General features: G+C 40.3%; 1 protein-coding gene across 1 annotated transcript; it reads right to left on the reverse strand.

Moving 5' to 3' along the window:
• Positions 1–11,619: 11,619 nt before the first annotated feature.
• Positions 11,620–42,048, reverse strand: Herpud2 (HERPUD family member 2). The gene is made up of 8 exons (XM_038323872.2): positions 41,253–42,048; positions 28,607–28,684; positions 25,917–26,030; positions 22,729–22,880; positions 17,128–17,250; positions 13,753–14,076; positions 12,943–13,057; positions 11,620–12,486 (listed from the first exon to the last, which is right to left on the reverse strand). The coding sequence occupies exons 1-8, from the start codon at positions 41,397–41,399 to the stop codon at positions 12,325–12,327; spliced, it is 1,215 nt and encodes a 404-aa protein (XP_038179800.1). The 5' UTR covers positions 41,400–42,048; the 3' UTR covers positions 11,620–12,324.
• Positions 42,049–72,089: the final 30,041 nt, after the last annotated feature.

Consider the following 72,089-nt stretch of genomic DNA (forward strand, 5'->3'; position numbering starts at 1 on the left):
TGAGTTTCATACATTTTGTTAGCTTCTTAAGTCTTCTGCACCTTCCTTCTTTCTCCAGGAGGGAGAGATTCAGTCCAGAAGCAGCAGCTATGCAGCAGTAACTAGTAGACACACTGCAGCAGCCACCTTCCTCTCCACGTCTCACTGCTATTGCTAATGTTACCGGGGAACAGCTTTCTGCATTAACATTCGTCTCAGTTTATTTTCCTAGATTCAACTACCACAAATGAAATGACTCTATAAAAAGAGAACGTTTCTTCACATAGTTTGTGAAATAGTTTCCCCCAAAACACTCTTTCAGTGTGTGCTCCCACATGCTCTCAGCCGGACCAAGATAAAACAGGTCAACTAACTCTCAACTCCATACATTTATTGTGAAATGCACAAAAAACCAGAAGTATTTAAAAATGTAAGAAACCCAAAGAATATTAAAACTAATCCCACGCATACATTACCTAGCTGAAGAGAAATTAAAGTGTGGCTACCTACCGCAGACAATCCGCATGTGCAGGCATTGCCATATTGAGGCAGTCACAGACAGGTCACATAATCTCCATGGCTTAAAACTTATATAAAGGACAAAATGTTACAATAAACCCATTTCTATGTAAAACTAATGTATGTTAACAATTTAAAATCATGTGCGAACATTTACAAGGCTCTCCTTTTTATGTGGGAGATACATTCCACAAACTCTAATAGATTTCTGAAACAGCAGATAACACAGTCATTTATAGCTGGGTTCTAGTGTTTGAAAACTGGTCCCACATGAAGGGCATAAGAGAGGCAGACGGATCTGGAATTATACACAACAAAATCTACTGGAGAATGACCACAGTGTGGTCCTAGGTAACAATAAAACCAGCTGGATTCCCAAAACGTAAATCAATGAGATGTATTTATGGATTAGATAAAAGTATCAATATCATCTCTGGGATGTACCTAATTTTCCTTAAGATAATCTGAAAGGGAGAAATAGATCCCTGGAGAAAGAATCCGATGGTAAAGATTGCACAGCCATGTAAGGAAACAGGCTAGGACTACTCAAGGGCAATGCTGGCAATAATGACTCAAGAAGGCTGTGGTCATGTCAAACAGCATCCATAGGACTAATATAACAAAGATTATCATATATGCTGCAATGGAAGTTCTGTGGCTGTGTTTGCTCAGAATGCCCTACTGTACTATATCCGCCTGCCTATGTGCTGACACGTGTTCGCACAGTGTCTACATGATGAATGACCTGGGAAGGATGGCAGCAGGCACTGTGTGGTCCCCTAAGCTGGTGCATAAGGGTCACTTGAACATTCGCCCTGCAAAAACAAGAGAGAGCAGTGCACAGCTCAAATTATGTCTTGTTCATTTGAGGATGCTTCTTCCATTGAATACTTCCAGTGTACAATAACTGAAATCACAAAAGGTGGAACAGATTATACGCAGACCACACAGACTCTCCTTCACACTCCCAGCAGTAACTAAAGACTCTGGATCACCTCCATCTTATAAATCTACCACCTTAGAGGGTTTTTTTTTAAAAAAAAAATTCTATCAAAATAGGACACATAAGAATGAGCACAGAGAACCTCCACCCCTCCACCTACCCTTTTCAAAGGGAACACATCTCTGCTCTGTTGGGCAGAACTGCCACAGGCCGTCACTTTTACCCTGAACAGGCTGGCAAGGTGGCCCCACCTTTGCACAGGACTTCCCATCACACACAACCACCACCACCATGCAGCTTCCCTAAGAGATAACCCATTCCTGCCTCTTGTGTTAGCACTCGCTGGATTGTCTGCACAATTTGAAAAGTATAGCTAAGAAGTGAATGTCTACACAGGAAGAAAATATTGGCACTATTATAAAAGTGTTCCTCAATAACATAAGACGACAAATTGTCTGAGTGACAGCCTGGCTTCCCTGAAGATCCACAAGCCCCTTCAGGCATCTCATGAGGCAAGGCCATGAGTGAGCCTTGGAAACCATTGGTATGTACATGGGCATCTAACAGAACAGTAATTAGGGCAATCTACTGCATGTCCACCAGAGGGAGGAAAATACTTTGTATTTTCTTTAAAAATTCACAGGGATTCTCTGTAGGCCCTCAGAAGTTACTTGAAATTAATCCAAGTGCCAAAGGGAAAGTAAGGATTTTAGTAGTACATCATTGACAAGTCAAGTGCTGAGAACATGGACGACTTTCAACAAAGCATCTCATCCTCGTGTTTAAGTATGGTACTGGGGCAGCATCTTGGAGTGGGTGTGTTACCTTCTCTGTCTGCTTCTTGTAGCCATCCTGGGGGATTCCTCCACAGTCACCAAGGGCAGTCCCTTCAACTCTCTCCCATATGAATCTCCTGGTCCAGCCACTATGAAAATCAGTGTGGTGGTTCCTCAGGAAACTGAGAATCTGTCTACCTTAAGAACCAGCTATATACCATTCTTGAACATAGACCAACAAGCTCTACCTCTTACTGCAGAGATAACCTGTTCACTCATGCTCACTGATGCTCTACTCACAGCAGCCAGAAACCAGACATCCATCAACTGATGAATGAGTGAAAAGTTGTGGTACATTTACACCGTGGGATATTATTCACCTGTTAAAAAATAAATTCACAGATAAATGGATGGAGCTTAAAAAATCTTCGTTAGTAAGGTATATCAGATACAAAAGGCAAATATTGCATGTTTTATATGTGGATGTTTTAGATATGTGTACTTCAATCTATATAACCAGAGAAGTAGGTAACTAGTAAGGGGCCAGGGGAGAAATGTCTCAAGGAAAAGGAAATAGAATATAGGGTTATGGAGAGATAAAAGAGAACTAAAATAAGGTGACTAAATAGGGAGAGTGTGTGTCTCAGCTAGGGTTCCTACTGCTGTGACAAACACCATAATCACAAAAGAAGTTTGAGAGGAAAGGTTTATTAGGCTTATACTTCCACACAGTGTTCAGCACTGAAGGAAGTCAGGACAGGAACTCAAATAGGGCAGGAACCTGGAAGCAGGATCTGATGCAGAGGCCATGGAAGGGTGTTATTTACTGGCTTGCTTTCCATGGCTTGCTCATTCTGCTTTCTGACAGAACCCAGGACCACTAATCCAGAGATGGAACCACCCACAATGGCTGGGCCCTCTCCAGTCAATAACTAATTAAGAAAATCCATTACAAATGGATCTAAAAGAAATATTTCCTCAATTAAGTTCCTCTCTTTCACATAATTCTAGTTTGTGTGTCAAGTTGACATAAGACTAGTCAGCACTGGGTAAGGGGAGCAGGGTAAAGGGATAGGGAGAGACAGGTAACACTGAAGGCCTTTTGAAAAACATATTGAAGGGACTCTAGTCAGCCTGAGCATGGCAAACACATCTCTGGCAGGCCCCATTCCCTCTGCCTTGCTAAAAACTGTTAGATTGCATTCCTAAAGCTAGCCACCAAGGCCTATTCCCTTATTTGGTCACTTCCTCCTCCTCAGACTGACTACCAAGGTCTAGATAGCAAAGTATTGAGGTCCAGCAATCAAAAGTCCCCTTTGGCTCACCTCATTAACATGGCCAATTAAAATTAAACACCTCATCTTAACACAGGGTTCCCTTTCCTTGTATAAACCACCGCTTGCCTATGGGCCATGTCTGTCTCCTCTCTATCCAGAGGCAGTCCTTTGTTGTACCCCTCTGGGACAAATATCACTTTTCTCTCTCTATGGTTTCTTTCCCCTTCTCCCTTGTCCCCTATCTCCTGTCTTTGTCTCTTATTCTCTGCTCTCTATCCCCCTTGAGCAAATAAATCCCCTTTGTGCTGTGAGCTTGGTCTTCAGGGTCCTGAGCTAATACCAGTCCCTATATATATGAAAACCTACTAGATAGAAATTTCCCAAAATACATACACTTATGAAAGGGATCTAAATTAAGTCAAATAATAGGAAAGACAATGCCCTGATGTGGGAGTCCCCTCTGTATGCTGTGAATACCAATGCTTAATAAAGAATCTGCTTTGGGCCCTACTGCAGCATAGAAAAGGGCAAGGTGGGAATTACATGCAAACAGGATGAGAGAGTAGGTGAAGTCAGGGATAAGCAATGTAGCCACAGTAGGAGACAGATGCCAGATGACATATGGAACCTTACCGGTAGGCCACAACCATGTGGAAATGTACAGATTAATAGAGTTGGGTTAATTTAAAATATAAGAGCTATCTAGCAATATGCCTAAGGGATTAACCAAGCAATGTTTCTGTGTGGTTGTTTCGGGTCTGGGCAGCTGGTGAAATGAACAAGCAGTCTCTGCCAACAATGCCCCAATTAGACATCTTATTCCAACATGCAAAACCTTCAGTGCCAGGAATGGGTTAGAACTTGTAGAGTCCTTGGTAAAAAAGCTGTCCCATGGAACCTCCCTGCCAAACATTTTATGGGCTGTTGGTGGTTTTCCACAACCTGATGGTAAGGCCCTATTTCTGAAGACAACACTTATTTATGGTATTAAACATGGAGCATTCATGGTCACAAGGCACTTGCACACTACCTTGCACTATCACCCAACTACAAACACTGAGGACTACAACAGTGGCCTGCCTGCAAGACACACTGGTGCAGTAGTAGTGCACACACTGGTGCTGTAGTGGTGCACATGTTATGGGAGTAACACTTTTTTATTGGATTTAAGGCTCAGCACAGGAGATAAAACCCATACCTGACACTGCTAAAGTGGCCAAGAATCTGATACTGATAGTCTAGGGAAAGCCTAATACTATTATTCGGCTAAAGGAACACAGCAGAAAAAATGACTCCTAATGGCATATGCATATACCCAAAGATCAGTGCCTAACTCAACCCACATCAGAGAAGCTTCTTGCAAGTAAATGGGAATTAACACAGAGACTAGCATCAGGACAAAGTTCACAGAGTAAGATTTTGGAGAACTCAGTCATAAATGAGATGTCGTTATCAAACCCCTTCTCTCAGTGCTCAGGGATCTATGCCAAAGAAGAGGTGGAACGATGACTCCAAGGAAACAGTGTCTTCCAGACACAGCAGGACTTATGCACACACAAACTCACACACAGGCCGTGGCAGCACACTCAAGAACTACACAATTCATGTCAGACAGGGTCCCAGCACTGCGAGGGGTTAGTAGACACAGGGTCCCCACTGCATTGATACCCACCGGCAAAGGGAAAATCAGCGTTCTCCAGTGGAGTGTCACTGAGTATATTAATCACACTCCAGGATAGGCCCCATGCCCTGGAATAGTTGGCACACACGAAATGAACTCAATGGTGTGTTTTGGGCTTCTGTCTCATTTTGCTTTGTTTTTGTACTTTTTGTCTTATTGATCTCTTGTTTGTTTTTCATTTTGTGTTTTTGTGGGAGTTTTGTGTTTCTTAACGTTTTTTGTTTGGTTTTGTTTCTTGTTTCTCTTTTTTGAGAGAGAGAGAAAGAACACAAAGTTGGGTGGATAGTAAGGTAGGGAAGAGTTGAAATAAGGGAAAAACAATAAAAATATGTTGTATGAAAACATTTTCAATAAAAATAATAAAAAACAAAAAATGACACTACATGATAAAACTGAAGAGGGCACCTTTGGACACACAAAATTCACACTTGCTCCAGATAACTTGTTTATGAATTGGATTCTCAAACACATTCCTTCTTGTATTGCATTTTAAATTATAGCTTTTCAATCTGCAAACTATATAAGATTTAATTTTCATATCACAAAATGCTTAACTTATTCGCTATGAGACAATTACAAACTTTTCTTATGGAAAAGACATCCTAACTGTAATAAAAAGGCCCTTCTCCCCCAGATCACTGCGGGAATGGCCAATTCCATTACTGGAGGAGAAAAGGCCCCAGATGAGCCTGAAGCACCAGGGCGTGAGGAAGCATCCAGAAGAAACAGCCCAGTGGTGGGGTATCTCAGTAGACGCAGGGCCCATTGAAAGAGCTCCAATAGGCAAAGCTGGGAGGATTGAACAACAAAACAAAGCAGGGATTGGGTTAAAGCCAAAGGATAAATAAGAAGAATGACTCCCAGAAGATACCAATAAGTGACCAGGTAAAGAAAGAAGAGACAAGTCTCCACGTGGGAGATTCTAATGATATGTAGACACACTACTCAGAGTGGGGTGAACTTACCTAGTCCTTAAGTAAAGGCTACACACAGGCCCTGTTTCCAAAGACCCCTGTGGAAGGAGGACAAGAAGGGTTTCACAGGAGAGAAAGGGACTACTTCAGAGAAGTAATCCGAGTCAGCATCAACAGTGCAAAGTCCTGCTGATGCCATGGACCTCAAAACGTAATGAGAATGCTTTTTACTTCTGAGGTCTCTCTAAAAACGCATTACCCAATTCAAAATGGGGGGACAACTCATAAAATATCTGGCCCATAGCTCTCAAATGGACAAGGTCTTCAAAAACAAAACGGTCTGAGAGTTTGGGAGCTGTGAACAGACTTAACAGTAAAGAGAAGCACACTTACCAGAACATGAAACATGGGACTCTGGAGCAAAAGTGGGAGATTCATTCGAGATCAAGGGTGTCTGAGAAAATACAGGCTACAGTTTTAAAGTAATGTATCAAAATGTCCCCCACTAATGTAAGGGAGGATAACAAGAGTGGGTCCCCCACTAATGTAAGGGAGGACAACAAGAGTGGGTCCCACAGGACTCTGTTGTTTTTGTGCCTTCACTGTAACTTTTCTAAAACTTCCAAAATTATAAATCCAGATCTTAAGAGCTAAAGAATGATGTAAAAAACAGCACTTAGCAATTAAGACCATCTTGATTTAGATCTTTTCATTTTAGGCAATAACAATTAAATCCCTGAATTATGGAATTAGAAAAAAGAAAACCAAGACTCTCCCTAGAGAATTGCTAAATGGGGCATAAGGCCTAGGATGGAGTCTCACTAAGCAAACGCTTAGCATGTGAGTAGATGTGTGTCATTGCAGAGGCTGTCTAATAGCTAAATGACTCTTGCCTGGAAAACAATGGTCCTGTTCCACCACTGGATCTGACTGGGCATAAAGAGATCCTCAGATGGCTGTGGTGCCCGGCCAACTCCCCAGAGAGCATTTCATTCCTGGTGCACCCTGGCTCCAAAGCAGCCCTTCTAAGCCACCTGTTCAAGGGCCATCTCTATTTTCTCTATGTTTACATGTTTATTTTAAAAATTCTATAATCATGGAAAAGTAAAGTTTTATAATTTTATACTTTCAAGTTTGAAATAATTTTAGATTTACAAAACATTACCCAAAAAAAAAAAAAAAGTCTTGGAAGAAATCCTGTATCCCGTTTACCCATTAGCCATAGTACAGTAGTCAGAACCGTAATATGAATGTGGAAGCCTTAGGACAAGCTAAGTTGCAGGCTCCATTCAATTGATAGTGGTTGTCCCGCAAGCACCCATCACCAAAGTTGCACTGACTGGCCCTGGCTCTGTATGGTCTCCAATCTCTCACTGGCAGGACAGTTCCCCAACCTTTGTCTCTCATGACCTGGATCCTTCTGAGAAGTATAATAAAATAATAACCATGGAAAACCCCAAAGGGGATCCATTGAAAAGTACCTCTGCAGTTAGTTCCCAGGATGTCTGGGAGGAGCCTGAACCAGGCTTTCTTGCAGGAAGAATCTGCAGTCACCAGCTGAGCAGATGGGGGAGGGTGGGAACGTGGTTGGTTGGAGCAGGCCTGCCCCTCCCTCATCCGGTGTTACAGATAAATGGAATTTTAAAATTTTTAAATCTCTTGTCTCCTTCCACAGCACCAAGCTTCTAGCTACCTAGCTATCCCACCTCGTTCTCAAAACCCTCTGAGGGCGTGAATGCCTAAGTTGACTCATCAGACCTGATTAGAACTAGCAACTAGCAACCATGGTCTCCAACCTTCCTGGAATTTGACATCAAGACCACATCACCAAGGTCAATGCTTTCTCCTGCTAAGGTAAGGAAGGTAGCATCCTCCCTATCAGGGTCCACTTTGTCAATAGCACAGATCTATGTGGTGCTATATCACCACCTAGTGTTCAGAGTAACACACTGCAGCCATCTACCCCTATAGTTCCTGCCCATTACTGAGAGGTTCACAACCAGGCTCACAACCTTCAAGAAGCAATACACAAGCAGGGGAGATCCTTCCATTTTCTGGTATCCTCTTCAAATTCTTTCTTCAAAGACTTAAAGTTCTTGTCAAATAAATCCTTCACTTCCTTGGTTAGAGTTACTCCCAGATATCTTATGCTATTTGTGGCTATTGTGAAAGGTGATACTTCTCTGATTTCCCTCTCTGCTTCCTTATCCTTCGTGTATAGGAGGGCGACTGATTTTTTGGAGTTGATCTTGTAGCCTGCCATGTTACTGAAGGAGTTTATCAGCTGTAGGAGTTCTTTGGTGGAGTTTTTGGGGTCGCTTATGTACACTATCATATCATCTGCAAATAATGAAAGTTTAACTTCTTCCTTTCCAAATTGAATCCCCTTGATTCCCTTATGTTGTCTTATTGCTATTGCTAGGACTTCAAGCACTATATTGAAGAGATAAGTCTTCTAAAATTTCTACTCAGCTTCCCAGCCTTACATCAATAAATGCCAATCACTGTTCCCAGCTCTGGAACACCTGTCTTTCTTGACAGCCCTGGGAACATGGTGATAGATGATTATACTATGACTTCTCTTGTTTTCACAACGGAAGGGTTGGTGTGAGACAAGCTCATCACAATTTGCTCAGAGCTAAGAACCCTAGATGCCTTATTTGTGTAACTGGCTGAGGAGAGCAAGATATAAAGCAGGAGAAGGCAGTGGTGTAAAACCTGCATGACTTGGGGAAAGTTATTTAATTAAATGTGGTGTTCTCATCTGGAAAACAGAAGTAACATTGGAAGTTACCCTGTTTAAAACATTGTAAGATGAAGTACATTTAAAACAGGTGTGGTGGTTAGGTTTTGTCAACTTGACACAAGCTAGTCAGTTATCTAAGGAAGAGAAACCTCAACTGAGAAAATACCTCAGTCAGACTACCTGCAGGCAAGTCTGTAAGGTATTCTCTTGATTAGCGATTTTCTGGAAGCACTCAGCCAACTGTGGGTGGTGCAATCCCTGGGCAGGTATCCTGTGTGGTATACGCAGGCTGAGCCAGCCACAGGGAGCAAGACAGTAGGCAGGCATCCTCCATGTTTCAGTTCCTGCCTCAAGCTGCCAATCTTGAGCTCTTGGCCTGATTTCCATTCTTGACAGTTTTAATATAAAATAAATCTGTTTCTCCCCGGGTTGCTTTGGTCATGATGCTTATCACAAAAATGAAAATGTAACTAGGATAGCGGGTATATGGTATGTTTGAACATCGGCAATAGAAGCATTCTAGCTAATTATTTTTATCATTATGTAACTGGCCAAGATGGCCCAACAACGGCCTATTCTATGCTTCTTCCATGAGAATGGCGACTGGTAAAGACCATGAATGTTCAGTTCTCCTACCTGCCTCTTCTGTAGCCTTGGCTCACTCAGGCTTGAGCTGCTGCAATACACACTCTGTGAACAGTGTGTGCAAACAGTGGCAGGCTCTTTTTGTAAAGAAGGTCAGTTAAATGAAGAGTCAGAACTCAGCAGCATGACTGGGAATAAGCTTTGACAAGATGACTTCCAAACTGGCCCCCTACAAGAGAAAAACAGCCTAACAGTGACCTGGCCATGGCTGCCCTTGCATAGACTGGCCCACATGAGCATGCACACTAATGACTTCCCCTTGGGCTAACCTGGAGTCTTTCACCGTGCTTGGAGACCACTGACACGGGTTGCCTGATCCACGGAAGCAATAGGAGTCCAGCACCACAGACTCACTCACTGAAGCCAATGGGAGGCAGGACAGGAGGCAAATAAGCCAGCCTGATTTCCACAATAAACGAGACTGCAGCTACATGCTTTGCTACGCCGGGTATCTATGTCATTGACTCCGTGCTTTCTCACCCCCTCAACCAAGGGGTGTCCAAGCAGGGTCACATACCACAATCCCCAAGACTGGGACCTCTGGAATGTACCCATAAATGTAGCGCATGGGCAGCTGCATTCATGGGAGTTTGCTACAGGAAGAAACTGGTCTTCAGTAGACCTGAAGCTTCACTGTGCCAGGCAAAGACTCCTAAGAGTCCTGGCTAGGAAATAAGCCCCCAAGTTCAGGAATAGAACACCCAGTGATGATTCTATACTCTCTTTAAGAGAACAACTCCCATAGGCTCCACAGGGACCTTTAAGAAAAGGCATGCAATGCTCCATAATAGATGCATTCAGGAAGCATTACCATGAACTCCTATTCTGTATAAACGTTTCTAAAAGTCTAAATATTGGAATATCCAAAATACAATGTACACGTGAGAAGTGAGACACAAATATGCTTTGTGCCCACCATACGGAAGTCCCACTTTGCATTTGCAAGGCTTGCCCTTTCACCTGTGGAGATGAACCAGCTGGCCCCTGGCTTCTCAGACAACATGCTGGTGAAGAACCTATTAGCCAGAGCCTGGTCCAGTTCTGCAGCTCCAGTGCCACCACTCAAGATTCAACAGACACTAGATTGCCTCACCACAATCTACTAAAATGGGAGGTGAAAATCGAGTCTTAACTATGAGACAAAACAACAACAAAACCTGTCACTGAACTACACAACTGTGGCTCCAAAAAATGGTCTATATCCCACTATTGACATGTCTGTTTTCAGTGGTGATGGTGGGAAGAGCCAGAGAAACCAGCTGCTATTCAGAGCAGTGTCTTCAACTCTGCAGGCCTTGAGCCACACACCTTTCCTTTGCCCACACATATAACCTTTCACTGGAGAAAACCTAACCCCTTCTGTCGATGTAAAGAACGTGACAGACTTGGAAGCCCTCACTGTCACTCCTCTCCACTTGGTCGTAGACCAGTCTCTGAGCTGCTGTGCAACCTCTCTGCCATCTGAGAACCATCTCTAAGCAACATGGCCATTTGGGAATCACAGGCCCCTCCAAACACAGCTGACACTTGACTAGTTTCTTTAGCTTTTTTGTTTGTTTGTTTGTTTGGTGTGTGTGTGTGTGTGTGTGTGTGTGTGTGTGTGTTCTGTAACCAAGACTTACTGAAAGCAAGGTTGACACGAGGAAATTAACAACATGGAGAAAATAATTAAAAATAACACAGTTACCATACCCAGAAGCCACAATTGTACCTTTCTCAAGGCAAAGCTCACAAGCATCTTTCTCCTGAGGCTCTGCCTGGGCTGAGACACAAGAAGGCTGCTCATTTCCCCCTGCAGAGTCCCCTGTAACTACAGCACCCTGACAACAGTACTCCAAAATGTTGCACCCTCAACAGACTCCACAGCTCTTCTCTTTAGTTTCCAACAGAAGAAAATAAACTTAACAAGAGTTTCAATAGCTATGCATTCTTCTGCCACTACCCTGTAGGTGCCTCAGGCTCAAACCCAACGAACACTTCTGTCAGTGTGAGACTACCTGGAAACTAACAGGTGCCCTTTAGAAAGGAAGAAGGCCAAACTGGTCGGAAAGACATTAGTCCATTCAAATTGTAAAATTTAAACATACTTCTGCAGGTCAATTAATATTGAAGAACTTGAATAAATATCCCATAAGGCTATTTATCATAATTGGCTTTTTATTTAAAAAAATTACAGGGGGCAATTTCCAGCGTAGTTTATAAAAGTACTGCCATATCAAACATTTTGTATCACTTCATTCCAATGAAGAGCTGCCTTTTTTTTCTTTTAAGATACTAATTCCAACTGATGCGACGTGTGTCCTTAAAATAGAAAGTTTCCATCATTTATTCAAATGTCAAAATTAAGATTTTTGAGAAGTTTATTGCTTTATGGGTGGGCAAGATGCTACTAGCACATTTTAGGTAAATAAACTTCTTTATTAAAAACTATGAGGTCATTTCTGTTTAAAACTTTCAGGATAATTCACAGAAAATAGATATATTTATTCAAAGTACACATTGAAGGTCGGCCATCTAGCTATGGACATTTAAAGGTGTAGCAGCTCTTTACAGAAACAACACAGTGGTTCTGCTTGGCGCACTACACATAATTGAAATGAGTAAAACTGGAAGACCAGTACTGTTATGCTATGCTCTGTTAGAATCTTTAAACAAACGAAAAAATCACACACGTAGTAGTCCATTTGTGCTTAAAATATTCATATGCGTGAGAAGCTTAAAGAAAAGACCTCTGTACATGATCATTAAAAGAAAGTTATACATTTTCTTCTTTTGAAATTGCACTGTTATTTAAACCACTTTCCTAAAGTCAAACCCTCTTTTGCAGCTGGCACAGTTTCAGGTCTAATTGGCAACTTGGGGAGGCCCCTCTGGTATCAGTGAAGTGAAGAAGGTGGAGATAAAAGACCATGCTGAAGCCATCAACCCGGGCCTCTGCACTGCACTGGCATCTTCACCTGCATCTTCTCCACTCTCATCTTCAAGTCCATCATCCATAAGACGCTCCTTTCAAAAACATAAACACACTCTTGAGGAACTGGTACCACAAACACCAACTTATAATAGCAGAGGGGGGAGCTAAATACTTTCTACAGCAAGAAGAAATCTAAGTATATATGGAAAATGGTAGATCTGGGGCAATTAGAAATCTTCGTGAAGTCTAAAATTAATAAATTCTGTGGTACATAAATAAATGCCAATATAATACATTCTCACCAAGGCGTAATTTTCTTTTGTAACTATTTTTATAGAGATGTTATCACTCCACTTATTCTAATAGATGATATGACTGACTATTACAGGCTAAATTCCCCAGATGAAACTACCACAGTTTCTCTATTAACTTTTCTTCATGTGCCTTCTATAGGTATCTATGGAATCCAAGAATCCATCATCATTTCTGTCCCATATAGGACTAAGGACTATCTGCCTATAAAATCCACACAAACACCAATAACCTACCATTTCTTCAAGTTCTAAGTTGTTTGCATTCTGCCCGTCGTTGTTAATGTCAACATTGTTAGGAACCTGTTGCTGGCCGCCTTCTTGCCTGAACGGGAACCATCCAGCCTGGTGTCTGCTCAGCAAAATAAAGAAAGTAAACCACAATCACTTGTGTTTGTAATACTATAAAATAGTGTCCCTCAGGGAAGCACTACTGGAGGTGTTCTAATAAATGATAAAAAACAAGTATCTTGCTTCAAGTCAGTGGATTTCTCAAGGTTAGTAACAGCAAAACAAAACCCAATTCAAATCCAAAAGTCTATCTTGTACATAATTGGCTCAGTGACACATTAAACCACAAAACCTTTTGGAGCTTTTTTCAAAATGAAATATAACTAAATATATTTCTTTGCCTCTTAGATAAAAGGAAAAGCCAAGAAAAAAAAACTCAATCTACTTATGAAAAAAAGTGTGACCTATGTTTCTAGGACTTACTATTGATAAATATTCCTTAAAAAAAGCATCCTTATGAAAATATTTATCATATACTTGGGTATACTAAATAACTGAATATACTAAATAAATCTGAATCATTGAATTATTAATTTATATAAAATACAACAATTAAATATTCTGCTTTTAAACAATTCTGATAAATATTATTATAATACCTCTGCCATTGCTTTTGGTTATCATGAACACGCTGGATACCTGAAGGCCAATATTAAAAATCCTTCGTTCTAACTGACTACATAATGCTAGAATCTGTGATAAACTCTTTCAGAAATAATTAAAAGAAACCACAAACAGTTAATATCCATCACTCACAAATAAACCAGCAGCATGGCTCCCATTACCATGATAAACCGACTAAAGGAAGAGTAGAAGTATACGATGCTGAGGAGAACTGCAGCTCGCGAGAATGTGTACACCCAGTCTAGCCAGTCACGGTTGAAGTCCTCTTCGTTTAGCACTGGTCCCCCCTGTGCATTCATCTGAACATTCTCATTCATGGGCCCATTTTCTTGGCCCACTAGGTTGGGAGCTGGTGGAGGCTCTTCTCCAGGAACATGTGCTAAATTTAAAGGCGGTGATGCAGTGGGCTGAATTGGGTTGGCACTTGATGTGGCCTGAGCTGTAACTGCAGCTTGACTGAAATATTCACCAAAATATTAAAAAGAAAAAAAACTTTACCATATTATGCATTTTTGAGAAGTCTTAGGTAATGCAAAATTTTTATGACCCTCATCTTGACTATCACACTCTTGCTCTGTGTTTCTTAGGAAGCAGTTCCCAGTGAAAAAGGGGGCTAAGGAAGAACGTTCTCTTAGCCTGGCCGCCTAAGACCCCAGCAGAGAGGAGGAGGAAATGATAATGGCCATGTTCACATTCCGGTAAATGTCTACAACCTGACAGTGAGGAACTAAGGATCTTTCTGTTAATAGCTTCCTTTATTACTCTACATGGAACGGACATCTCGGAGCTGCCGACCCGCCCTCATGCCACACTTTGACACACTTGTCTAAATATGGCTTTAACCATCAAATGATTCTTGGATAAAACCACTCCTCAACCCCAATCAAAGTTTTTGGGCAACTCCATCTGAGGAGTTTTGTCACCTAAGAAAGAACTGTGCCCTTTAAGGTGCTGTTAATGTGACTGTGTAAGTCAGAACAGATAGCAAGATGGCTCAGTGGGCTATTGTGCCTGTCACTGAGCCTGACCACCAGAGTGTGATCCCTGGAACTCACACGGTATAAGGAAAAACAACTCCCACACGCTTCCCTTTGCTTCTACATGCGACACAGTGTGCACATGCACACACACATACACACACAATAAAAATGGGCAATTTTAAGAAATTTTATTTTTTTAAGTCAGAAAAAGGGCTGGGGATGTAATTCAGTTAACATAGTCCCAATCTACCACACATGAAAACCCTGCACTCCATGCCTAGCACCACATAAAACTGGTATGGTAGCATGCATGTGCCTAAAGCTCCAAGATTAGGGAGGTGGAAGCTCTAGACACAACAGTTCATGGTCATCTTTGGCTAAATAACCATTTTGAGACCAACATGGGCTACATGAGACCCTGTCTCACAGAGAAAAATAAGATTAGAATAAGTTGTTTATTACAGGTTCCCCTAAAAACAAGAAATGGCTGGGATTTGTTTTTAAATATTAACAAGGAAAAGTTGTAGAATGAGATTGACATGATTTTGTAAATACTGAAGCTGAAACAGGTACATAGATTCATTTTACTATTTTGTATTGTTTTACTACTAAGTATTTTTAAATGCTTAAATTATATAGTCAACACAGCTAATGAAAATTAAGGAAATGTTCCCTGGGTATAAATTACTATTTAAACCAATGTGCTAATACCTTGGTTCTTAATAAACCTTTTGTTCTAAAACATTTCTTATTTTATGACTGTTTTGATACATGCGTGAACTTTTTAAAAGGTAAAACCTGTGACTCAAAAGGTAATGGCGCACACAAGGTAATATGTCTCAACAGTACTACAGTCTCGCTCCCTTTACATGGTTCTCATGGAGGTCACAAACAGGACAAAGGGTGGAAAGCAGAGTACCATGCACAAAGTCATCACTAAACTATAGCTGACACTATAAAAGTATAAACAGTCTCCCTGAAGCCAGTGTTTATGAATGAACACTAGTCTAGGAGGTTCATAAAGCAGGTAAGCTCTGTACAGGGATACAGACATCCCTCAGGCTGGGGGCAAGAAAGTCAGTAGACATTTGGAGCAGAAAAGAAATGCTTGATACACTATTCCTTGAAGTAGGATAAGGTTAGAATATCATGAGATAGAAAGGAAAGCTAATGTGAAGTAAAACGGGTTTAAAATGAGAAAAGATCTGGCTAAAATTCTGGAAGCAGGATTCAAAGAAAGAGCAGAAGCTCAATTGTATCATTTCTGTAAGGTTCTGGGTTCAGAGATAACAGGAGCTAGAATCTAAATAGTTATGGTCAAGAGTGTTCTTGACAACTAATAGGGGAAGTCAGAAGGAAAAGGCATTTAAAGAATGAAGGAGCCCAAGTTTAGATGCTCTGAACTTAGAGCAGAAGCAATTACTCTATAGGAATCTCCCAAGTGAACAGTGACACAGGAAGCACAGAAGGCACAGGACTCATCATCATGAATGAGAGAGTCAGTAATTGCAGCCACAAAAGAAAGAAATCTAAGAGCACTGCCCAGGACAGATTCCTGGGTGCCAATAGGCACTCAGTGGGTGGGTGAATCTGCCAAAGTGAGCCAAGATTTTTACTGTTAAAAAGAAGGGAGAAAATGATGAGAAAAAAGAGGAGCAAGAAAACAGGACCATACAAACTAGATGAAGACAGAACATAGCAGCCGGTCAGTGAGGACGAGAGTACGGGATGAGGATGAATGCGAGAACAAAGCAGAGACATGACTCACTGACGAGACGCCTAGTTCCTCTGGTCACAGTCAAGAATGAGTGCAGCACGGGCGGTGGTGGCGCACGCCTTTAATCCCAGCACTCAGGAGGCAGAGGCAGGCGGATCTCTGAGTTCGAGGCCAGCCTGGTCTACAAGAGCTAGCTCCAGGACAGGCTCTAGAAACTACAGGGAAACCCTGTCTCGAAAAACCAAAAAAAAAAAAGAATGAGTGCAGTGACCATATGTGACGCACTGAGCCCTACACTTCCTATGTCCCCTTTTCCTTTGACCTTTTAATCTCCATGTAGACCTGTAGTATTTCAGGGAAACTCTCTTCTTGAACTTCTATACTGTGTTTTTGGTTTTTTTTTTTTTGTTTGTTTTGTTTTGTTTTTGTTTTTCGAGACAGGGTTTCTCTGCAGCTTTTTTTTTAGAGCCTGTCCTGGAACTAGCTCTTGTAGACCAGGTTGGCCTCGAACTCACAGAGATCCGCCTGCCTCTGCCTCCCGAGTGCTGGGATTAAAGGCGTGCGCCACCACCGCCCGGCTTCTATACTGTGTTTTAAAAGTATCTGAGTATTACTAAATGAAATCAGGGGTAAGAAGAAGGGGCTAAGACCCAAGTAATTTGAAATAAGTATCTTCTGAGAAGTTTATAAAATCTTACTCAGTAATTTTGAAGTATTATCAGAAACAAATGCAATCCCAATTCAACTTAGGGTAAAGGAACATTAAGCCATTAACAGAGAAGCTAAAACAATGAATTCAGACAGACTTACTATTGCATATAATACTGATGAGCATACATCTGCTGCCACCACAGCATCTGCAGTGGGCTGAGAGCAGGGTACACTGGAAACCCAGGTGGCACAGCTTGCCCAGGAAACTGGTGGTCCACATTTCTGCAATAAAGAATAAATGAAACCTTTTAATGTGTCAAAAGCTAAAAGAACATTCCTCTGAACTTATTTATGAACTCTAAGTTAATCACCGACAGAGTATTTTTAAATCTTACTGAAAAGATACTGATTGTCAACATTCCTCAAATAACACAGTATATCTTACCTAAGTTGGCCCTGGACCCAAGTATATAAACAAAATAAGTCATCCACAAAACACAGAGTTAGTGTGAACACTCCCAGCATCTGTTCTCACTAACAGAGACACACTGGACACTATGATAATATGCCAACGCAGAGATCCCTGGCACTCACCTCCCTTTTCAAACTGTTCTTAACTTCTGTCTGAGAGTGTTTGCTCTCTGACCTATCTACACTGACCCATCTGTATATCTAGGAATCCATTCAGTCAAAATATAACAACAAAAAAGGATGCACGCATAAGTTATCCATTATGCAACTATTTAATAGCAAGACTAGAAATAATTCAAATATTTTTTAATAAAAGAGTAGACATTATAACCATGTACTTACTGAATTACTATGTAGCTATAAAATAAATTAGTATCTCTTTATATATCTTTGAGTGACCTCTTCCATATTTTCTTAAACAAGATATAGAAAAATATGTATAAATGCTCCTATTCATGTTAGAATGAGGACAGGGGGCTGGAGAAACAGCTCAGAGGTTAAGAGCACTGGCTGCTCTTCCAGAAGTCCTGAGTTCAATTTCCAGCAACCACATGGTAGCTCACAACCATCTATAATGAGATCTGGTGCCCTCTTCTGGCATGGAGGTATACATGCATGAGGAACATTGTATACATAAAAAAAAGAATGAGGAGAATATACTTGAGTACATATACAAAAGTTTTCTTGAATTTTCCACCAAGAAGCAATGGAAAGATAAATTAAAAACCAATGAAGGCAATAAAAGAATAACAAAATATTATGAGAGAACATGGGAAGCAGAATAAAGTAGGTCTCTTGAAATGTGTCTGAATAGGAGACCTATAACACTGTGTACAACTAAGGAAAAATGCTACTCCATAAGGAAAACACAGCAAGCTGTAATAGCAAACTTTTGTTTGTACTTGACAATAGAATTATTGTATGGTTTAAACTTTTAAAATTTTTCTTAGGCTTATTTATGTGTATAAATGTTTTGCCATGTATGTATGTGTACTACACATGTGCCTGTACCTGCAGAGATCAGAAGAGGACACCAGATCCCCTGGAAGCAGCGTTATAGGTGTTTATAAGCCACTATGTGGGCTCTGGGAATTGAATCCAGGTCCTCTGTAGGATGAACAAGTATTCTTAACTGTTGAGCTATCTCTTCAGGCCCTAAAATAATATTCTTAAAAAGACTTCCTCTACTGTCAGAGATCTTAAACATCCTCCTGGTGGGTTATTTGTAAGCAATTCTTTGTATAATCAATAAACTTGACTTTCATTTTGGAAAGAACTAATTTTTTTCTATATTTGCTTAAATTTTGCTTAAATGTCTTCTATAGAACTAGGTTCTCTGGTGTCTTAGGAACTTTTTCCTGTGGTTTTTTGTTGTTGTTGTTCGATTTTTTGTTTGTTTTGATTTCTTGTCTTTATCTATTTTCTATCTGATTTGATTTTGTGCCTTTCTGGCTGGAGTATGTCATGAATTTCTTCATCGGAGCTTTTTCTTTAGTTTCTTCATAAAATGATCACCACTGCATTTCAGATGACTAAGACTTTTGCATCCTCCTTCTCCATCTTCTGACTCTACATGTCTGTACACAGACAGCAACTAAGTGCTGGCCACTATGCACAGTGAAGCACAGTTCAGCCTTACTAACACAGGTACTACAACTATAACCTGGTTCTACCTTCTCATCTTCCCAGATGAAGTAAGTTCCAGGCACCACAAACCATCCTCACCACTATGCCCTCTGTCCATGATGGGTATGGTCCTCTTAGGCCATGAGCCAAAATAATCAATGATCCCAACTGAAATTACAATATCATTCTTCACAAACAGGAAAACATCTAGAATTTTATATAGAGGCACAGAAGACCACAGACAGCCAAGGCAATCCCAAATAAAAAGAATAACCCAGAAAATATCATCAATTTTGATTTCAAACTATACTACAGAGCTATAGTAACAAAAAGGAATCAAAGGAATAAAACTGAGAGTCACTGATATAAGTCCATAAAACTAAGTTACCTATTTTTTTAAAGATATCAAAAATATACATTAGAAAATAGGACAGCATCTTCAACACATGGTGCAGGGAAAGCTAGATTTCAACATACAGAGCAATTAAATTAGATCTTTATCTCTCGCACAAACAAAACCCAACCAACTGAAACTGCTGAAAAGTGGGCAGCACACTTTGGCTCACTGGCACAGTGAATGATCCTGAATGAGACCTCAGGATCACAGGAAACAAGACCTACAGCAACAGGTGGGAGATCATGACACTAAAAGCTTCATTACAGCAAAGGAAACAAATGAATACACAGCCCACAGAATGAGAGAAACTCTTTGCCAGCTGTTTATCGGCAGAGAATTAGTATCTAGAATATACAAAATCCAAAAATCCTTTAAACATTAAGAAAATAAATATTCCAGTTTTAAAATTAGTTATACAACTATACAGAACATTTTCAGGAGAAATACAAATGTCTAGTAAATACATGAGTACTCAGCTTCCTTAGATATCAGGGAAATGAAGATTAAAACCACTTTTAGAATCTATTTGATGTGCCAGACTTTGTTGACTCCCCATGGGAGGAAGTGGGGGATTGGGCTAGTGGGGAGGCGAGGTGGGAGAGAGAACTGTGGTTGGAATATAAAAAAGAAAACAGAGAAAAGAAAGAATCCACCTCACCCTAGTGAAAAGGGCCAACATCAGGAACACAGTATGACAATAAATGCTGGAATGGATTTGGTGAAAGGGGGATTCACAGTTAGTAGGAACAGAAACCAGTTGCAGCCACTTTGGAAACCAGTCCAGAGGGCCCTCAAAAAAGTTGAAACAGCATTGCCTTAATAACCCAGCTACACTACTCAGGGCTTATACTCAAAGAACTTCATATCCTACTACAGAGACACTTCAGCTATTGCTCTATTCACAACAGAAAAGAAATGGAAACAATCTAGATATTCATTAACAGATAAATAAATAAGGAAAATGTGGAACTTACACAAAATGGATACTACTCTGCTACAAAGAAAAATGAAAGCAAAAATCTGCAGGTAAATATATGGAACTAGAAAAACATACTGAATGTGGGAGCTCAGGCTCAGAAAGACAATGGCACATGTTCTTTCTCATTTGCAGATCTCCCTCCGTTTGCATACTTAATTTGGAACACAAGAGGGAGCAGGGAAGTAGAAAGAAGTCTTGGGAGGTTGGGGGCGAGGGAAGGATACCCAATAAGAATGGAGGGCTAATGGAGTATAGGTAGAACATAAGTAGTGAGGGGAGAACGAGGGGTGGGAAGGCTTAAGCAGGGAGAAATGTGGGAGTATGGAGAAAATCGGGGTTAAAAAGAGAGCTGATCCAAAGGAAGAGGCTATCACAAGCCATAGAGGAGCTTACTATCACAAACCCACCTTTTATAACCAGTGGAGGGAATAGTAGGGCACATGTGAAAAGAAATGAGGTATACTGAGTTAAAAGATTAAGCAGGGATGGGGAGGGGTATAGAAAAGGAGGGACAGGAGGTGGGATAACTAGAACTAAGGATATCCGAAAAAATATTGGGGAAAGCCACTAGTCGGTAAGCTAATTTCAAAATACAACTTTAAAAATAAGAATTCAAGCTGGGTGGTGGTGGTGCACACCTTTAATCCCAGCACTCGGGAGGCAGAGGCAGGCGGATCTCTGAGTTCGAGGCCAGCCTGGTCTACAAGAGCTAGTTCCAGGACAGGCTCTAGAAACTACAGGGAAACCCTGTCTCGAAAAACCAAAAAAAAAAAAAAAAAAAAAAAAAAAAAGAATTCAAATGAAACTACTCTGTACGGTGCCACTCCCAGAAGACATGGGTTATTAAATGAAATTCTCAATACAAAGCATAGGATATCTCCATACAAGTTATTGGTCAAGAAGGACCAAGTGCTTCCAAAACAACCCAAGTTATAGTCATTGCACTTACCCACCGTAACTACATGGTAAGACCCTATTATTAAAGACAGCACATAATTTGGTGGCAGGACATACAGAAATCAATCTCAAACTAACCAGGGCACGTCCTCCTTGCTTAGCTAGCTTTCACAGTGCCAAAAGGTACTATGCAGTCTGCTGTGGAGGGAAAGACACCAATGGTCTTTTGAATCTTGGACCATGGGCCCTGCATGCTATAATATGAACTTTCCAGACAAGCTATGTATACTGGTACAAGAAAAGTGTGTTATGAGGTAACTAACTGCTTTCTCATTAATTTGGGGCCTGCTCCACATTGAGGGAAGTCCCTAGTCAAAAGCCCATAGCTGGGAAACTCACAGGCCCTGGAGTAGAACGTGCTATTGTATTTTGCTAAATGACCATGCTGTTAAATTGCCTTCTAAATATTTAGTTTTGTAACCATAGTCCTGGGCTGCTCTTAACCTTGGTCAAAGAAACTTCTCAGTGACCAGCAGTCAACAGGAGGATGTACAAAAGCCGAGAGTAAAGTCTGACTGCTCACTCTAACTGGGACATCTATATTAACACCACAACAACAGCTAGATTAAAACAGCATCTCGAAAGAGGAGGTAGAAGGAATGTAAGAGTTGGGGTGGGGGCTGAGGGTTGCTACAAACGAGTCTTCTGGACACAGCAGCTGTGGCTACCTGCACAAGACTTACTTCAAAAGATCAACCCAACAAAAGATCTCCAGGCAAAACCCCTTAGGAGTTTTCTGACACTATTGACAATGGATAGTTGCTGGGGTCTGAAGAATCATTCTTTATAGAGGATGTGGCTGCTACTAGGTTTCTCATGCTGCAGTGGATGGCCCCATACCCATGTATATATGGACAGCACTAACTGGACTTAGTAAATTTTTCAAAAAGCAAAACAAATACATGAAGTTGGGAAGGGGCATGTGTGGGGAACATGGGGGTAAATTAAAGGTGACAAATATTTCATTACGAACATGCACGAAGTTTAAAAAATTTAAAAGAATTTGTCTATTCATTCAGCCAACCTACTAGATATTGTTATATAATACACTTAGTCAGCATTTAATATATTTTTGCTACTTTCTGTGTTTGCTGTTACATTTCTTTTAGCTTCTCACTTTCAGTAATTATCTAATTTCATTTATGTTACATCTTTGTGAATAAAGCATGTGACAATACTTGAAAAGTAAGTAAGTTTCAAATATACTTTAATAATCAAAAAGATGCTACAGTGAAAAGAACTCTAAAATAGATTTGTGTGTGTGTGTGCGCGCGCATGCATGTGCGTGAGATTCTATAGGGCCCTAATTACGACCCATACTTTCACTTACCCTTGGATTACATATGGAAACTGATGACTCTGGGCTGCGTCAGTTTGTGCTTGCGGAAGGGTACGATGCCTCAATCCTTCTGAAGAACCAGCAACTAATGACAAATTCTCTTGACTGGGGGATGGAGTTGTTGGATCAGAGTGATCTGAATTCTTAAACAAACAAACAAAAAATGTAAGTATGTCTTCCTAAACATGTATCTATAAAATCCCTCTGGAAAAAAAAAAACCCTGAATTTTAGAAACTGATTTGAATCTCATATCCCATAAAGCATATTTTGATTTTAATGAAACTAAAACGGTCAGAGAGCCAAGATTATGATAGTAATACTGTATTTATCAGATAGACAACAGAATAACAACCTACCAAAAATGCATAATAAATTATGCAGATTAAATTACAGCAAGCAAAGCTCCTTTCACAACACCTAGCACATAGAAAATGTTTAAGAATGCCACTAACATCTAGTCAAACTGCTACCATATGCCAGATATCTTGCAACGTACGTCGGTAACACTGTCTTACAGGACGGTGAAGGCAGGGTCTGAAACCCTGCTCTATCTGATGTTAACAAAGAACACAGCTCAGAGTCATCCGCAGTCTCCACCTCCACCTTCTTGGGAAAAACAAGACTGCCCTAGATTCTCGGAATTTTCAATTCTAAACTTGTATCAATTTATAAATGCCATAAACAATTTTGTTTTTACAAACCAACAAGATACTAATTAGCATTTTAGTGTTCATGCTCAAATGATTCAATAAATACAGCTTGGTAAAGTTACTCAATGAGTAACAGAAAACAGTTTTTCAAGTACTGTACATGATTTAAAACATAATTACATTTTATATAAATTATAGTATTCACACCTTGAAAAGTTAGATACAATGCTACTTTTAAATCCTTCGAAGTTTGTTAAAATTGCAACATCCTCTTTATAGGCAGGATATCTTTTAGCATGTCTACCTTCCTAAGTTCTGTCCAGGAGAAAAAAATTATAAGCACACTGGTCTCCTGCAAAATGATCTCTTTAAGAAGTTACTTCATGAAAAACTGATACTAAGTATTTCACTAAGGAGTCTGGCTCAATATGACATAACCAAGAAAGACTTTTAAAGAAAAAAATCTCATTAAATAGATCATTAAGATACGGTATTTATAGCAAAGCAGTATTGGCACATGATTTTAATTCCAGCACTTGGGAGGCAGAGGCAGGTAGATGGATCTCTCTTTGTTTGAGGTCAGGCTCATCTACAGAGTGAGTTCCAGGTCAGCCAGGGCTACACAGAGAAAACCTGCCTTAAAATGCCTCCCCCAAAAAGGTATGGTATTCATAACTATAATTAATAGAAAAGCCTAACTATATGTCAACATACCCTAATTTCTCTAAAACATATTACTTCTCATCTTATTAGGCAATATTTTTATGATTAGATTTTTTTATTATTTTCAAACCTCTTTGAAATCTTTAAACCATAAAAACATAGGGGAAATTAAACTTATTTTTCCTTTGATACTTTTTGTATTTCATAACACTGAAAAAATATATATGCTAATGACATAAAAATCACGGCCAAGAAACCACTGGCTCAGTAGGAAAAAAAAAACCTAGAATATACTTGTATCCAAAACTACATTTAAAAAAAAAATCTCTGGGGGCTGGAGAGATTGCTCAGAGGTTAAGAGCACTGCCTGCTCTTCCAAAGGTCCTAAGTTCAATTCCCAGCAACCACATGGTGGCTTACAACCATCTGTAATGGGGTCTGGTGCCCTCTTCTGGCCTGCAGGCATACACATAGAATATTGTATACATAATAAATAAATAAATATTTTTTTAAAAAAAATCTCTGTGCTAGTCTGGAATTTGTCCCTTTTTATGCCAAGGTAGGAAACATATGAAGATTCATATTCAATTTAATGTAAGTTCAAGTCCCATGGCTGGTACCACAGAAGACACACTGAGTAAATAAGCAATTTAAGGATGTATTTCTTAAAGAACCAGTTATCTAATATATATTAGAAGATCTCTCAGGTAACTTACCCTATTGATTACACCTGCCTTAAAATTTGGATTGAATTCTTTTTCCTTTTTTCTTTTTCTTTGTGTTCCTCAAGGCAGGGTTTCTACAGCCTTGCCTACCCTGGAACTCACTCTGTAGACCAGGCTGGCCTCAAACTCACAGAGATCTCCCTGCCTCTACCTTCCAAGTGCTGGGATTAAAGGTGTGAGCTACCATAGCCCAGCTGATTGAATTCTTAACCAGAAAAATACTTTTAACACAATCAAAGTTCCCTGCTTCACCAAGAAGTAAAGAAAGCTTCCATGATCTCCATCCTCTCACCCTAAAAGCTGAACTCTTACAAGCTTCCAAAAGAATGTCAGGCAGAAATGAGTATTTAATTATGTAAGAGGTAAATATATTAAGTGATTCTCCTCTGCTCTTCATTGTGAATGTAAGCCTAAATCCAGTGATTAGAAAGCAAAACAACCAAAACAAACAACAACAAAACCCCTACGAAGTCTTCTGCCAAGTAATCTACCTTAAGAAAATTTAGGTCATTTAGATTTAAATAATTTAATGTGCTTTGAATAAAATATACTACACTTAATACCTTACTATTTCTTAAACTTCACTAGCCTAAGATTTATATTATATAACCACATCAACTCTGTTTCCAGAGTATTTCAGTAACTAAATCTATAAAGATTGGCTCCATTGCTGGCCTGTCCATTAATCAAATTATAGCTCATGGTGAACAAATCTTGTAAGCAAAGTAACATTGTATCAAAAACAAATGCTAAATGTCATAGTCTTAAGTTTTTCAAACAACCTCACTGAGTGTAGTAACAAAGTCTTCAATCCCAGGATCTGTGAAGCAAAAGCAAATGGATCAAGGCCAGTCTCGGCTGCACACCGTGAATTCAAGACCAGAAGGCTTACATGAGACCCACTCTCAAAATATCAAATGAAGATTAGGGAAATAAAACAAAACAACGCTACGAATTCCAAGTGATCCGTCTGTTTTGTTTGCACGTTTGTTCATTGTTGTGACAAGGACTGACCCAGAGCCTCACATATGATAGACCGTGCTGTACTGTGGAACTACGCCCCAGCCCTCCATTTAGTTTTTAGAGGCAGATAAATAAAATCAGAGAAGTTCAATGTTTACTCCTCTCAAAACAACTCACAGAATTGGTGCCGGATGCCAGTGCTTCATGCCCTTCTCTATTGGTGATGGATTTTGGAGAACTGGGAGGACTCCGAGAAGTACAGACTAGATGAACCATATGATACTCATCTTGCTAAAATTAAAGAAGATCATATTTAAAGAAAAATTTACAGTTCAAAAAGTCACTAGCTAAGCTAAAGTATTGGACTCAAGACTTAAATTCCTTTCCTTTCTAGGCTAGCCATTCTGTTAGTAATAAATCGTTGAATATTTGAAGGTAAGTTTGCCATTTTAATACTTTGTAGCTTTCTGAATGCAATTATTTTCTATCCATGCTTAAAGAATGGTTTTAATACTCAATAATTATTATGTTAAGAGTACTTGGCATACATAGATTTGAAGCAACAAATATTACAAAATATTCCATAATAAATTTTATTATTTTCATAATAAAAATATCAACATAAGCTATTAATTCAATAAAAACATATACTGTCTTAATAACAATGTAAGAGTCACCTTGAGATTTCAGACCCACAAACTCTGAACAGCGGAACTACTTCAGTTACTTGAACATACCGATAAAAGCAACTCAATCTCTTCTGCCTTAATTTTAACAAAATACAGCTTTTTACTGCTTTTCAAACTAAGTCAACATTGTTTAATCTATAACATTTATATACACAGATATAGAGCATATATTTGAATTCTATTCTGTAAATATTCCATATTATTTCCACAGATTTACAACTGTGGCTGAGAAAAAAATCATTTTAAATAATAACTAGGCTGGTCTTTATGTTTCAATGAAATCACACAGAAATTTACACAAGACATAAAGCTGGTAATCTAGAAAACATGATGGCAGCAGACAACAGAGGAGGAGAGAGCCGAGTCAGCATTTCTGAATAACTATGAAGAGCAGCAGCAGCATGGTGAAGGGTGGGCGGGCAAGAGTCAAAGAAAGATGCCTGAGGTGAGAAAGGGAAGACCTGACTTGTGCTCAGTTCTGAGGTGAATTCCAGGAAAGTCAAGGGCAGCCTTAAAGGAACTTATGACATTGTTAACTGACCAAATTAGTGCATTCGAGCACAACAACAACAAACCAGTGCAATGGGGCACAATGAGAGACATACACGAAGATATCTTTGCATAAAACTAAAAAATCTAAACTACAGTTTCTCTAGGAGTCTAGAGGATGAAGTTCTTGGGGTTATGCTGTTTAAGGAAAGGCTTCAGACAGACAGCATGACATAGGTAGTCTCTCTTGATACACAAACTCAGCTTCTGAATAGGAAATACTGAATGTATGTGTATCCCCATAAAACCAGGGCCAAAAGGTCATACTAATAATGGTTTATCAAAACATCCATCTACCTTTGAGGAATATATCTATAGAACATTTTATAACTAAACAATTTGTAGAACCAATACCAACATTTTACTGAAAGGAAACCAACTTTAAGAGAAACAATTCAAAGAACCATTTCAAATGTAACACTTCTCAAGGTGCTTACAGAAGGTCTGTAACAGTCTTTTGAGAATATTCATGTTCTGGCCTCAGGCTGTTATTCAGAATATTTCAGAGAGCAGAACATATAGCAGTTTTAAACAGGAAAACAATGTTCAGGATAGCTCATTGATAGTGCAAAGTCCTAGGCTGAGGATGACCCCAGCACCAGAAAAGTAGAAAAAAAGAATAGGTGAGCTCACATTAGGACTATTCTATATAACAGTATAATAGTGGAACATGTAATTATATATTTATCAAAATCCACAGAGTATGCATCACCTAGATAACTCTGAGTATGCATAATTTGAATGATAATGTCCACTGATCACAACTATGACGGCTAAAGCAGGCTATACATTAGGGAAAAGTGGATGAGAAATCTCTGTGCTATAAACTACAATATTTTTTAGGTGGGCAGATGGTAAAACACTACAGCCATCTGAAACAGGCAACTCAACAGTCAGAAGCCACACTGGCAAAGCTAAAAAGGCCCTTAAGCAGAGAAATACAGTGACATTACATTTTATGTGTCCCACAGGTGATCATAAGCAGAATAAAAGAGATCAGGAATATCTGCATTAAGACTTCAGTTAAAAAGCCAAACACAAAATAGAAAACTATCCAATCTTGCTATATTCACAAACAAAAAGTAACGTAGCAAGAATAAAAAGTTATAAAGTAAAAACTTCACAAAAAAAAATGAGCTAAAAGATGCCATTAAAATAATTAGCATTCAAGCTGACTGTCAAAGAGCTACCTTGGAGCATATGTAGCACTGCCTTTGAGCTTCAGCGTTTAAATTCTGATTAACAGGTATGCCACTTAGGCATCATCCTATTTCCTTTCTTGAAATTAAACTCCTAACTCAAACCATTAAAAATGTCATATATCCTGATTAAAAAATGGTCTTATAGAGATGTTATAAATCTTTGAGCACTCTAAACACTCTGTGCTTGGATTACTGACAAGTCAGTGTTTTCTTCTAAAAGATGAAAAACATCTGAACAAAAAATTCAGATTTAGCTCAGATGGGCATACAAAACTGTTAGACAAACAACCTCTATGCTCTGCCTTGCTGTTACCTTCTGACTTATTGTATCTGTTCTGCTACCCACAGGGGTTGATGAACTCAATCTGCTAGACAAAGCTGGAGAGACAAGTTTCTCCCACTCTTCTAAGGTAGAAGGAGTGCTTACTTTTCTGAGAATATCTTTCAGCTGCAGATGGTCAGGAAGCAGTCGGCCCGAATACACCAACCTCTGGTCCTTCGTCAACTAGAAATGGGATAGAAGAAAAAACTCAGTTTTTTAACTATATATATTTAAGGTTAGGGAAAACGTGACCAAATGTGAATAAAACTAAACTCTCTTTGGGGACAAGTAAGAAGAAAACAGATATTTTAAGAACTTTAGTCCCAAGTTCTGCTTAAGGCATTTAAGAGCTGAGAAAATGGCAACATATCTATAATAATAATAAAATACAGATTATCACATAAAACTTGACAAAAAGATAAACAAGTTTATCAGCTGTAATGTAGCACTCTTAATTAAAAGCCTTCAATTTCATATAAACGGAAAGGCAAAGGGCCTTCTATCAATAGATATTAGAAGATAAATGTTCAAGATTACTAGTTATTTTGAACTGGTTTGTCAGCTATTTTTTAATATAAAGTATATACAGACCCATTTTCTTCCTTCCAAACACAATGCAGAAGAACTTACTGGCCTTAGTTTGAAAGTCATGTAGATCTAATGGGAGTTCCCACAACTATTCCAGCTTTGTTTCTATCAGTTACAAATATCTACACATTCAAAACTGCAAAACCAAAGAAAGCCACACAAACGCATGGAGATTCAGCTGTTACCTCTATATGTAACCCATAATAGAAAGTATGTTCTGGTTGGCTCTGTTGCATTTTAGTACTTCATAGTAAGTCTGCTAACGTTCACACTGCTAGCATTATTTAAAATTAGTGTGTTTCTGTTAGTCCCTATAAAGTATATTTGCAAATGTTCCTTAAATTCCATGAAAACAATTCATTGGCTATACCAAATGTTAAATTCAAAATCCAATCCAAGCCATAAATATGATTTTAAACAAACTGTATTTTCAGCAAGGCCATGACAAGTCATATATTTGAAAGTCATAACAGAAATTATTATGCTAAGTGACATCGATAGTTCAGGCATTCTTAGACACCAAAGACACTAGAGAAATACAGTTACCCTTCCAAGATGCTTAACTGATAGACGAGATTTTTAGTGTGCCATTTCTAAGATGCAAAGTATAAACTCCTATATTATAAAAAAATATAAAAGGTTTTTAATGCCAAGTCTTGAGAACTCTAACCAGCACATAAAAACTGAACAGAGTTCCCTCTATATACATTTGATCTTCATTTCCTGCCATTTAACCTCCCTCCCTAAAACCTTAAACTCTAGATTTTGCTTGCTAAAAAAGTAATTAGTATCTAGAAAGCAAAAGTCTTGGAATGGGGCTTGGTTTCAAGGGGAACCAGCCCCATGATTAAAGTTGTCACTTCCTGTCCCAATCTCCAGAAAGAGGGTCCTGGTATGGGGGTCCTGGTGTGGGGGGTCCTTCTATAGATGTGTTGCTTTTGTTGGTTAATGAATAAAGGAACTGCCTTGGCCTGTTGATAGGGCAGAGTAGAACTAGGTGGGGAAAACTATACTGAATACTGGGAGAAAGAAGGCAGAATCAGGAGAAACCATGAAGCCCCTCCAGAGACAGACGCTGGAACTTTACCCAGTAAGCCACAGCCTCATGGCAATACACAGATTAATGGAGATGGGTTAATTTAGGATATGAGTTAGCCAGAATGATATGCTTAAGCTATTGGTCAAACAGTATTGCAAATAATATGGTTTCTGTGTGATTATTTCAGGGCTGAGCAGCCAGAAACAAACAGCCTCCCTACAACAGGGTCCATTTTGAGTTAACCATGGTCAGTGAGTTAATCAACCATACCTATTTCCATTAAAGTTCAAAAGGATTGAATCACAAGAGTTTCTGAATAACTAACCTGAAATGTAAAAACTAATCAAATTAATTTCTCTTTTTAAATAAAAGAGTGCTTAACAATTCTCCACCACCCTCCTCCCATACTATCTCTATTCTCTATAGTAAGTACAAGGAACGTGTTTCTCCAAGTTCTGTGAACTACTCTACCAAATTAATCAAACCTAAGAAGGGAATCTGAAGAAGCCAAATTTAGAGCCAGCTGTTCAGAAGCACGTGACAGCCTGGTAAATCCATGGGAAGAAGGAAGCGCAGGGCAGACCCATAGTACTTAAGTATGGGATCTGACAGTACATCTTCAGACGTGAGCTGAATTAGATGACACGAAATGTTCATACATTTTTGTGAGTAGAAATCACAGAAGTATTTTGTATTGAATGCTGTGATACTAGGAGAAAGCAAGCTTCATAATCTGTATCCTATAAGCAGTGAATAGTAAATATACATGCACAAGTAAGTAATGAGTTAATACCTGACCGAATAAATCTAAAGTTCATTTTATAAGTGTGGGGGGAAAGGACCAGCCAAAGAAACACACCCTGACCCTGAAACTGGAGCCAAAAGGTTAAAAAAGGCCAGTGAAAAAAACACACTTTGACCCTGAAACCAGAATCAACGAAACACATTCTGCCCCTGATCAACAGAGAGCACAGAAACTAACCAGTGCCAAAGCATGAAACCAACCAATCCCTGAGCACAAAATCCAGCCTCTTTGAGCTTGTCCAAGCTCAGGGATTGAAATCCGACCAAGTTCCACCCTGAAAGTCTTCACTTTGGAAAAACTCCACCCCTAAGAAGCCCTGTGCTTGTTCAGCTTGCTGCTGCCTTTTCCACCCTGGCAGACGCAACCACTCTCCTGGATTCCTCCCTCCTAATAAATCTCTTGACTGAGGGGGGTGAGACCTTTCCCCCAGCAGTAGTTACACTCTGGGGGACCTGAGCATAACTGTAACAATTCTTCTAGGAAAACCCTCCCCTGCTGGGGGTAAAGTTGTTACTTTGGGGAAACCTTTCCCTGGAACAGGGCCATAAACTGCTGTGCTTACAGTGGTTTTGTGGTATTCTTGGCTCCTCATTGACAGAATACTTTTCCACCCAAGCTGCAATGCTTACAATAAGTATTATAGCATCATAAACCAATATTTTTTTCACCAGACTACACATTTAATTACTAGATACTCATGCTGTACCATCACTCAGCCTAAATTTGCATGATTTTTTCTTTTTTTTTAAATTTATTTATTTATTTTGTATGCAATATTCTGTTTATGTGTCTGCCTGCAGGCCAGAAGAGGGCACAGGACATCATTACAGATGGTTGTGACCCGCCATGTGGTTGCTGGGAATTGAACTCAGGACCTTTGGAAGAGCAGGCAATGCTCTTAACCTCTGAGCCATCTCTCCAGCCCCGCATGATTTTTTCTTTACATCAATATAAAAATTATCTAACATATAGAGTGGATAGAATGAAAGGAATCACTACCATGTTAAAGAACTCTCAAGTACTCATCAACAACTGACATGCTTAATCCTCTTCCTCCCTACTCCCTTAACGTTAGAAGAGATTACATTAGAGCAAATGCATTTCTTTCCACTCGATTTGGTACAACCTCTAGGGTTTTGCTTCAGTTTTTTAATAACTACAGGACTGCCATATTTAACCATGCAGCTCAAATTTTCTCATTTCTTAGAGATGGTCTGAATCAAAATTCAAACAAGGGTCACACAGGAGACTGAATTATGTCTCTTAATCTTTTTTGTTATTTATGTTCTTCAACAACTCACTTAGCCTAGGTAGGTTTCAAACTTGCTATACAGTTGCAGATGGCCTTGTCTTCTCATCCCCATGTCCTATACAGCTGCAAATGAGCTTGACCTTCTAGTCGACTGCACTTGCTAAGCACTGGAGTACAGGTGTGTGACACTGTGTCTTGTTATGTGAAGCTAGGGATCAAACAAACTCAGGGCCTCATGAATGCTAGGCAAACATTTTACCACCTGAGCTACATCCCCAAATATCTGCACTTTCTTTTCATTTCTCCTGTGCATTTCTGAAAGAAGTCATTATCTGTCTTACAGTTACACTTTGTGTTATTTGGGTCAACTATATCCTCCTGGTACTCCGTACTGTAGTAGTTAGGTGTGGGGGCTAATCAGACTCAGATTAAGGTCTGTGACAGGAGTACTCTGTAATAAAGCTATGTACTTCCTGTACCATTAGCACAGGTAGGTTAGGATGGTGACTTTTATTGATACTGAGCTTCATCAGAGGGTCTGATGTTGCCAGACTGATGGTTCCTTTACAAACTTCCTATCTACCTTATTAGTTACCTATATAGTTGCTCCAATATTGTATTAGAAACAGCAAACTTGTTTTTCTAATTCCATAATTCCTTCTGTTTTTAGTATGATTATTCTAGAACCTATCTCATTAGCTAGTTGGTTACTCAGTCTACATGAGGAAAACTACCACAATGTGCAACTAACTTCCCTTTGTCAGTTTTTAGGGTGACTGACCAAGCAACTTCCTGCATGACCAGTGAGGCGTTGGCAATTCTTTCTTTAGCGTCACTGTGAGTTCACAGAATTTTGTGCTTTTGAATACTAACATTTTCTTTGTTTATTAAGCCTCAGACCGCATCATGTCTGACCATCAGGACTCCCTACAGTTTACTCTAGTGTCACTTCACATGGTCTCTGTGTGACCCGATGGTCTTCTTGCTGTCAGATACAATATGCCCCAGCTTCAGCTTCTAGACATTCTAATGAGGCCTAGAACTGCCACTGATCAGGTACCTAAATCTTTTTAATTGAAATGGTACCTAAAGACAAAATCTGAAAATTTGTAGTACTTACTTTTGTCTTCAGTGAGCAAAGCTAGAAAATAAGTTCTTATTTAAACAAAACAAAAACACACACAAGAACAAACCAAAAACTTAAGCCCTGAATTCAGACTAGTATTTTCTATTTCAAGTTTTTACTTATCTGTATCTTCCCTCAACTTTAAAACTTGTTGATGGCATTTGTATGCTATTTGAAAATTGTTTTATTCTACTTATAATCTTAAAATAATAATCACAAGACTGTTACTAAAAATTTGAATGAAATCTATAATTTCTTAGATTATACCACTAAGGACACAAAGTCAAAACAATGAGCTTCACCTGGAAGCTACAATACCAACCTGACAAGCAAATGTGCCACTGGAGCAGCAGCGCTAGACTACTACAGGTCCTGATTGGATGTGGGGACCACACCACAATAGTAATTCATGCCTGACACTGAAAACCAGATGTAAGACTCATAGGCCCTGGAAGGGAATTCACTACTGTAGTTTGCTAAATTTATCTGGCGTCAAACTGCCTTCTAAATATTTATGTTTACAATTGTAAATTAGCACTGTTCTCAGAGAAGTTTCTGTCTGCAGTGGAAAGAGTTAATTTTGACTCATATCTGGTCAAAGGGCTGAGAATACAAGATTGTTGAGAGTTCAGTCTGAAATAGGGCATCATATCGTTTTTCCACACACACATACACACACAGGGTTCAGGATCACATTGTGGAAAAAAAGAGCGCAAAAAATGCAAGAGCCAGAAAATGGAAAGAAGTGTGAAAGGCTATCTTCTGGAAACGATATGGCCAGTTGACCACAAATTCACAACAGAGGCTATTTATCTGCACAAGACTGGGCCTATCACCATTCCAGCATGGATGGGGTGGGGCTCTGTGCAGGTACTGGCTGCTGGAGAGGGAAGTCATATCCTTGGTGTGAGCATTTATAAGCACCCTTGTCATGTCAACAGCCCCCTTCCTCCCCCCCCCATAGTTTTATATACCTTCTCACTAAATATATACAGTTTTCTTTCCCTCTTACATAAAAGGCAGGAAACTGTGCTTGCTCTCTGAGGGCCATGCTTTCTTAGTATATCCTGTGAATAACACCTTAGTCTTTCTAACAAATATGTAATATTCTACTGTATTTAAGTACTACACTTATTTATATTTATTTGAATGTTTCCAGACTTCTGATATACAGGGAACTTCTCTCACATTATTCTATTTATCTCTGCATCCCCTCACAAAACCTAACTGGAACAGACACAAGAAAAAGGACAGCAATGTAGTGGGAACAGTAAATATATAAAACAAGGCATTTCTCCCCCACAGGAGAGGAGGAAGGCAAGAGAAGTAGGGTCTATAGAAAGTCTTTGGTTCGTGCATATTTTTTTTTTTTTTTTGCGGGTTAGGCTTTTTTTTTAAACAACATCTGTATGCCAAAAGGAAGAATCTAATAGAAAAAATTGACATTGCAGGATTGAAAGATGAAGATTATCAAGAGCAACATCACTGATTTGCTGCAGTGGGGTCTTGTGCATAGGAGCCAGACTCATAGAGTAGGGCAGATATACAGAGACAGCTGAAGAGGAGTCAGGAAATGTGTACAAGATCCTACAGGCATCTCCCTGTGCCTTGCATTTCTCATCTACAAAAGGAGGATAATAACAGTATTTACTGCACAGGTTGGAGTCTATGAACAGAATGCACATCAACCTTTTAAAACAGAGCACAACATTCAAGAGACCACAGATATTAATTTCTGCTATTTATATTATTTCACTAAGATCTAACAGGACTATGTGAAACTGTTGGAAAGTGATATGTCTTTCCAAAACCTTGCTTTGCAACATCAAGACAATAAATCAGGATGCTCAAGAGCAAGACTGACACAAAAGCAAACTTGGCAAAAGCTACAAAAGGCTGAACAAGAAAGCCTTGACCGATACTAACTTTCAAGTCTCCATTTCAAAGAACATTTGTAGGTAACAACAGAAATCTTTAACCTTCTCTGTACAGAAATACATTTTGAAGTTGGCAAAAAGTCCACGTCCAAAGCTTAAGTCATTTGACCTCAGATTTTTAGTGGAAGAATGCCATTATTTACCAAGTACTTCTAAGGTACTCAACCTACCTGTACATAAGCTACTTTCTTTCTATGTAGATTATCTCTACTTTTTTATTAAACTGTAAAAGTAATAGAATCAGAAACTATCACTTCTGAGCAAGAAAAATGCTAGAAAATGCATTATTAAGGACCACTAATCCACACACACACACTTCCAGTATAAGCCATTAATCTTTACAATATATTAATAATAAATATATAAAGCACACTAGAAAAACAATTTTATAATTCGTTTTGAGACTAAATCTTCCCAGAAGAAATAGCTTCAGACACTTCAATCTCCAGAAGCACATGCTTAAAAAATCTACATTATAACATCTGGACAAAGGTTTCTCAGTGTGTGTCCTGGAATATTGGGTATTTGATGGTCTTTTCTGACCTCCTTGGCACCAGGTACACATACGGTGCACTTACATACACAAGGAAAACATTCATACACAACAGTCTAGAAAAAAATTTAAATATTCACAAGTCCAACACATAAATTTACAAAACCAACTATATTTTCATACTTCAAATATTAAGTATGAAAAGATTAAAGTTTGTGTGTATATGTATGTATGTATGTATGTGTCTACAGACAAACTAAATGGGTCTCTCTTATATGACTTAAAAAATCATGTCAAACTAAGAAAAAAAACAAAACGCCCACATGTTCTCCCTCATGTGTGGATCCTAGTCTATAATGTATACATGTATATATGTTAATAGGTATTACTTTGGGAATATTATAAAATTTAAAAAGGAGACCAAGTGAGGGTAATAACAGGCAATAATGATAATATGTAGACAAAAGAATGGCCATTTTAACTGTATAGAGTTTGTGATCGGGCAAGTGTTTGAGAAATGTGTTGCTTTTATTTGAAGTTAATCAGAATAAAGTGATTTTAAAAAATCTCAAAAAAATGGAAAACAGACAAAAAAACTTCCTATACTAAATGTCATGACACTATTATGCCCAACTTTAGCATAACTGAATTCTGCATAATTTCAAAATATTAATTCTGAATTTTAAATATGTGGATTTTAAAAATATATGATAATGATTCAATAAAAGTAATCTTCAACTGGCTGGTAAGATCTAATAACTAGAATACAAGTACTCTGAAAATAGAAACTATTACATTTCAGTTTACATGCTCAGTCCTAAGTGTCAAATAACTTTAAAGAGCTAAATACATGAAAGCACACAAAATATGGACTCTGTGAAAAACTAATTTTTAAAATTTTTAAACATGTCTCTAATCAAATTCCCTCAGTCCAAAGCTCCAGGAGATTCAAAAGTATATAGACAGAAACATAGTTCCCCAAACAGCCTCTACTCTGTCTCCTTACAGCAATAACCAGCGTGCACAATCTTCAGAATATACATTATCTGGAATTCTCAAAGAATATTCCCTGATTAAAGGTTTCCACTCATAGGCCATTCAGTTACATGTCAGATGTATGTGCAACAGAAAATGCCAAAGTATAGAATTTAATACACTGTGAAGAGAACGAAAATAGCAACATACTCTGTAGTCTTAAAATATTATGCTCCCATATTTTCTCTATAGTTTATCAGAATAAACAGTACTAACCACAGTAACCTGATTAGGTGCTAGCACAATAATAAGGATATGTTACTCAATTCTGTAGTTTCTAGGTATTATAGCATATCTAGGTACATATCAAATGCAAATCTTTTTTTAATTAAAGAAAATTCTTTAACATATATGGGTATTTTGCCTTCATACATGCCTTTATACCAAGTGTGTGACGCCCACAGAAGCCAAAAGAGGGCATCAGATCCCACAAAACTGGAGTTTAAGACACTTGTGAACAGCCATATTGGTGCTAGCGATTGAACCCCCATCCTATGCAAGAACAACAAGAACTCTTAAACTTCTGAGCTATCTCTCCAGCCCCAAACATTATTAATAGTCCAATTCATTTTTTCCCTGCTTATAGATGTATAATTGATAGAGCCAAGTTACTACAGGGCAGCCTATTGCCAAGTGTTTGTGTATGTTTATACATATATATGTATACATATACATGTACATATATGGGTAAGGGCCTTCTCTTTCAAGTAAGACCAACTTCGGTTCAAATCCAATTCTACTTAAAGAGTTTTATGACATTAGACAAAAGAATCATCAAGTCTCTATTTTCTCATCTATAAAAGAGCTAATATCACAAGGTGTCTACCACAAATAAACATAGAACATATCAAGTATTTAGTAAAACACCTGGTCTAAACGCAGTTTAAAATCAGAGCAATTAAATAAAAGCATTTTAGATAAATCAGTATAATATAAAGAGAAATTTAAACTAAAAACTTTAGAACCTCCAAAAAGCATTAATGCAGTATTAAACAAAACCTTATTTTTTTATAAGAAAAAAGGCATGAGGATAAGACTAAAAATACTTAAGTAAATTTTAGCTGGCAGTCATTAAAATCTTCAAATTTCTATTTTTCATCACTGTCACATTAAATCTGACAGTACCATTTGTTCAGTGTTTTTTATACTGAGCTATACTGCTAGGTAACATGAAGTCTTGTTAAATTTGTTAAAATTATATAAGACAATTGTCTTATCAAGTAAAAATATGGATTCTACCATCTTGAAATCAACAGTCCTGAAGTGATCAAGCTACTACATTGTTTTTAATGAACAGTAAGAAATAGGGAATTACAAAATACCAAACAATAAAGCTCTAAAAAAAGTTACAAGACATACTACTTCTACTGATGAAAGGGAAAACCTCCTTCTGGACTGCATAACGTTATATTCTCGGATCAGAACCTGTATTCACTTGGTTCTACTTGTTTCTTTACTTCCAATAGAAGTTAAAGTAAAAGAACAGCTTGAAAAGCTAGTATGGGCTTCCCCGGCTAATCAGGGAAGACAGAAGACCTAAGTACTGAAAGTGATTGCTTTAGGTTTTTACCACCATAAAATAAACAGCAAAGACAGAGGAAATGTACCCAGAGATAGACACACATCACAAGGCACTGTGACCCCAAGCACTGGAAAGCTTGCCCTCAACATCAAATTCAGGGTAAGTCAACCCCATCTCTAGCTCCCTACCATTTGCAAATAAGATGACATTAAGAAGAGATGGAAACAAGCCTAATGACAGGTGAATTTTATATCTTTTAATTGGATAGTACATCTACTGAACAATGTTCAGGCATTTTGGCATTTACATCTCTGATAAGTCAAAGTTCAGACTAGAATCCAACACTCAAGGCAAAGTGGCCTTCTAACAAGGCTCTTTGGCATCCTATAGCAATTACTGAAATTTTTATGATCTGAAGCACTATCAACATGAACTGGTACTGATGAACTTCCCAGTTCCTAAACCAATTGCAAGCATCTTTGAAAGTTATCTGAAATCCAAGAGCTCAATTCCACATAAAGTTTTCACATATATATATATATATATATATAAAACAAATGTCTAAATTCTAAATTAGAAAATATCTTCCCCTTCATGCCCACTAACCAGTCTTTTAACTTAGAATTTTATTGCTTATTATTATAATAATAGAAGGTTTAGAGTCCTCAGTGCAACATTAACTCTGAAAGAAGAGTAGCTGGTCAACACAGTCCCATAACTTGGGAAGCTGAGATGGGAGAATCATTTGAGATCATGCTTGCAAACCAGTAAGACCTTCTTGTCTGTGAAGGTGAGGCATGCACACATGAATGCACCACAGGACATAACACTTAAAGCATTTAAAAAGCCAAGTGAGTCATTGGGGGCTGTCACAAGGATCTAAACTCCTGTTATAATCTTGCTTCATTACAAAATGTTTTGACTTCTAAATAACCTTACAAAGAAAATGTTTATGACTCCCAATTCCTAGAGCTGATGTCTTCTATTAGCTACAGAGTACCACTAACTGCAATTACTCAACTGTGATGTTTCAAATTAATTTCAGGTGTAAGTCAGAACAGAAACCTGTCAAATCTAATAACTACACAAATTTTCAACATAGAAATGAACTTGACAAGACATTACAATCCACTCAGAAAACTTGCTAGAGAAATGTTACAAGGTAAAGTCATTAATTATAGTATGTGGTGCAGGCTCCAAAAGACTCTCCAGTGTGTCTGGGTCAGGCAAGACAAGAAAGAGTTTTGCAAGTGATCAACCCTCAGGCATTAGGACCAGCTGCCCAACAGTCCTGCATTAGTGACTAGCTGTCCCGGAACACAGCAGGCAAACAGGCTTCACATCTCTATCTCACATAGCTTTTTGTTTTTTGATTTTTTTTTTTTAGGAGAAGAGTTTTAAAGAGTACTAAATCTGTTTTGGTTTGGGGGACAGGATCATGCTAGCTTCAAGCTTACTGTGCAGCTAAGAATGACCCTGAACTACTGATCCTCCAGCTTCCATCTCCCCAAGTGCTAAGATTACAGCACATTAGGCTTAATCCAAACTCTTGATCCACGTATTGCAGACCAAGTCCCTTCACGGAGTAATAGTAGAGAACATGTAGATCTCACCTTAGTACATACCATACCAGTACGTTGCATACATAAGAAAGTACTTTAAAATAGTATTTGGGCTGTGTTATGAAATATATGCCAATCAATGACTATTCTCACAAGGTGCTTTCTATCTCAAAAATGTGGGAAAACAATAATATGCAATAGAAAAATTTTGGTGTAAATCTTCACTTTCAAACTTAAGTTCTGATGAGCAAAAGTCTTAACTTTTAGTTTGTTCCAACTACTAAGGAACTCAGTGTTCCCACACACAATAAAAATATTTGTGTCACAAATACAGCTAAGGACGAATGAGTTTAAAACAAACAACAACAACAAAAATACACCCTCCGGCCTTGGCAATAAAGTAATTCAGTGGTTATTCCAGATGTCTAAATCTTAAACAATGCTGTAAACACAGACCAACATCTTCCATACTGAGGTGCACAAAATAGGCCTAAAAAGCAGTTGTTTCACAACTAGCTAGTATATATAAACCAAGTCTCTTTACTATTTAAATATAAGATTGAGTAGTTGAATACTAGATGTTCAAGAATGAAAAAGTTATACAATAGAGAATAGGAAAGCCTCACTCAAATATACTCTAGATGACACACCTTCCTAAACTATTGAAAGACTTACCAACTACGTACTTTCAAATCAGACTTTAGGGACAAATAGCTACAGTATCTTTCCAATACCAAGATAAAGAATGTAAAACAAAGCCACACTGATTTGAGCGAAACAGATGATATAACCAAAGAAAGAAACAGGGATCAAATGACTGGGGTGTGTGGAAAAACTGCCCGTCTCAATGTCTGCATCTTCAGGAGAAATGTGAGGTGGAAAGTGGGGGAACAAGGTGAACTGCAACTCACAACACGTGCGATGGGGTGAGGGTTAAAGGATAATTTTCGCTAAGTCACATACTTATTCCAAAAGAGGAGAATCCTCTCTTCGCCGTGAACATATTCCTGGGCCAGGTATTTAAAATTAAAATGGAATCTTGCCCTAGGAAGCAATGGAAGTTCTAATATGGACCATGATTCTTTATCCCAAAAACAAATAAAATTAGTATCTGACATTCACATTAGATGACTTTAAGTTGCACGGGAGATGGTCCCTTTTCCATCACTGAAAATTCTTGTCTCTTGGTGTTTCTGTATACTCACTAATTAACTGAACCTCATTAGGAAGATAATGATGGTGGTTCACTCAGGAGACACCCGCAACCTCACAACCAAAAGTATTTCGAATGGAGACCTATGTGATTGGCGAGGAGGGGGCAAGCTGGGCGAAAGGAGGTACCAGGCACACGGGGCTGCAGGCCAGAGCAGCTGCGTTCAGTTTTACACTTACAGGTTTGCTAGGGTACACGTTAGATAGATGCGTTTTTAGTTTCCCCACGGTCCAGTTCAAGAAGCAGCTAATAGTCTGGTCACTGTATTTCTGATTCGGTGCCTTAATGATGAGAGTCACAGGAATCTCCATGCCACTCTGGTCCATGGTGCTCTCAAAGTCGGACAGTCTAGCGGCGCTGCAACTGGCCCTTAACTGGGCGGGCACGGCCGGGATGGGGACAGAAGTGAGTTCTCAATTTTCTGGGTCCAAATCAGTCACAAGCACAGCGGGCGATACGAAGGCCATTGCCGGTACCAACGATGGACGGTGGCGGTGGTGGCGGCAGGCTCTGGGTGCCGGGCCGGGGGTGCAGCTGTCCCCGCCAGGTCTGGGCTCCGCCTGGCTCCGGACTGCGGAGGAAGGCGGGCAGGCGACCCGGGGAGGACGCGAAGGACAGGCCCCGGCGGACCGCTCAGCGCCCCACCCCCGCCGCGACCCCCGAGCTGAAACGCAACAAGGCCCTACGCGAGCACCCGCGCGGCCTGAGCGGCTGAAGACGGCGGCCGGGGAGCGAGCCTGGAAGGAGGCGGCTGTGGCCGCGGAGCGAGCCTCAAGAGAAGGCGGCGGCGGCCGGAGCGCAAACCCGGGGGAAGCAAGGCCGCGACCGCAGAGCGAGCCCGGAGGAAGGCAGGCCGCGGCCGGTGCAAGCAGGAAGGCCGCCCGGGGCTCGCCCTCCGGGGCTCGCGGGGCGGCGCGGCAGCAGTGGGCGACTGGGCCGCAGGCGCCTGGGGCCCTCCCGACTGCGGCCGGGCGGCAGGTGGCGGGAGGAGGGCGGGGACCGGGCCGCGCTAGCGCCCGAAACTGTTTTTGTGAGGAGGGTCGGGTCCCGGGTAAGCCGGAAGACTCGAGGCGGAAGTGCGTCACGCTCGCGGCACGCCCTTTCGCCCGGCCGGGTCAGTCCCGCCCGCTAGGCCTGCTGGGCCTCTGAGTGGCCGGCGCCGGTGGTCGGTCCCCGTGAGACGCGACCACTGGCGTGGCTGGCGCTGGTGTACCCCGCCTTCCCCACACCCCCGAAAGTGGAGGAAGTGCTCCGGCCCGCGAGCTGGCTCGGCAAACTTAATAATATCCAATCCTTCCTGATGCTGCGTCAATCTTGGGCTCCCATTTTCCTCAGTGTCAGCTGTCTGCGCGACAGTGCCACGTCGTCGGGAGCTGAGGCTCAGACCTGAGCTCCGCTCGGCTCTGCGGAGCTCCAGGAAACCGTTTCTGAGCCTAGGCTTTAGGAGCCGAGGCTGCCTGTCCCACTGCATGAGTAAGTGGACTGTGCGTGTAAAACCAAGCATGTCTTGACATGGCTGTCTCGCACACCTCCGTCGGTCACAGTTCCTCTTAATTCTCACAAAACTTGCCGGGTTCTTCTATCAACCATGCGTCCGATACAGTGGGACGTGAAATTAGATGATCGTGCTCGTTTTCTGTTTCGCGTCTTAGACAAGGCAATGCAAGGCTGACTCCACGGTTGCTGCAACCTGCCCTCTTCATTTTGCTGTGGTTAAGGTGAAGGTACAGAAAATTTAAGTTGGATAGATGTGCATTTTCACAGCTCCAGGGTTCCACTTAAAGGAAGGGGTTTCGGGAGCCGATCTCTCCCTTTGCCCTTAGGAAGGTTTTCAAGCTACCACTGGATTAGAGACCACCGGGAAATTCTTTTCTGGTTAATAGGGAAGAATCCCCTACACCAATGTTTTACAACTTGTGGGTCGCGAACCCCTTCACAGGGGTCGTATGTCAGATACTTACATTAAGATTCGTAACAGTAAAATTACAGTTACGAAGTAACAATGAAAATAATTTTATGATTGGGGATCCCCTAACATGAGTGTTAAAGGGTCGCAGCAGAAGGAAGGTTGAGAACCACTACCCTACGTCTTCCTTCCCCATACTACCTTGCACATATGTGAGGATACCCTTGATATTGTAGCTGTAGCATCTCAAATTCTATTCTGTAGTAAGAGTGCAATCCCCATTTACAGTCTGTGACCATAGCCCCCTAGACTCCAGGCTTTCTGTAAGACTGCTCTTTATTTACCCAGTCACCCCCGTGGGACCTTAATTCTAGCTAAAAACATTTTTCTGGATCCCCTTAAAGCTAGTGGCTGTTTGACTGTGAACCACTTATATGTGCGTGAGGAACATGAAGCAACAAACAAGAAGGAAAACAACAAATGGCAGAAGAAATAATGAGGCTAGGTCCTTAGTGACGTTGTGATCTGTCTTGACTAGGTTTGTTTTGTGTCAGAATCCTGTTGAATCCAGGAACTTCTTACAACACCCACCAATCAATTCTGCAGCTCCTGTCACACAGGTTTGTGACTCAGGCTTCCAGGAATTCTTTAGAGTTGATGTAACATTCTCACGTAGTACTAGAAGATGTACATTAGCCACAAAATGTTCATAATTTTTAAGACATTAAGGCGTTTCGCAGTAGTAAGTAGAGTCCAACAAAGGTTTACTAGCATAAACAAAAACATTTAAATGATCAAGAAATTATATGTTACATGAGGTGATTTTAAACTTTATAAACTTGTATTAAAAAGGTTCCTAAAAGCCGGGCGGTGGTGGCGCACGCCTTTAATCCCAGCACTCGGGAGGCAGAGGCAGGCGGATCTCTGAGTTCGAAGCCAGCCTGGTCTACAAGAGCTAGTTCCAGGACAGGCTCTAGAAACTACAGGGAAACCCTGTCTCGAAAAAAAAAAAAAAAAAGGTTCCTAAAAGTAGTTTTGCTCCTGTTGAACTGGGTCAAATTGTGCACATTATGCAAGTATTCCATTCTATTAAAATGTGCAGGTATAGAATAATATTGGAAACAGTGGTCCCAAAATATTGGTACTGTTTGGCTTGGAATTTGGGATGAGTTTGAGATGACCAAATGGTAGCAGTTGGTGAGGGGCTTCCATGACACTAGCATTCCATTTAAAAATCTCTTTACATGGGTTAGATAAAATTTGGAAATGCAAAAGAACAATTGTGTGTGTCACCTATAATTTGCTACTAAAGACAAATTCTAAGAAAAACACTTGCTTTTTGTTCATTTGGTTTTGGTGGGTTTTATTTTATTGTCCCCATTTTTTTCTTAAAAGTACAGTGGTAACAGATAATGAAAAATTTGTGATTGTTGATTAATGTTCTTCAGCAGTATTAACTTTTCTGAGGTTAGGTTGATTTCTGTCCATGGAGTAGCACTCTTGAAAAAAAGCACAAGAGAAATTTAAAGAAAATTATTTTTAAATAACAAAATGTGATAGCCAGTATTTGTGGAATGCTTCCTTCTGATTGCTTTAATCATCAAGGGGGCAAAGACTGCAAAAAAAGCATAGTTGATTCATTCTGTGAGATATTAGTTTCTTCCTAAAATTCAAAGACAACCAAGGCTTTGTATCTGAAACTTTGAAGTACCTTCTAGGAACCTAAAATACTTTGATGTTGATTGGTATATGCTGGTTGGTTGGTTGGTTGGTTGGTTGGTTAGTGAGTTGGTAGATTGATTGCCATCTTGGGATAAAGAACTCTGGTCAAGTCATTTTGCAGTTGCAGATTTCCAAGCTGACATTCTGTAGCTTGGAGACTGTCCTTGAACTAGTTCTTGTACACCAGGCTGGCCTCAAACTCACAGAGATCCACCTGCCTCTGCCTCCCCAGTGCTGGAATTAAAGGCATACACAACCACAGCCTGGCTCCTTGTCATTCTTTTTTAATGATGCTGTGACACAAAATATCTAATCAAGTCTCAGTCAAATGCAGTACACACACACACACACACACACACTGTACTGGAAACCTATCAAAATTGGTTCATTGCAGCACTATTTTTAGAAATCCTAATTGGTCTCAGATTACAAACCATCTTATAAAAAAGGGAAAAGAGCTGGCCCAGTGGTACATACCCTTAATCCCAGCTGCAGAGCGGAGAACTGAAACAGAATTCACAGAACTCAAGGTCTCCCTGTCAACACCTGAGGCAGGTGGGAAAGCTGGCCCTGAGGTCATAGGAACAGAGGGGAAGAACTGTCACTGCCCTTTGTCAGCTGCAGCACTCAGGAGAGTGGCCCCTACATCTCCCCTGGGCAATACAGTACAGCAGGCCCTGAAGGTGTGTAGGTATAGGAGAACCAGCCTGGAGGTTATGAAAGCCTGAGAACTGGCGCTGCCCCTTGCTCATCACTGAAAGGGGTGAACTAGCCAGGGCAAAGCTGGAGAGCCCACCCTGGTGGCAAAGATGGGGATAACTGACTGGCTGACTAATCCTGCAACTACCAAGGCCCAAAACAAGGATTATGTGTTGGTCCATCTGTGATCTGCTGGGGAGTAGGGTTGTGAACCCAGGGCTGTAGGATCTCCATGACACAGGGCAACAAAGTGATGTCCAGGAAGAGTCCCAGTGAGGGCCTAGCCTTGATGGTGCAGCAGAGACCAGGGGCCTTGAATGAGATCCATGGTTCTTTATGATGAATGCCTGCATGTAAAAATATATGGACAAAGGGGTTTACTATGTGACTCACTGTGTCATACTGCAGCTTCCATGACAGCTTTCCCCCGCTTCCTTTTCTCCCCTATTAAATGTTGTCTTTGTTTTAATTTGGGGTATATATGGGGGGTGGGATCAGGAGGCATGATGTGAAAGATCCAAAGAATAAATTAATTAATTAATTAAAAGAGTTTAAGATGAGGGCAACTTAGCAAGGCAGCACCTTAAAAAAAATCATGGATAACAACGCACATGATAAGAAGCTTTTCAGAAACATCTTAGAGGCAGATAGATCAGCTCTCCAAATACCACAGGCACTCTCCCACATTTTGGAACGGCTGGGAAACATTTACAGAGAATCCAGTTTTCAGTGTTGCACAGCCAGTTGTATAAACATCCACAGCTGTTTAAGTGAGTTACAGTCTTCAGTATTATCATTCCTTGTTAGGCCTACTCTTACCCTTTGATTAATCCAAAATATGTTTATTCTTGCTTTTTATCAGTGCTATGGATTGGAAGCAGGGTCTCATTAATAATGGGCAAGCACTCTGCCACAGAACTGCATCCTCAGCACAAAACAGTGTTTATTCTTTATAAATTCTTTTCACATTTATTTATGATGTGGGCTGGGGCAGAATCTATCCTCTGAGAATATTATCTATAAGTACGTATTAGTAATAAAATTAATTGCCTCCAAACCCTGTGGGTTAGAAATCTGTGAGCTATTTTGTGGTTCTGGTCTGAGACTTACCCGTGTTGCATCAAGCTGTCAGCTGATATCAGTCATCTAAAAGTTCAGTAAATAAAAGAGGACTGACTTTGCAGCTAGCTGACTCATATGGCTTGTGTGCTGGTACTGATTGCTGAGTAATGCCCAAGTTCTTTCCTGTTTAGACCTCTTTTTTTTGTTTTTTTTTGTTTGTTTTTTTTTTTTTTTTTTTTTTTTCGAGACAGGGTTTCTCTGTGGCTTTGGAGCCTGTCCTGGAACTAGCTCTTGTAGACCAGGCTGGTCTCGAACTCACAGAGATCCGCCTGCCTCTGCCTCCCGAGTGCTGGGATTAAAGGCGTGCGCCACCACCGCCCGGCTCTGTTTAGACCTCTTTACAGGACTGTTTGAATGTCTCATGCATGACAGCTGGGTCTCCCTAGAATAAGATGTCAAAGAGACCAATGCTGAAGCCATAATGCCTGTTATAATATGTCGAAGAGACCAATGCCAAAGCCATAAAGCCTGTTATGACAACCTTAGCAAATATCCAGTCACCTCTGAGGTGCTGTGCTGGTCATATTAAGTAGTTCTGAGAAGATGTGGGAAGAAGAGCGTGGACTTGAGAGCCAGGCAGTGGAGTACGTTGGTCTCATTGCAGGCAAGCTACCATAATGTACTTAATCACAGCACAACAGCTCTCTTCTCCTTCTGCATTATGACTGTCTAGGAACAAACCCCAGTGGCTCACAGCCACTCCCTTCTACTTATAGGCTCTTAGATGTTTCTTTTATTGATTTCATAACCCTACAGTTAGAACTATTGATTGTTTCTCAAATGCCTGTTACCTTTATTGCTAAAAAGCAACAGTCAAATAAAAGTGAGATTATGACATTAAATGTACACAAGAGTCATCAGCCTAACCATCAGAGGGTGGTAGTTCCAATCTTCCTGTAGAGATAGGCGTGCAGAGTGCACATCTCCTGAACCTTCTACAGGTTCGTATTTGTATATACATCTATCCACTTATCTATAGAAGAGTATCTGGCTCATTTGCAATACTTTTCAGAAGCCAGTGAAATACAGTTCTCATTATGAGCTTTTTTTTTTCAATTACAAAAAGTGGCCAGTTAACATTATTACTAAAAGATTCTGACTGTACCCTCCTTTGCTTGCTTTAAGAAATAGTCAAATTGTGTGAACTCTTTTGCTAGCTGGCATGAACTTAAGCTGTCAAGAGAGGGCATTGGAGAGATCTCTACCTGGTAGTATATTTTCTTCCTCTTACTTTTCTTTTTTCTTTATTTTTTTATGATTTATTTTTATATGTATTAGTGTTCTGCTTGTATTTAGGTGTGTGGAATATGTCACATGGGTGTCTGAGAAGTTCAGAAGATAAATGCCCTGGGGCTGGAGTTATGGATAGTTGTGAGCCACCATATAGATGCCAGGAATTGAACCCCAGTCTTCTGCAAGAGACTCTGACAGGCTCACTCACTTGCTCTTTCTTTCTTCCTCCTTTCCTTCTTTCCTTCCTGCCTTCCTTCCTTCCTTTCTCTTTCTTTTTTTCCTCTTCTTTTTTGTTGTTGTTTTGATGGGTTGTTTTTAATGTTTATGGTTTTGTTTTGTTTTGTTTTTCAGTTTTTTAAGACTGGAACTCACTCTGTAGACCAGGCTGGCCTACCTCTTCCTCCCAGGGTGTTGGGATTAAAGGTGTGAGGCACTACACATGACTTAGACAGGCTCTTTCAGTGCATAAAATCTGCAATTTTCTCAGCACCATGTTCCCCCAGTGTCAGTGACCAGTGATACAGTACACCTCTCTCCCACAGTTGTCTACTCAGGTCCACCCTGAGGCAAACTAGCAAGCAGCTCCACAGATAGCTTCCTTGGACCCCTTCACCTGGCTGCCTAGTGGAACACCATGAGTACCCCTCTCAATGATTAAGTGGCTTTGCGTGGTCATAGAACCTTGACTCTCCAGTGGGCCACACTCTCTGGGATTCTGTATGACTGAGTCATAGTCCTGAAGGGAGTGACTCACCCCTGTATGTATTATTCCTGTATTCTTTAGAGTTTTGTTTGTTCCTTTATAGCCATCTCCTTGCTGCTCCATGTCCCTGTGAGAAGTTGAAATTCTTTGAAATGATCCCTTATGTTCAAATTATTGTATGATTTGTCCTTTTTTTATTCAACCTGGACTAATACAGAATTGGTTTTAGGGAGACCCCAGGAGCGGTCCACACAAAGACAAACTGAGAATCCATTTGCTAATACCCTTTCACTGAACCCTTTCTCAGTAAGATGTAGGGCTGGAAACCTCTGGTATATGAGGGTATTGAAATTAAGAGTTTCCTCTGAGTATGATGGTGAGATAATGAAGCAAGTGGTCATGTGAATGAGTATTGACCTTGACTGTTTTTGGTGTGGGAAGTCTTTCTTTGTGTATGTATTAATTTTATTGGTTAATGAATAAAGCTGCTTTGGCCTAAAGAAGGGCAGAATAGAGTAAGGTGGGAATTCCAAGCAGATAGAGGAGGAAAGAAGGCAGAGTCAAAGAGATGCCATGTAGCTTCCTAAGGAGAAAGATGCCCACTGGAGTCTGCTGGAACCTTGCCAGTAAATGAAAATGGGTTAATTTAAGATAAAAGAGCTAACTAGCAATACACTTAAGTGATTGGCCAAGTTGTATTATAATTAATATAGTTTCTGTGTGGTTATTTCAGGTCTGAGTAGCCAGAACATGAACAAATGGTCTCTGCCTACACATTTTGGCCATTACAATAACGGTAAGATGGCAGGATGAACTCTATATTGTGCTCTTGAGCAGTTCTACAAAGAAAATAAGTTCCAGTCACCAGCCACAATCTGAGACCACAATATTTCCATTATAACTGAAAGAATGTTTTCATTCTTGTGGACATGGAGGTAGAGGTACTATTGAAAACCAAACAGAAATTTTATTTTTGGACCTTGTATGGTTTACTGTGTTGCCTGAGCTGATATCAAATCTTAAATTCAAGAAATCCTCCTACTTTGGTCTCCATAGTACTGGAAATAAATGCCCCTAGTTCCAAATTTTAAGAATTGCTGACTGAGTTATTGGATGCACAGTTAAATTCATTTCTTTGGTGTGAAATTTAGGGCTTGACTATTATAGGAGAGATGTTTGCTGGGGGCCAGATCAAACTATCAGTCTTAAAACTCCAACTCACTCAAAGCTTCTAAGATTTTTCTACTAGCAAAAGTGGCTTTCCTGTGGGTTGAACTTGAAGTCAGCAGCAGCCTGCATTTGCAACAGCTTTCCTGGCATGGCAGGGTTAATGGAAATAATGCATTGTACCTCAGCTGCAGAGTAAGGGAATGTCTTCTGCAAGAGCAGGGAGGACATTAGTGAGAGGACCCACACTGAGGAAGCTCTGAAGTCACCCTCCCTTCCATACCAAGGACACTGTAAGGTGATGCTGTTGAGATGAACCTGCTAATGTAGCTGAAGCTGGGGAAGAGAATCTCAGAAACAAAAAAGAAGATCTCTTGTACAATATGTAGTATGAACTTTGGATCAGAGAAGCTTTAGGGCTCTAATCAACACTAGCATTTGCACCAGTCGCTATTACAGAGAATGTAAGGAATAATACAATCCACTTCCTTTCCAGGAGCTTATAGTCCAGTAGAAAAATATGAGACAAGCATCCAGTGACTATAAAAATAAAACAGAGCGAGGGAGGTGCTCCAGGCCCTTCTGCTTTGCCAGCTAGGAGTACAATAAAGTAAGGAAAAGCACACGATCTGGTATAAAAGTGAGCTGGAGCCATTTTCAAAATGCAAACAATAGTCTGACATGGCTTTTCTTCCCCACATGCTTCTCCACAATTTCTCCCGCATTTTATGTTATCATCTATTCAGTGCCTTTCCTCCAACTCAGATGAGACTCAGTTTTCCCTGTAGGGAAACACACACTGTAAGACATATGCACTAGGATGGGTCCCAAACTACTAGATATCTGTTTCTTCTCTGCTAATCTCTTCTTCACTGGGTGATTCTCCATTTCCTTTGTAGAGACAGGGTCTCACGGTGTAGCTTTGCCTGGCACGCAAACTCATACTCAGGCCTGTACCATCACCACCCCGCTACCATTCTGGAGGACAGCCTCATCTTTTCCATCACACTCTCTGCTGCTGCCTCCCTTTAACTTGTAATCTCCACTGCAATTTTCTTACCAAGTCTTTAAAATCTCATGCTAGGCCAGGCCCAATGCCACAAGATTCTGAGTACTCAAGAAGCAAAGGCAGAAGGCTCACCAAATGTTCAAAGATAGCCTGGTATATATACTGAATTCTAGACCAGCCAAGAGCTACATAGCAAGACACTGTCTCAACAAAAACAAAGCTTGAAGACCAGATGTAGAGTCAGGAAAACATTGGTGAGTGTGACTGGTAAAAACTGGGAAGTGGCAGGTCAAGGACTTCAAGTACGTATACTACAGCCTCTTTCATTTATTCATCTGCTCACTCGGTAATCCAACGTAATCTTCATGCTTTCTGTCTCATCTTGAAAACATTTCTAAAACCATACAAACCGCTTAAATATTTATATAACTAGTCAAGAGAAAATGCCAAATTCTTCTAAGAACAATCTCAGCTGGGTTCACATATTTTACTTTCTTTGTCTCTCTTGTGTATTGCTCTTCATGACTTCCTAGGCTCTGTAAACTCAAAGAGCGTTTGAAAATGCAAGTCAGTGAAAATTGACTGAATCCCAAGTGTTAGGAGACGCTGAAACAGCTTCTTGAGCATAGCCTCTCCGATCGTCATTCTTCAAGAATGCTGATGTTTATCCCAAAGGGATGTGTGCTAACGACTTTGATGTCAGTGGAAGAATACTCAGTTCTGCTGCAGGAATGGATAGTCAACATCACTGCAAAATGAAGACAAATGTACGATGAGACCCGATTCCAGATGTGGAGTGTGCCTGGTGTTAGTACAGAATAATCTCTTTGAATCCCTTCAAGATAAATTCTTGAAGTGCCAGTTTCAGACTTACCCTCGCAACATCCTTAGATGTTCCCATGCCTCCATGTAAAGTGGAATTTCACATGAACTGTTTGGTAATTCCTAATATGCCTGTCTCCTACTAGGCTTTGGTTAAATGATGAGCTTTAACCATTTTTATATCACCATTGCTTCCACATAATCCTTTTTGTATACTAAGAAATACTATCAATTAAATGATAATTTTACATGGGCTGTAGAGAAATGAGTAATTTAGGATCAACCACATAGTAATTAATAAAACACTTGCTTTAAAAAGCATTATAATTCTATGTTAACTTCTCATCTATTCCTATTTAACATCAATCTAGGTACAACTATGTAGAGTTTTGGTACAACGAATTCATGTCCTCTTTCCTGTGTGATAATAGAGTGTGTGGAAATGTCTTGACCATGTTGAGATTAGAATACAGAGTTAAGCAGAAGAAACAAACAGTTGCCACACGGACAAAGTTTCAAAGCACGGTGTAACACATTACTCTTCAGACATGTAAGAGTCACATGTCTGAAAACATCCTAATTAACTACCAACTTGATTCTTATCCACCCAAAAATATAAGGAAAAATAGCCACAAGATTTGGCATTCTGCCGAATTCTTATCTCTTATACACAGAGCCAACTTCCTGCAGCTCCTTTGGCAAACAGTACTTTAATCTGGTAACAGTTATTGTACATATGTCTGGGATCTTCTAAACGTGTTACATGTTTGAAGCATTTGTATATATGAAAGTCATTCTTTGTCTAGTACAGACATCTTTTATTCATTTCTACAGCAAATTGCAGCTTGTAACATAATACTCAGGGAAGAGAAAAGCTTGAAGCATCCTTCTATGAACCACATACATGTATAAGGATGCCAAAGAATCTATGGCTTACAGAAAGTCAAAAACCAGTTTGTGTGGGATGGTATTCTTTCATTACCCTTTCTAAGTTATTTCTCAAGTTATCGGTGAAATTCCTTTAAAGGGGCTAGAGAGCCGGCTCAGCAGTTAAGACCAGAGTTTAGTCCCCAGCAAACACATTTGGTGGCACACAACAGCCTGTAACCCCATCTGAAGAGAATCTGACATCCTCTTCTGATTTCCATAGGTACCCAAACATACATGGCTTACATACATGTGGTTATACCTGTATACATACAAATATTTAAATTTTTTCCCTTAAAAATCTTCATTCTGGAGTTATGGCCTTATGTTGATGAAATCGTATTTAAGAGTTTTTGTTTTGGCTACAAATTTCTATAAAAGGTTTGAAAGCCTTTTATAACTTTATAAAATATTTAATCTAGTATATGATCTCATCAATCTGAGCAGCAACTCATTTCTTCATGTCTTCTAGTTGGTACCATATTTATTTATCTATACATAATTCATGTACATACCAAGTTCTTTTAAGTAATAATTGTACACACAGAATTTTATGAATTTCTTTTTTAACCTAAAGGTATATTTGTAGAGTCTGGAGAGATGACTTAGTGGTTAAGAGCACTTGCTCTTGCAGATGACCTAGATTCAGTTCCCAGCATCTATATGAGGCCATAATTCCAGCCCCAAGGTATCTAGCACACACTTTTGGTCTCTATCAGCACTGTATGCATATGGTACATATAAATACATGCAGGCAAAACACTCATACATATGAAATAAAAATTTAAAAATATGCCAGGTAGTGGTGGCACACCCCTTTAATCCCAGTAATCTGGAGGCACAGGCAGGCAGATCATTGTGAGTTCGAGACCAGTCTGGTCTACAGAGCTACCTCCAGGACAGCCAAGGCTATAACACAAGAAACCCTGTCTCAAAAAATTTTTAAAGTATATTTGCAAATTTTTATTCTATATGGCCACAGCTGTTTACAGACACATACATATATAACCCATAGTTCTGTAGCTATCCATAGTTTGGAAATCAATGTCCTGTACTAATGAATGAGCCCTTTGCCACTAGGTCACCTTTGCTCTCAAGCCCTCACCAAGCTCAGTATCAGTCTGACACTGGGAAGTAAGCAGTTCAATGAAAAAATGAGAAGCCGATTAAACAATGTGAACTAGATTCCATTCCTGTACTGAGATACAAATGCTGTCGCTAGGTGTGACCCACTTGCAGCACCTTTCTGGGCTAGAGGAGCTTCCCTAACAGGTCAGTATATGCCAACAAATGCCTCCTGTGCTAAATATCACAAGGTTGCACAGTAAATTAGATTATATTTATAAATTCTTTCTGGAATAAAGATAAAACTTTAGTAAAGTCAGTGTGACATTTGATAAAATTCTATCTTTTTTATTACTGATAATGCAGCTCAAATCCTCAAAGGAGGTCTGTAATACAGGAAGGATGGATGTGTCGTGATGCTGGATTTCACAACCTATGTTGTAGATACACTTTTTTGGTTGTTTTTGTTTTTTATTGTTTTGATAGCAGCTTTCACTCTGCAGCCTAGACTGGTGTCAAACTCATGGTTGTCCTCCTGCCTCAGCCTCTTTTCTCTCATGTCACCACATCCAGCTTGATTATTATTGTATATATGTAGATCTCAGTCAATTACTCAGTGGCAGAATGCTTTCCTAACATGCACAAGGCTGAATTCTACCTGTGTACACACACACACACACACACACACACAGAGAGAGAGAGAGAGAGAGAGAGAGAGTATTACTGTGACTATGTTATAGTTCATAATTTTAAAACTTATAAATGTGTATATGGTATTCACTCTAAATAATTCATAAGTTTAAGAGGAATTTGAGCAATGAATTAATTTAGAACTTTGGTTATAATGGCAGTATTTAACTACTATGACTCTAGTCACTTGAGAGGCTGAGGGACAAAGATCACAAGTCCAAGGCCAGTATGGACTATATGCTATATAGTAAGATTTTGTTCCTAAATAAAAGACAAAAAATAGAAAGTGCTGAAAATGTAGCTTAAGAATGTTTGCTTATAATTAGTATTCAAGTGTCCCTGAGCTCAATACCAAATACCAAAGGTTTTTTGTTTGTTTGCCCCCACTACCACGCCCAGAAAGAATTTCTCTGTGTAACAGCCCTGACTGTCCTGGAACTTGCTTTGTAGACCAGGCTGGCCCCTGCCTCCCAAGTGCTGGGATTAAAGGTGTGTGCCACCATGCCCGGCATCAAAGTTTTTTAATTTGTTAAATAAACCTTCATGTCAGGCAGTGTGGCACACGCCTTTAATCCCAGAACTCAGTAGGCAGAGGCAGGTGGATCTCTGTGAGTTCAAAGCTAGCCTGGTCTACAAGAGCTAGTTCCAGGACAGGCTACAAAGCTACAGAAAAACCCTGTCTTGAAAAACAAAAACAAACAAACAAACAAACAAAAGCTTCATATATCCGTACGGAGGGAAATTATGTATCTTTTAAAAATATGAATAGACAAATGTATACTAAGAATTTGTTCATAAAGTAAGAAGAAAAACACTGAAAAAACATTATTTTTAACTCCCAATTAGTATAGCCAAATACTGTGTAAGCTTTAAAGGGAGATGGTTTAATTTGTCTCATACTTAAATCCATGGCTGTGGCTCATTGCCCTTGGCCTGTTGTGGTGTGGTATCAAGGTGAACACATGCACAGAGGAAAGCCATTCTCTCTAGTACCAGGATGTGAAAGGAGGGAAGAGTGGATCTGCACTTGCATTATGTGGCGTGCTGCTGGTGACTCAAATGTCCTCAGTGGGCCCTTCCTCTTTCCAATCACTGAGAATCATGCCTAGGAAAATGAGCCATTGAGAAACATGTTACAGCCTCTGGCATTTGTTCTTGTAAGGTTCTCTTTTCCCAGAAAACCATCACTGTATAAGGAAATGCATGTAGATATGTGTGTGTGTGTGTGTGTATACGTGTGTGTATACGTGTGTGTGTGTGTGTAAATGAATGAGGGGACTTGGTGCTTTCTTTTTTCAGTTTTCTCATTCTTCTAAATGAATGTGTAAGTTTTGTTATGATAAAATCTATTTTAGAAATTAAGATCATTTACTTCTTCACTCAGCATCAGTTCCTTACTTCCTGTATATCTTTTAGGGCGTGTGTGTGTGTGTGTGTGTGTGTGTGTGTGTGTGTGTGTGATATACATGTATGGGCACATGTGGAGGTCTGAAGACAACCCTCAGAGGTTACTTTTCCTTCTACTGTGAGATCTGGAGATCAAATTGAGGTTCCGAGCTTTTGCACATCAAGAGCTTTTACCAATAAGTCATCTCACTGGCCCTCTTTTATTTTTAAATTTTACTTTACAAATAAGGTTTTCACAGCCTTTACATTTTAATATATTAATACATTTTATGTGTGGACACTTTCAGTGGAGTTACAGAAACAAGTTTTAAATATTTTGTGTCTTTATATGTATAAGATATGTTAATGGGTGTATATGGTGTATAGGTACACATGTGTATGAAGGTACACATGTATGTGTGTTTGGTTACAGGTGGACACCAGAGATCACTTCAGGTATCCTTTCTCAGAACCATTCACTTTGGAGGATTCTTTTTGTTTCTAAAGATTTATATGCATGAGTGTTTTACTTGCATGTATGTCTGTGCAGCACATGCATTTCTGTTACCTGAAGAAGTCAGAAGGCATTGACCGAGCTCCTGGAACAAGAGTCATAGATGGCTGTGAGCCATGATGTGGGTTCTGGGAACTGAACCCAGTTCCAGGTCCTCTCCGAGAGCAATAAGTGCTTTAACCCCCTGAGCCATCTCTAGTTAGCTCAAATTAGATGGCCATACCTAAGTTATTGAAACAGAGACTGGGACATAAGGCTTGACAACTGGACTAGGTCGACTGGCCAGGAGGCCCCATGGATACCTCTCTCTTCTAGCACTGGGATTACAAGAGTTACCATCCTTCTGGCTTGTTATGTAGGTCCTATGGATAGAGCACAGGTCCTCATTCTTGTGCAGCAAGCACTTTACCAACTGAGCCGCCTTTAATTTCAAGTTTCAAATATTAATCTCTTTAAAGACTTCTTCCCTAAATCACAATTAATGATGCAAAAGGAACCACATTCATGTTTAAAATACATTTTTTCCATCTCTCAAGTGAAGGCCTAGTCTTTAAGTAACACTAAAGTCACAGCTTTGTTATTTATTTTTATGTCCTTGACTTTCTACGTAGGTATATCTAATGTCTATTTTCAAGGCGAAATGTACACCCACAAAACAGGAAGCCAACATGGTGAAGTGTGCTGTTGCTGCATTAACCTCACCAGCCGCTGGGTGTCTCCATTGTATCACCCCACTCTATCTCTGACGGGAGTTTCAATCTAAGAGATGGAGAGCAAAGCTTTATTCACAATATTTCTTCTTTATACATAAAAAAATATTTTTCGTATTTATGAGTGTTTTGCTCATATATATTTGCACCACGTGCATGCCTGGTGTTCAGGGAGGTCAGAAGAAAACATCAGAGCCCTTGAAGCTCAAGTTAGGGACCATGGTGAGCCTCCATAAGGGTGCAGAGATTCAAACTCAGGTCCCCTGCAAGAAGAAGTGCTCTTAACTGCTGAGTTATCTCCAGTTGCTTCACAGAATTCTTAAGAAGACCCAGCATTTCCATATCAGATAGCCTATTGTGAAATAATTCTTCCTATATGTGTCATATTTTCTTTCATTTTTTTCATAACTGAACATTTTGTTTTCCAAGATGAGGAAACCTTTATTGCATCCATTTTGTAAACTTCCTTTAATAGCTACCAATTTGAGAGTCTAAAAATCAAATAAAAACATGAGACCACGTGCAGTTCTTCCATGGGAGTGGAGTTCTACATTGCCTGTCACAGCAGGTGTCATCCAGAAGAAAGCACCATCCCCGACCGAGACAGCCTCTGGTAGGGATCTTCAAGACCTTATGTCTTCAAAGTACACAGGACGAGCCTGGCAACCGTCTACTGCCTGAAAAAGCTCCCTTCCCTGTCTTTTATCTTTCCTTTGATGCTCTGTCTAAGCTAGGTTGGCCAGATAATTTTTGAAGAAAAGCATTGTCTAATATGATTCTACTTAAGCCCTGGATCATTGCATAAGAAAAGGGACATTCTAGAAATTACAAAAATGGTGACAGTTTGAAGTAGCCTTAAGTATGAACACTTGCATTAGTATTCACTGTAATTTAGTGTTGGCTACAAGCTGATTCACCTCTCTGCTCAGGGAAACTAATGGGTGATGAAGTCAGATGAAAAGAATTTTAGTTCAGACAGCAATGGAATCAGAATTCATTTTTCATTCTATAAACTATAAATAGAGGAACTAAAACAGAATTTGGTGCTGACAGAACTCCAAGTGAGAAACTGGAATTTAAATACCAAGTTTACCTTCAAAGCAAAAGATAGAGTTCCAAGTTGGATAATATGTAGCTTTAGATAAACTCAAACAGATGAAGTAATATAGGATCCTAAGCACTAGGATTGGAAATAGTCTAATACCGTGCAACTCAAAGAATTATCTGCAAAAGAGTAGAATAAGGAATCTGATAGGATGGCCATAGATAGAAGGTGATTCACAACCACCATCTTACCAAAAGAGAAATCCACATGTAACCTTGAAGCTTTGGCCATATAGGCCAGCCTTAGGGTGGATTAAATTACTTCTCTGGATAATAAATATGTCAATAGTATTGCAATTACTGCCAAAAAATGAATCAATGTGGCCAGGGTGTGGGAGCCAAGTGGCAACGGCCACATCCACCCATTAGCTTCATTATCGTAAGTGGCTTCTGGAATCTGTCTTTTTGAATGTCTTTGTGAATCAGATTCTTTGCTGTGACTAGATCCCTTAGAATATCATTTGCATTTAGGTTATTTAAGTCTTGAATGGAGCTAAATTTTATATTTTTTAACATAAACAGAATTATATTAATAAAACTTGGATCCAAATATGTTTACATGTTCCTAAATCTCTAATGTATTTTTGTGAATATTCACTTTCAGGGGGGCATTGTTCATCTTTGGGGGACCTGGGAAAGCTGGGGTGCTGACCATGTCCTAGAGTACCTGGCTGTTTCACTTCACTCACTGTCCAGGCTCTGTGGAACCATCAGGTGTCACTTAGATCTGTCAAAATTCTGTTCTAGAAGAGGAGAGGAAGAGAAGGGCGGGGATGGGAGAGGAGAGGACAGGACAGGAGGAAGGGAAGGGGAGGGAAGAGGAGAAGAGAGGGGAGAGATGGGAGGTGGAAAAGGCCCACCTCTTAAAAGGGAACTGTAGTGAAGAGGTACGGGCCGGCTTCCCGCCACCCAGCTCCCAGCCACCGGCTAGCTTTATCCGAAATAATTACACGGAAACTTTATTCTTTTAAACACTGCCTGGCCCATTATTTTCAGGCTCTTACTCACATCTTGACTAACCCATATCTAATAATCTGTGTAACACCACAAAGTGGTGCCTTACCAGGTAGATTCTAGCGTACGTCCATCTTGGGCTGGAGCTTCATCGCATCTGGTTGCAGAGGCAGGGCAATTGTCTGAGCCATCTACCTCACTTCCTTCTTCCTGTTCTGTCTACTCCACCCACCTATTTTCTAACCTATTAGGCCAAGCAGTTTTCTTTATTAATTAACCAATGAAATCAACAGATTGATAGAAGACCCACCTCCATCAGGGAACGTAGTGCATGTGCAAAGGAGGTGCTTTTAGTGGCTATAACTGAGGACATAGCCTGCCAGACCCCAAGGGCAGGCCAATACAAATACTTGAATACTAACAAAAGGAGCATAGTGAGAAAATACTGAACCAAAACAACACTGAAAAACAGCTGGGTAAACTCTAAATTCTGCATCTGATGTGGGAGTCCCCTCTGTGTGCTGTGATTACCATTAATGAATAAAGAAACTGCTTTGGAAGGCAGAACTTAGGTAGGCAGGGAAAGCTAGGCTGAATGCTGGAAGAAAGAAGGTCGGAGTCAGAGAGAAGCCATGGAGCCACCAGAGACAGATGCTGGGAACTTTACCCGGTAAGCCACAGCCGTGTGGCAATATACAGATTAATAGAAATGGGTTAAATTAATATAAGAGTAAGCCAATAAGAAGATAGAACTAATGGGCCAAGCCATGATTTAATTAGTACAGTTTCTGTGTGATTATTTCAGGTCTAGGCTAGTTGGGCAGCCGGAAACAAACAAGCAACCTTTCTCCAACATGCATCATATGGCTGATGTCAAAGCACTTTTCAGATCTCCAACTCCTTTCACCTTTGTTGACTGAAACACACTTTCTCTAGAGCTGGTTCTACTCCCTGTTAGCAGCTCTCCTCTGCTGGTATCCCACAACTCTGGCATCTCCAACACGTGGGGGTCTCCAAGATAATCCAGGCATCAACATCACAGCTTCACACAATGGCCTCCCTAGGCCACCATTCAGGGGCACCCCGATGTGTCTAGCCTCAGCAACTTTTCTTAGTCATGGAGGTAAGTTCCATACCCCCTTTTTCTATCCTTAATTCTAGAGCCACATGGCTGAAGTAGCCAAGTTCTGCTGCTTATTGGGGCTGAAACATGGCCCCCTTTTTCAATCACACCTTTACCAATTTTCTGTTTTCCACAGTTTCCCTCACTTTCTAAGCTTGACTGTTCTGGAACTTGCTCTGTAGACCAAGCTGGCCTTTAGAGATCTGCTAACCTCTGCCTTACCAGTTCTGTGAATAAAGGCATGCACCACCACACTTGGCTCTAAGTTTTTCTTTAATTCCTTTTCTCAAGTTGGAAATTTAGCTGCATGGGGTCTTGCTCCGAGGTCACCACTCTCTTTATTCCATTTCTTATTATATTTATCTCCTTGAACACAAGATTTAGCTCCATTTCACTTACTGGTGTTCCTTTTCTCCTCAATCTGCTCCACATTTTATATTTTTCCTTGCTTAGCTTGCTCCTTTTCATTATAAATCTTCATTAGAGTTACCATTAATAGCCACATGGTGTAGTCTATACTAGGCTGTTTTGAGATTTCCTTTGCCTAAAGAATTGGTTCAAAACTCTTCTATTTAGCCTCAAGTAGACTTTTTGGAGAAGGCCAAAAGGCAGCCACATTCTTCACCAAAATATCATAAGAACGGTCTCTAGGCAACATACTAAAATTCTTTTTCTCTGAAACTTCTGAGCCAGCCCCCCACAGTTCAAATCATCCTCAGTACCGCTGTCTCCCATAGCACTTAAAGCATTCAACTACTTTTCTAACCCACAGTCCCAAGGCCCATATTCCTTCAAACAAACGCATGGTCAGGTCTATCACAGAAATACTCCAGTCCCTGGTACCAACTTGTGTCTTAATTAGGGTTTCTATTGCTGTGAAGAGACACCATGACCACGACAACACTTTTAAAGGAAAATATTTAATTGTGGTGGCTGATTTACTGTTCAGAGGTTTAGCCCATTATTGCCATGACTGGGAACAAAGCAACGTGCAGGCAGACATGGTGCTGGAGAGGAAGCTGAGGGTCTTTACATCTTGACTCACAGGCAACAGGAAGTGGTCTGTCTCACTGGCCATGGCTTGAGTGTATATGAGACCCCAAAGCCCGCCTTCACAGTGGTACACTTCCTCCAACAAGGCCATACTTACTCCAACAAGGCCACACCTCCTAATAGTGCCACTCCATTTGGGAGCCATTTTCTCTCAAACTACCCCAGGATCCAATGCTCAATTTCCCCTGCATTCTCTTATTTACTGGACAGTTAAGACCAGTGGTTCTCAATATGTGGGTCAAAATTATAGTTATAAAGTAACAATGAAAATAACTTTATGGCTGGGGGTCACCACAACATAAGGAACTGTATTAAAGGGTCTCAGCATTAGGAAGGTTGAGAACCACTATTTTAGACATGCAAAATGTATCTAATGGAGAGAATGAAGAATGCATATAATTTTTGGAATCAGCCACGGTTTTAATCTAATCTCATCTGTTTGCTGTGATGAAACTGATTAAGAAAAAAGTATATATTCAGACTTTATCACCAGACTTTAAAAGTATCTGGGCTATTTAAGTATTTCCCCAAAATTTCTTTTATGTATAATAAAGATCATGGAATGAAAGTTGTGTGGGGGAACAGATTAGTTCCTGAGTTAATGTGTATGTTGACATGAGCACAGCCATGTCAAGGACCCCAGTGCCTCAGACCCAATGAATATGGCAAAGCCGTCCTCAAGTAAGGCTCAGAAAAATGACGAAACCTTCCCCTGGCCCAATGAGGAGTGCCGATGAACAACTGATCTCTAACTAAGATCAGTGTGTGCAAGACATCAGCTGCAGCTTCCTCCTTTCTGACCTGGACAGCCTGAAACTGCTCCCCTGCAGAGATGGCCCACCAAGACAACTTAGCTATCTCCCTGCTGACTAGCAGGTATCCTCCCTCAGAGCCAGCAATCCTACCCATCCCAGATTTTGTTTTTCACACGTGTCTATCATTTCTTGACTCCTGGGTCTCCCCAATCAGATTTCCAAGGCCAAGTCATTTAGGGCACAACATAGCTGGGAGGATGATTTAGTCACTATAGTGCATGCCTCATAGATGCGTGGACCTGAGTTCTGTTTCCAGTATCCCCTAAGGCCCTGGGAAACAATGGCTGGACAGACTAACCTAATGAACAAGCCCCAGCTACCAGTGAGAGATGTTGGCTTAAAAGACAGTGTTGACCCTTGACCCATAGAAAAACACACACACACACACACTCACACACCTACCCTTATATGCCCTGTGTGTTTATTTGCATGTGAACACACATACACAGAGGTCAGTAAATATGTTTCTAATCTTCATACTCCAAGATGTGGTAAGAGATCTCACATCAGGATTAGAGATCCTATATTTGAGTCCTGGCAGTAATTTTAATTCAGTTATCTCTCTGTTTCCTCAGCTCTAAAATTAATCAGTTGAACCAGATGTCCTTATGACAATTAGTGTTGATCTATGAAACGAATATAAATTATAAAACACCAAAATATATATTTAGGTCATGTACTTTAGAGCTTTGTTTTCTGTGTAAAGTAGATTTTTATTGCGATATTTTATAAGGAAAGTGGATAATGGGATGGTCCCTTTTCTAGGACAGAGTAAACATGACTTTAAACTATTATGTGGGTATATAATTCTGATTTTTGTTATCAGCACATTGTTCACAGCCTCGATCTGTTTACTCATGAGTCCTTAGAGTTAATTTCTCCTCTAACTGTAACATCACTGCTGTGGAGTAGAGCACAGTTCCACGATCCACTTAGTTGCACAGGTTCATTATCACATTCGTGGACAGATTATAAGAAGTGCCACTGTATAAATTTAAAAAAAAAAAATCACCTTGCAAAACCAAGTGCGGTGATGCACGCCTTTAATCCCAGCACTCAGAAGGCAGAAGCATACTGATCTTGATGAATTCAAAGCCAGCCTGGCCTACCTAGGGAGTGCCATGCAAGCCAAGGCTACGTATCAAGACCTTGTCTCAAAAAAAAAGAAAAAGAAAGAAAAAGAAAGAAAGAAAGAAAGAAAGAAAGAAAGAAAGAAAGAAAGAAAGAAAGAAAGAAAAATACCTGCAGCTATATGGGCATTTCCCTTACTGTTTCTTAACTTTTTCCTTATAAGGAAAGGCAGGGCTCTATTTTCAAAGTTACAAACCACAGAATCCCCCCTCAATCCTTTCTCTAAAACTAAAATATCAGTCATCTTAGAGAATTTTTTAATTTATGATTATAGATATAAACTACTATCAGTTTAGAAAACAGTTGAGCATAATAAAAAGCATATAGTATTGCATTCTGGCACTATGGTGCACATTTAGACTCTCAGCCCTTAGCTAGGATGGAGGTAAGGTGATCAGAAACTTAAGGTCATCCTTAACTATATAGTGAGTTTGAAGTTAGCCTACAATACATAAACCCTGTCTAAAGGGGGCAGTATACAAACTGGATATAGCTCAGTGGGAGAGCACTTGCCTAGTACTCATTAGACCCTTTGTTCAATTTCCAACATATCAAAAAAGGCAAAAGAGAGAGAGAAAAGGCATGAGAGAGAAGGTATTCCTAAGCATCAGAAGCTTTAAAGTAGTTTGGTGCCCCTCTCTCCTCTTCTTACCAAAATCCCAACTGGAGTCCATAATTTCAGTAGAAAAATCTATAAACCATTATTTTTCTTAAATTTAAAAGTATGATCAGGGATGTAGACAGGTCTTAATTTATATGAAAATTATCTTCTTTGCCCAATGCTGTGTTTGAAAAAAATATAAATTTTCATGAAAACTGATTATTGTGATAGTTTGCCTTTGAGCAGCCTCCCCCTCCCCCAACACCCACCTTTGTCAAGGCAGAAAACCCTAATTTACTGCTAGGAGGAATTATTCTACATTGCCTCATTTACAAAGCAAACATAGTACTTTCATAATATCTGTCCTCACCATGTAGCCTTCAGCATTTGGCTTCTCAAAATATCTAAATTCATTAAGACCAGGGTCATCATCTACTGAGGTGTATGATAAAGTCGGTTTAAAACACGTTAAAATTGGGAGTTTCCTTTACTTTTCTGTGTATCACCTTACACCCACAGCCTTCACAGTTTAAAGGAATTGGAGAACTTTGTTTGTTCTCATTAATACCTTTAGAGTACTTACTCATCAACTGGAGTAATTAGACCATGTCTTTTGATAAGATAGGGTATGTTACCAGTCAAGTGGTAAGGCTCTGGATAGGTAGAACTTGGTTGTCACATGCATTTATCTTAATACATCTTGCTCCCTGAATCCCTGATTCTAGAAACAGGAAGCGGGAGAGGGCTTCCTGAATCCCTGAAAGGGTACAGAGAAGAAAGCCAAGACTGGATTTCCAGGAAGATCAAGTAGCAGTGATATGTTCCAAAGGGTCAGAGAAAGGGCCAGCCTCAGTGTGAGAGAGCCTAGTTTACCTTGTGGTTTGGCATTAGCAGTGTGTGGTGAGTGCTCAGGATGAAGCAGGAGCTTGCAACTGTCAAGAGAGGCACAAAGAGAGAGTATTACAGTTCTGGACTCTAGCAGAGAGGTAAGAAGAGACGACAGAAGACGACACCACAGGGGGATGAGGAATCAGCAAGTAGGTGGCAGAACTGGCAGAGGCTGTTGTGCCCGTTTGGGCATCATGAATGACAGAGAAGGCTGGCACAGATTAGTAGTAGTTGTTGGGCAGGACAGACCCGGCAGACGAGTACAGCATGTTGTACTTTGACTGAAAAAGTAGAAGCAATAATGAGAAAAGAAAGAGACACCCAAGTAGGCCAAGGACAGGGCAAGTCAAATGGTAGTAGTGTCAGTCTGTCCAAGTGTCCAGCAGCGTTCCAACTTTTTATCTTCAGCTTTGCATGTGTTTGTATGTAAGATGAACATGTGTGTTTGAGCACACGTGAACATGTATACACCTGTAGAGGCCTGAGGCTGATGCTGGGGATCTTCTTCCTCTGCACTCTACCTTATTCTTTTGATGCAGGGTCTTCCAGTCAAGCCCAGACTTACCCATGTTGCAAGTTTCTCTAGCCAGTTTATACTGGAGACCCCTGCCTCTAACTTCCAAGGCTGGGCGAGGCGTGGGCTATCACTCCCACCTGACATTTGCATGTGCTCTGAGGATCCAAACACTGGTTCTCTTGCTGGCATAGCAATCTCTTCAATGGTTGGCCAATCTCCCAAGCTCCAAGTAAGCAAAACAAAGCGAAAATCAATATGAGCCAAAGTGGATTTTTATTTTGTTTTGTTCTGAAGATATGACCCCACTACGTAGCCTTAACTGGCCTGGAACTCACTGTGTATCCCTAGCAGTGATCTTCCTGCCTCTGCTTCCAGAGTGCTTCATTATAGGAATGTGCTACCATGAGCAGTAATGTCAGTTTAATTCTGTGCTTCCCTGAAGCCGTCTTAAGATCCACAGTGGTATGATCAGTGCCATTTGCTCTCTCTGGGAAAGGATAATATATTCCTTAATTTTGGCCCAGGCCTGTTGAAAGCAAAATCATCAAACTTTTTAAAAACAAAAACATTAATAAGATCTAGGTCTCAAGGATATTTAATTGGGGATATTGAAATTCATATAACTTTGTGTTAAATACTTTCTAGGAATAACTTATTTCAGCTAATCATGTTCTTATTACCTTCTGAAGTAATTTTACTTTAGTGTAAATAACTAATAGTAATAACTAAATATTATCAAATATTTAATAAATAACTATTTAAATATTAATAATGTTTTCTTCATTGAAAAAATTTAAAAGCTCATGTGTGCACTTCTATGTGTCAAGACTAGAAATTAAGCATGAGTAAATAAGCTTTGGCTAACAAGCAGCTGTCTAGTTCACAAGTTAGAATTTAATATTCCGTTGTGAAACCATCTCATATGCTAGTTTAAGTAAGACTGCGAGCACTGGCACGTAAGAAGTTAAGTCTGCTTCAACCATGGCTGTGGACTGCAAGTCTGGTGTCATTTCCAATTTTTGCCGACAGAAAACTTACAGACTTTACTGAAAGCAGATGTTTAGAGTGGGATGGAAGTCTAAGCAAAGCCCTAGTTGATTAATATCTTGTTGCACTTCTTTGATATGATACTAACAAATATTCAGTTATCTGAAGTTGATCTTAAGATTGCTCAACGTTATCATGAAAGCATAATTTCTTAAATGATTTGTTCAAAGTTTCTATCAATCTATCCTGGCAGCAGAACCGCATGTTAAAGTTATTGCTGTCTGAGTTACAACAGCTGCCCTGGGAGTCTTGTCTGAACAGCAAGTTAACTGCTGTTCACAGTAATATCTGGTCTTTCCCACCCCGAAATATACACAAAGGATTTTTGTCATTCTTGGCCCTGAGCAGTAGAAGCAGCAGAGCCTGCCAGAAGACTGCAGGCAGAATGTCCTTCCACCTGTTTCGCACTGTAAGACAGACTCCCAAATGCGAGGCGGTGTGGAGGGTTGTTTCTGTGAATGGCAGCTGAATGCAGCAGCAGGATCCTTGGCAGTGATGCCTGAGCTCTGAAGCTGGCATTCAGGAGAGCTAAATAGAGAAAAGAAACTCGAGCAAACCACTTCCTGGAACACTGAGATCCTGAATGAGAAATTGAGAAGCACCACATTCTCGCTATTCTTATACCAGCCAAGGTCAGATTTCCGAACTCCCGTTCATTTGAAGTTGTCCCCTTCAAAGTACTGTGGCAATGGATGAAGGTAATAAAAGCACATCCTCTCTTTTTAGAAGACATTAAACGTTACTGTCTTGTTGTGTTTCTGCTTGAGGTCCTTTTTCTATCCTAAAGTGATAAGCCACACCACAGATTAAGCAGAGTTGTGGTAGAAGGAGTCACTAGGGGAGACAAGTGATGTGTTCCTCCCAGGGACAGAGCAGGTGTCGCTATGCCAGCTTGCTTGTTGCATCCTTTGATGTCTCTTAACAGAGCTGGGACTAGTTGTCCCTTGGAGAAGAGAGCTTGGGGTCAGAGGTCAGACAATTGCCAAGGCTGAGGGCTCAGTACCTATGAGGAAGGTAAGTTGACAGCAGAGATCTAGAAGTTGTAGGCTCTTCATAACCCTCTGTTCACTGCCTGGTGCCTCCTGGACTTACAGTTTCTTTCTTCTTCTTTTTTTAACTAAGTAATTAATTTTTAATTATTGTTAGTTTAGTGGGTTTGTGGCAGACTCTCATTCTGTAGCCCAGACATGTTTCAAAGTCTTAGCTCTCTTTTTGCCCCAGTTTCTCAAGTGCCGGGGCTATAGGCATGTGCTACCATGTGCCACCACACCCTGCTTCTAGTTCCAAATCTACTCTGCTCAGAATCCTAGCAGTTGGAAAGGGCAGTGACAAGTGCCTAGGGGGATGGGGCAGACAGAGGCCAAGGATTCCTCTGGTTATTTTCAGTTTCTCAGGAAGCTTAAAATAGTATACTCAAAACACAGTCATTATGGGGTGTGTGTGTACGTGTGCGTGTGCGTGTGTGTGTGCGTGTGTGTGTGTGTGTGTTTATCTGAGACAGGGGTTCACATAGCCCAGGCTGAACTTGAACTAGCTTTGTAGGAAGGGATGACCATGAACTCCTGATCTCCATGCCTCTGCATTCAGAGTGTTGTGATTATATGCATATGCCACCATGATGGGCCCCAATTAATTACACAAAAGAAATCTCAAACTCTTGATTCTTTGTTGGAAAAATGAAACGCATTAGTATTCAAGGAAGATGTTTGCTCAGAAACAAGACTCTTCTGTGGGAACATCTTAAAAGGTTTTGGTGATGAATTAGGAGAAAATTGGGTACGAGATGGAATTTTTGTAAAAGTTTACATACAGGGGCAGGGTTTGGTCATGCTTCCTATCTAATCCTACATTCTGCAAGCTTAAAAAGAGTGTTCTGGGAAGGGCTATGCAGTGTGGAGAGCACTCTGGGAAGGGCTATGCTGTGCAGAGAGCCTGCTGTTGCTGAGTCCTTGGTGCTTCTGTCACAGACTCCATTGGCTTGAGTGCCAGAGAAAGTGACTAGGACACAAGAGCAGGAACCATGCTGGATCTAAAGAGCTTTCCCTTAGAGCTGTGGATTCTTCAGAGAGGCTTATCCAAAGTAAAGACAATGGACACGAGCCTTCACAGACCCAAGAAAGGCGGGCAAGAAAGAGCCTTGGTTGCTCATGTTTCAGCCGCAATAACAATTGGCATAAAAGTACATTCATTAAATTATCTGACACCTTTCGTGCCACATCCTAGGAATATAAAAATGAATACAAGACTCGTGGTGACATATAAGACTGCCAGCACTTGTAGGTCTCTTCTACTTTTCCTGGACAAGTCACCCAGGTTACACCCAAGCTGCTTCCTTGACCAGTTTCTTTCTTCCACAGACCCCCAAATTCTTTAGGTGCTAGGCAGCTGACTTCCCCCAAAACAATTGCTATAAACTACTACTTAAGTCCTGAGTGATGTTACTCAAAAAGTCTGATTACCCTGCCGTGCTCTAGGCTTTTGTCATTCATAGCCTGTAAAAAAAAAAACCAGCAAAGGAAACAGTCCTTTCCCTGGGATGCCCAGCCACCATCTGTCCAGCAAACAGTCTTGGCCCCTTCTCCACTTTCATTGTTTATTTTGGCTTTGTAAATTTCTCCCAGTAAAGCCCATGAGACTTTGTGGAATTCGTTCTCAAACCATAAGCCTTGTTTTAGGACGGACGGGAAGCTCCAAGGGTGCTGCGCCTCAGCTGCCGGATGTCAGCACTGTGGGAAAGTGGGTGAAGCTACATGGGATCTCTCTGTCTTCCCTCTACACCTGCACGTAAAACCATGATTATCTCAAAATAAAAATTCTAAATAAAAACAGGCAAATGTGTCCATCCTGTGCTTTTACTACTATGCCGCTTCCTTCCTTCTGAAGTTGAGTAGTCCATCAAAGCCCACACAGGTCCACCAGCTCAAAGTCTTTGGCTTCCATTACATAAACAGAGGCAGGTATAGCAGACCTTCTGGTATGACAGTTTTGCTGGTTTAACAGTAAGCAGTAGGAAAATAAGCTATATAGATTTTTAAAAAAAAAAAAACTATGATAGACAGTCTCAAGGGTCAGCATTCGTGACTGAGGACAGACTCCATGCTCTTGCTGTGCCTTGCCTTCCTCAGAACGCCAATCTATTCAGCAAGAGAGCTCAGCAATGCAACAGCTCTCACATCGCGTTCCCTGTGTGGCGCTGAGCAGTATCATGAGTCTCATTTTAGCAGCAGGAAACACTTGCAAGTCTTCCCGTCACTCTCCTTCCCATGCTGCGATGTTTTGTTTGCTGTCCATTTTTTGAGACAGGGTCACACTGTGCAGCCCTTGCTGGCCTGAAACTTACAGAGATCCTGCTGAGTTTTTGAGACACTCTCTCACTAAAAGTGGAGTTTACTGGTTTGGTCAGTTGGTCTGGCGTGGCTCAGTCTTGTTACAGGGGCCAGGGATCCAACTCCAGGTTTCCACACTTGTGCAGAAAACACTCTACCAAAGGAACTATCTCCCTAATCCTCCACCCAAAATAATTGTTGTTTTATTAACCAAGATCAAGTCACAAGAATCTCCCCAAAAGTCCCTAGCCAAGGATTACCACTGACTGTAAGTGGAGTCCCAAATGGGGGTGGAGTGGGGAGGAAATGATTATAACTGAGTTGGGGACAAATAGGCAATGCCCTGCTGGTAAGAGCAGCAACAGGACTTAGGTATGTGAGCCATTACCCAGAAATCATGGTAAAGGTTCAGGAATGGAGCAGGCACTTGGGTAACAGAATGACTGGCAAGCACACACATTTGTAGCCTGCTCCTGAACCTACAGGACGGAACATGATGGTCCAGCCTGTCAAGTAGGCCTGGGTATGCTCCCCTCTCAAATGCAAGAGTGAGAGGCTGTCATAGCTGAAACCCAGAGAATTAACGCACCCAGCAGTAGTACAGGCTTAGCTCAAAAAGCCGCAGAGGTTACGTGTGTTATAAGCTATTCTGTTCTGGAAATTTGTTTCATTTTGACTTACATGACTAGCATGAGGCTATGGTAAAATGAAATAATATTTATTGTTTGTGGTGGTTTAAATGAGAATGGTCACCATAGACTCATATGTTTGGATGCTTGGTCCTTGGTAGAACTGTTTTGCCGAGGGAATTAGGAGGCGTGGCCTTGTGGGAGGAGGTGTGTCACTGGGGGTGGGCTTTGAGGTTTAAGAAGCCCATGTCAGACCCAGTCTCTGTCTCTGTCGCTCTGTATCTGCCCCGCCCCCTCCTCTCAACCTTGTAAGCTCTCAGTTACTGCTCTGGACCATGACTGCCTGCCTGCTGCCAGATTCACTGCCTTGATGGTTATGGATTCACGCTCTGGAACTGTAAGCAAGTCCTGAATTGAATGTTTTCTTTCAGACATTGCCTTTATTACAGCATCTTGTCTCAGCAATAGGAAAGTAAGACAATGATATATAGAAAAAACTTTTGAGACAGGGTTCCATCATATAACCCAGGCTAGCTCAAAGCAAATATATATCCAAGGATGACCTTGAATTCCTAAGCATCTTGCCTCAGCCTACCAAATGCTAAGATGGCAGGCATAAGCTACTGGGGTGGTTTGCATGAGAAATATCCCCACAGACTCAGGTATTTAAGCAAATGGTCCCCAGTTGGTGGCACTGTTAGGGACTGGTGGAACTTTGCTGGCAGAAGTGCATCCCTGGAGCAGGCTTTGAGAGTTTATAGCCTTGTCCCACTTCCTGTTCGCCCTCTCAGTTTCCTGCTCCAGCTCCTGCTGCCGCATCTCTTCCGCCATTATGGCATCTGTAAGCCAAAACGATTTTTTCTTTTGCGAGTTGTTTTTGGCCAAGGTCTTTTATCACACCAAAGTACCTAATACAGGGCTGGAGAGATGGCTCAGCGACTAAGAGCACTTGCTTGCTTCTCTTGCAGAAGACCCAGGTTCAGATCCACATGGGGGCACACAACCATCTCTAACTCCAGTTCCAGGAAGGACATTGCCCTCTTCTGGCTACCGTGGGCACTGTGTGCATGTTGTACACTTCCGTTCAGGCAGGCAAAACACTCACATGAATCACATGCATAAATACATTTTTTTGTTATTTTGTTTTGTTTTTGTCAAGACAGGGTTTCTCTGTAGTTTTGGATCCTGTCTTGGAACTAGTTCTTGTAGACCAGGCTGGCCTCAAACTCACAGAGATCCGCCTACCTCTGCCTCCTGAGTGCTGGGATTAAAGGCATGTGCCACCTCCGCCTGGTGCATAAATACATAAATAAAAACAAAAAGAAATAACTGACACAGCCATTTACTATGTTAGGCTAAGAAAAATTTCTTTTAAATAAGCACGTGTAATGTCTGCCTTTCAAATTATTTTTTCCTAATTATCTAAGAATCCTTTTTGTTTGTTTGTTTTAATTTATTCCCCTTTTCTGACATAAGCATAATACACAGTGGAAGGATCTGGGGGAACAAGATGTGTCAGAGGATATGACAACATTTGGAAAGTACACAGTAATCTGTAAGTAGTAATGTAAGGGGTATTGCTGCGTGCTCCCTGGGGCAGACTGACTGACATCTGCTGCCTCATACCTGTCATAAAGTCCGTGACAAATAAGTACTAATTGGATTACTCTTCACATATATATGTGAACACGTTGCTGGTCTTGTAGATGTGTGTGTAAGTGTGTTTGCACATGTATACATGCATATGTGGAACCCAGAGCTCAACCTCAGTTGCTCTTCCTCAAGTGCCATCCATCTTGACTTGGGCAGACAGAATTTTCACAAGAACTTGGGGCTCAGAAAATAGGTTAGGCTGCCTGGCCAGTGAGTCATGGGATCTCCTCTCTCTGGCACCCAGTGCTAGGATTATTATTACATACAACTTCACTTATGTATTTTTTAAGTCTGTTTTTTGACAATGTGCATCTAAGATATTCGGACCACTCTCACCCCCAGTTGCTCTTACCTCCCTTACATCACACTCAGCATCCCCTTTTCCCTATCAATCCCTTCCCCTGATTAATGTCTTTTTGTTTTGTTTTGTGACCCACCGTGTTTAACCAGGGTTTGGAACTACCCATTGAAGCTTGATTGGATAACAATGGGTCTATAAC

Source organism: Arvicola amphibius, chromosome 3 (genome assembly GCF_903992535.2).
Source record: "Arvicola amphibius chromosome 3, mArvAmp1.2, whole genome shotgun sequence".
Taxonomy (NCBI): Eukaryota; Metazoa; Chordata; class Mammalia; order Rodentia; family Cricetidae; genus Arvicola; species Arvicola amphibius.

Excerpts from the sequence above, each read along its gene's own strand:
- Herpud2 (XM_038323872.2), bottom strand. The coding sequence starts at position 41,399 with ATGGACCAGAGTGGCATGGAGATTCCTGTGACTCTCATCATTAAGGCA. Across the intron at positions 14,077-17,127 it reads CATCAGTATTATATGCAATA|TCAAGCTGCAGTTACAGCTC; the intron begins GTAAGTCTGTCT and ends TGAATATTTCAG. Across the intron at positions 13,058-13,752 it reads GCCATGCTGCTGGTTTATTT|ACACCAGGCTGGATGGTTCC; the intron begins GTGAGTGATGGA and ends TTTGCTGAGCAG.